The 53,322-nt window shown below is 33.4% G+C and overlaps 3 protein-coding genes, 1 long non-coding RNA gene and 1 other non-coding gene across 8 annotated transcripts; 3 read left to right on the top strand and 2 right to left on the bottom strand.

Moving 5' to 3' along the window:
- Positions 1–1,283: 1,283 nt before the first annotated feature.
- Positions 1,284–2,347, top strand: LOC131612956 (uncharacterized). The gene is made up of 3 exons (XM_058884692.1): positions 1,284–1,542; positions 1,884–2,004; positions 2,195–2,347. Exons 1-3 carry the CDS (start codon positions 1,406–1,408, stop codon positions 2,294–2,296), a joined length of 360 nt encoding a protein of 119 aa, XP_058740675.1. The 5' UTR covers positions 1,284–1,405; the 3' UTR covers positions 2,297–2,347.
- Positions 2,348–10,359: 8,012 nt separating this feature from the next.
- Positions 10,360–11,226, bottom strand: LOC131615131 (uncharacterized). The gene is made up of 2 exons (XM_058886627.1): positions 11,020–11,226; positions 10,360–10,779 (listed from the first exon to the last, which is right to left on the bottom strand). Exons 1-2 carry the CDS (start codon positions 11,224–11,226, stop codon positions 10,360–10,362), a joined length of 627 nt encoding a protein of 208 aa, XP_058742610.1.
- A 694-nt stretch (positions 11,227–11,920) lies between these two features.
- LOC131615379 (small nucleolar RNA R71) lies at positions 11,921–12,027 on the top strand. The gene has a single exon (XR_009287797.1). It is a non-coding gene; the product is annotated as a small nucleolar RNA R71 (small nucleolar RNA).
- A 3,096-nt stretch (positions 12,028–15,123) lies between these two features.
- On the top strand, positions 15,124–29,133 carry LOC131615133 (kinesin-like protein KIN-12B). Its single transcript, XM_058886628.1, has 6 exons — positions 15,124–15,206; positions 19,425–19,809; positions 19,891–20,010; positions 20,818–21,457; positions 27,630–28,532; positions 28,681–29,133. Exons 1-4 carry the CDS (start codon positions 15,124–15,126, stop codon positions 20,845–20,847), a joined length of 618 nt encoding a protein of 205 aa, XP_058742611.1. The 3' UTR covers positions 20,848–21,457; positions 27,630–28,532; positions 28,681–29,133.
- A 1,671-nt stretch (positions 29,134–30,804) lies between these two features.
- On the bottom strand, positions 30,805–36,079 carry LOC131610795 (uncharacterized). 4 transcript variants are annotated; one of them, XR_009286655.1, is made up of 8 exons: positions 35,700–36,079; positions 34,344–34,469; positions 34,037–34,194; positions 33,433–33,477; positions 33,021–33,174; positions 32,785–32,905; positions 32,558–32,650; positions 30,805–32,413 (listed from the first exon to the last, which is right to left on the bottom strand). It is a non-coding gene; the product is annotated as an uncharacterized LOC131610795 (long non-coding RNA). The 4 variants fall into 4 exon arrangements; XR_009286653.1 differs by having other exon boundaries at positions 33,293–33,477; positions 34,037–34,197; XR_009286652.1 differs by having other exon boundaries at positions 34,037–34,197; positions 35,700–36,075.
- Between the last annotated feature and the right edge of the window lie 17,243 nt (positions 36,080–53,322).

Here is a 53,322-nt window from a genome sequence, read left to right on the forward strand (position 1 = left end):
GATTTTGCCCAAGTGGGAGAATGTTAGATTTATTTAACATTTAATGGGTTGCAACCATTTGTTATTAGTTTGTGGAAAACGGGCTAATCATGATTTTTATGGATCTTTTTGAAAAACCTCCCCCTCACTCGTCGTCACTGGTCTTTTTGGTTTGTAGTTTTCTTTGTTTGAAATCCATTTGCGATGTTCTATATAGTGATAAGATTTTGGTGATTTGATTGTTCGCACGTCTAAAGTTTAGAGTTGGTTGGTTATTAGAGCTATTTTGTTTTTTTCCGTTTTCGCTTGAGTATTAGCAATATGATTTTAATGACTTTTTATTCTCATTTGTTTGTGTTTTTCTATTTTTTAAGCCAAGTATTGAAAACTAAGGCTGGACATGAATTACTATTGTGTGTTTTCCGCATTGATCAAAATGATTTCAAACAATTGAGGACCGTGGTTAATGAAGTTGCTGTTGAGAAATTTAATTGGTAAGTATTATGTCAATAAAATGTTGTATCTTAATTTGTTTCAAATAATATTTTCTATTGGTACTTAATGTTATTTCTTTTTCTTTAATAGCTGGTCGTGGAACTTCTGAAGCAACAATAGTCGGACATGTAGAGAATATGGTTTTGATTTTCCACTGAGGAGGGAGGGTGTGACGTCGATTGACATTAAAAATTAGATAATGTGAGTGCATAATTGTTGCTTACTTATATATGTTAAGTTTGGGAAAAAATGTTTGGTTTGTGTAAGATTTTGTTGTGAATTTGGTAATTTCATATTTCTTGCTTTTAATGCATTGGTTTAGTATTTTGTGTGACTGATGGGGAAAATGCTACTGTTAAAATGTTTTGTAATATCCCTCCTTTAGATGCTTAAAAAAACATTTTGTTTTTTATGTTTATTCTGGATTTGTTTAAAAAAACATTATAGGTTAACTTAATTGAAAGCTTGTCTCATTTGCACATCTTAATATGATTTATTTGAGTAGGTAATTCTAAGATCTTCTGCTAATTGTGCAGGGCTACAATCTAATGATGTAATAGTTCAGTGTGGCGGAAAAATAGTTAAGAGTTTCTTAGAGGTATATCATCTATTTTTATATATAATAATCGCCCAGATTATTTACTGCTTGACTTTTGTTGGATGGTGTCATATTCGACTACTACACCTGGATAAGGTTTCGTTCCTATTCATCCCACGATACTGCAGAGTTAAGAGAATTAAACGACTTCATCAGTATTAATCCAAAAGAAGAGAAGGATAAGTCTTTGAATCTTAGTCCACCTTCTAATATTGTTCCGGGTGACACCATAGTTTATGTGGGACGTCGTTGCAAATAATTTCATCTTATGTCTGCTCCCGGTGAATTCATGTTAGTTTCATAGTTAGAATCGTTCTCATTGTAGCTTAAAATATGTCATCTCTGGGTAATTTATTACTTTATTTTGGCATAGTTCCCTTACTATTAACTCTTGTTTGTTCCTTTCCAGTCTTGCCCGCTGTAATCTTGACTTTAAGGAGATCTTCATGGGGACTTGCAATATCACAAAAGTAATTTCTATTCGTTTTCCGAACTGTTGTCAGACTCTTTTGACTATGATAGCTCATCCATTGTATCTTTATTTTCTTTTTCTGTAGCGCTACGAGGGTGGTCCCATTATTAATATCTTCGGATAAGTTATTGGCATCAGAATTTATTTCTAAAACAGTTCTCCTACACCCTTTCTTCCAATAAACATAGCTCTCCATTGCTGGGAGAATTACAAAACATATATGTCTTTGTTTTACTTACAAATCATGAATTATCCCTTTCCCCATTTCATTTTGGTTGGACTTTTTTTTTTGAATTTTTGGGTATTCTTATTTAAATTTTGTTTCATGATTCACAATAGGGAATTTCGACGACCTTCTCTGGGATTTGAGGCAACAAACCTTTACGCAACTTATTTATCTATCATAGAGAAAATCATTCAAAATTTTCCGAGTATTTGCAATGGGGTTGTGATTGAGAAGGTATACGGTACAACCCTCATTCAACTTAGCTGCTTAAAAAACATTTTGTTTTTATGATTGTTTTGGATTTGTTTGAATATTTGTCTCATTACCGTTTTCATTTCTTATTGAATATTTGTCTCATTTCCACATCTTAATATGATTTTAGTTGTGAATATGTAATTTTAGGCTCTTCTGCTGATCTTGCTAGGCTACGGTCCAACGATGTAATAGTTTGGTGTGGCGGAAAAGCGGTTCAGAGTTTCTTGGAGGTATATCATCTATTTTTATATGGTTGTCAAAGATATTTTAAGATATTATTTTTCTATATGTCCTATTATATCTTGATCAGGTGGATTGGAATATTTTTGGAGACAATAGTTTAGGCATTCCATTCGACTCTACCGTGAGTTTCTTTGCTCTAATGATTTTTAAAATTTAGTTTTTTTAATTGGGTTATGTACGGGTATTTATTCTTATCAATGATTGTTCAAGGCACTTGTTGTTCTTGATTTTTAGTTTTACACTTGATTAGTAACAATACTTTATGCTTATTCCATTATCATACTTAAGCAAGTCCTACTTGTGAGTGGGTTGTTTGCTCTTAAGTCTATTGTACATTGATATGGTGAAATATCACTGCTTTTCTTTTAACAAAATCTCATATGACACTTCCATAAAGCAAGAGTCGACCACCCTAGGGTGGTTCTTGTAACTTTTCTTTGTTTTTTTTAAGTTTGTATTAATTGGTATTTACTCTTTGTTATATATATTTGACACAAAAATGCATGTCTAGTTATCACATCTTAAGTTGTTGGGATCATAGAGAGCTAGACCTAGTTAGCTCGATTCCTCATATCTCATCCTATACACTAGAGTTAGATGCAATACCCATAAATCATGTCATCCTAGGCATTGAACTCAATCATAAATGAGTGACATAGAGAACACTGGTAATAAAGCATCTAATATCTTCCCCCTCGTTGTTTGCTTAAGCATCATAAATTTGACCCAATTTTAGGAATCAAATTTAGGTGTTCACAAGTACCAGAAATCTCCCCCTCACTCGTCGCTGTTTTTTTTATTTATATTTTCTTTTTTTTGAAATCCATTTGGCGTGTTCTAGATATTGATAAGCTTTTAGAGATTTTATTATTCACACGTCTAAAGTTTGGAGTTGGTTGGTTATTAGAGCTATTTTATTTTTGTCTGTTTGTGCTCGAGTATTAGCAATATGATTTTGTTGACTATTTTTTTCACCTTAGTTTTAGTTTGTTTTAGTTTTTAAACAAAGTTTTGAAAACTAAGGCTGGAGATGACTTACTTTTGCTTGTACTCGATTATTAGCAATATGATTTTAATGACTTTTTTATTCTCCTTTGTTTGTGTTTTTTTTTTTTTTTAGTTTTTGAACCATGTTTTTAAAACTAAGACTGGAGATAAATTACTTTTTTCTATTTTCCATGTTGATCAAAATGATCTCATACATTTGAGGACCGTGGTTAATGAAGTTGTTGTTGATAAATTTAATTGGTAAGTATTGTGTCAATATAATGTTGTATGTTAATTTTTTTCAAATAATATTTTCTATTAGTACTTAATGTTTTCAAATAATCGCCTTGATTCATTACTGGTGGGTTACTGCACCTTGAATCCTGCATTTCCTTAAAATGCGGCCGCAGTTTAAGAAAATAGTTCTTAACCACATAGTCATTTTCAAAATTTGTTTTTAAAATTAAAATCACACAATTGATTTTGCCCAAGTGGGAGAATGTTAGATTTATTTAACATTTAATGGGTTACAACCATTTGTTATTAGTTTGTGGAAAACGGGCTAATCATGATTTTTATGGATCTTTTTGAAAAACCTCCCCCTCACTCGTCGTCACTGGTCTTTTTGGTTTGTAGTTTTCTTTGTTTGAAATCCATTTGCGATGTTCTATATAGTGATAAGATCTTGGTGATTTGATTGTTCGCACGTCTAAAGTTTAGAGTTGGTTGGTTATTAGAGCTATTTTGTTTTTTTCCGTTTTCGCTTGAGTATTAGCAATATGATTTTAATGACTTTTTATTCTCATTTGTTTGTGTTTTTCTATTTTTTAAGCCAAGTATTGAAAACTAAGGCTGGACATGAATTACTATTGTGTGTTTTCCGCATTGATCAAAATGATTTCAAACAATTGAGGACCGTGGTTAATGAAGTTGCTGTTGAGAAATTTAATTGGTAAGTATTATGTCAATAAAATGTTGTATCTTAATTTGTTTCAAATAATATTTTCTATTGGTACTTAATGTTATTTCTTTTTCTTTAATAGCTGGTCGTGGAACTTCTGAAGCAACAATAGTCGGACATGTAGAGAATATGGTTTTGATTTTCCACTGAGGAGGGAGGGTGTGACGTCGATTGACATTAAAAATTAGATAATGTGAGTGCATAATTGTTGCTTACTTATATATGTTAAGTTTGGGAAAAAATGTTTGGTTTGTGTAAGATTTTGTTGTGAATTTGGTAATTTCATATTTCTTGCTTTTAATGCATTGGTTTAGTATTTTGTGTGACTGATGGGGAAAATGCTACTGTTAAAATGTTTTGTAATATCCCTCCTTTAGATGCTTAAAAAAACATTTTGTTTTTTATGTTTATTCTGGATTTGTTTAAAAAAACATTATAGGTTAACTTAATTGAAAGCTTGTCTCATTTGCACATCTTAATATGATTTATTTGAGTAGGTAATTCTAAGATCTTCTGCTAATTGTGCAGGGCTACAATCTAATGATGTAATAGTTCAGTGTGGCGGAAAAATAGTTAAGAGTTTCTTAGAGGTATATCATCTATTTTTATATATAATAATCGCCCAGATTATTTACTGCTTGACTTTTGTTTGATGGTGTCATATTCGACTACTACACCTGGATAAGGTTTCGTTCCTATTCATCCCACGATAATGCAGAGTTAAGAGAATTAAACGACTTCATCAGTATTAATCCAAAAGAAGAGAAGGATAAGTCTTTGAATCTTAGTCCACCTTCTAATATTGTTCCGGGTGACACCATAGTTTATGTGGGACGTCGTTGCAAATAATTTCATCTTATGTCTGCTCCCGGTGAATTCATGTTAGTTTCATAGTTAGAATCGTTCTCATTGTAGCTTAAAATATGTCATCTCTGGGTAATTTATTACTTTATTTTGGCATAGTTCCCTTACTATTAACTCTTGTTTGTTCCTTTCCAGTCTTGCCCGCTGTAATCTTGACTTTAAGGAGATCTTCATGGGGACTTGCAATATCACAAAAGTAATTTCTATTCGTTTTCCGAACTGTTGTCAGACTCTTTTGACTATGATAGCTCATCCATTGTATCTTTATTTTCTTTTTCTGTAGCGCTACTAGGGTGGTCCCATTATTAATATCTTCGGATAAGTTATTGGCATCAGAATTTATTTCTAAAACAGTTCTCCTACACCCTTTCTTCCAATAAACATAGCTCTCCATTGTTGGGAGAATTACAAAACATATATGTCTTTGTTTTACTTACAAATAATGAATTATCCCTTTCCCCATTTCATTTTCGTTGGCCTTTTTTTTTTATAATTTTTGGGTATTCTTATTTAAATTTTGTTTCATGATTCACAATAGGGAATTTCGACGACCTTCTCTAGGATTTGAGGCAACAAACCTTTACGCAACTTATTTATCTATCATAGAGAAAATCATTCAAAATTTTCTGAGTATTTGCAATGGGGTTGTGATTGAGAAGGTATACGGTACAACCCTCATTCAACTTAGCTGCATAAAAAACGTTTTGTTTTTATGATTGTTTTGGATTTGTTTGAATATTTGTCTCATTACCGTTTTCATTTCTTATTGAATATTTGTCTCATTTCCACTTCTTAATATGATTTTAATTGTGAATAGGTAATTTCAGGCTCTTCTGCTGATCTTGCTGGGCTACAGTCCAACGATGTACTAGTTTGGTGTGGCGGAAAAACGGTTCAGAGTTTCTTGAAAGTATATCATCTATTTTTATATGTTTGTCAAAGATATTTTAAGATATTATTTTTATATATGTCCTATTATATCTTGATCAAGTGGATTGGAATATTTTTTGAGACAGTAGTTTAGGCATTCCATTCGACTCTACCGTGAGTTTCTTTGCTCTAATGATTTTTAAAATTTAGTTTTTTTAATTGGGTTCTGTACGGGTATTTATTCTTATCAATGATTGTTCAAGGCACTTGTTGTTCTTGATTTTTAGTTTTACACATGATTAGTAACAATAATTTATGCTTATTTCATTATCATACTTAAGCAATTCCTACTTGTGAGTGTGTTGTTTGCTCTTAAGTCTATTGTACATTGATGTGGTGAACTATCACTGCTTTTCTTTTAACAAAATCTCATAAGACACTCCCATAAAGCAAGATTCGACCACCCTAAGGTGGTTCTTGTAACTTTTCTTTGTTTTTTTTTTAAGTTTGTATTAATTGGTATTTACTCTTTGTTATATATATTTGACACAAAAATTCATGTCTAGTTAGCACATCTTAAGTTGTTGGGATCATAGAGAGCTAGACCTAGTTAGCTCGATTCCTCATATCTCATCCTATACACTAGAGTTAGATGCAATACCCATAAATCATGTCACCCTAGGGATTAAACTCAATCATAAATTAGTCACATAGAGAACTCTGGTAATAGAGCATCTAATATATTCCCCTCGTTGTTTGCTTAAGCATCATAAATTTGACCCAATTTTAGGAATCAAATTTAGGTGTTCACAAGTACCAAAAATCTCCCCCTCACTCGTCGCTGTTCTTTTTTATTTATATTTTCTTTTTTTGAAATCCATTTGACGTGTTCTAGATATTGATAAGCTTCTAGAGATTTTATTGTTCACACGTCTAAAGTTTGGAGTTGGTTGGTTATTAGAGCTATTTTATTTTTGTCTGTTTGTGCTCGAGTATTAGCAATATGATATTGTTGACTATTTTTTTCACCTAAGTTTTAGTTTGTTTTAGTTTGGCTTAATTGCAACTTTAGTCCCCCTACTTTGTCTTTTTCTTGGTTTTGATCCCTTTATTTTAAAAATCACTATTTTAGTCCCCTTTTTAAGTTTTCTGGGCAATTTTCATCCCTCTATTTTGCTTTTTTCTGCAAAATTAGTCCCTATTCCTTTCTTTTTTTTCAATAGAAAACTCAAAAGAGGGACCAAAATCGTGGTTTTAAAAATGGGGGGACTAAAATCGAGAAAAATACAAAATAGAGGGACCAAAGTTGCAATTAAGCCTTTTTAGTTTTTAAACAAAGTTTTGAAAACTAAGGCTGGAGATGACTTACTTTTGCTTGTGCTCGATTATTAGCAATATGATTTTAATGAATTTTTTATTCTCCTTTGTTTGTGTTTTTTTTAGTTTTTGAACCATGTTTTTAAAACTAAGACTAGGGATAAATTACTTTTTTCTATTTTCCATGTTGATCAAAATGATCTCATACATTTGAGGACCGTGGTTAATGAAGTTGTTGTTGAGAAATTTAATTGGTAAGTATTATGTCAATATAATGTTGTATGTTAATTTTTTTCAAAAAATATTTTCTATTAGTACTTGATGTTGTTACTATTTCTTTCATACCTCGCCATTGAACTTTTGAAGCTACAATGATCGGACTGGTAGAGAATAGGGTTTGGATTTTCCACTGAGGAGGGAGGTTTTGACGTTGATTGACGTTAAAAATTGGATAGTACATAACAATGTGAGTTCACGATTGTTGCTTATTTATATATGTTTAGTTTGGGAAAAACTATTTCGTTTGTGTAAGATATTGTTGTGAATTTGGTAATTTCATATTTCTTGCTTTTAATGCATTGGTTTAGTATTTTATGTGACTGTTGGGGAAAATGCTATTGTTACAATGTTTTGAAATATCCATCCTTTAGATGCTTAAAAAACATTTTGTTTTTTTTATGTTTATTCTGGATTTGGTTAAAAAAACATTACTGTTTAATTTAATTGAATATTTGTCTCATTTGCACATCTTAATATGATTTAATTGAGTAGGTAATTCCTAGATCTTCTGTTGATTGTGCAGGACTACAGTCTAATGATTTAATAGTTCAGTGTGGCGAAAAAACAGTTAAGATTTTCTTAGAGGTTAATCATCCCTTTTTATATATAATAATTTCCCTGATTCATTACTGCTTGACTTTTGTTGGATGGAGTCATATTCGGCAATTGCACCGAGAATCCAACGTTTCCTTAAAATGCGGGCACATTGTGTTTTTTATGTTTATTCTGGATTTGGTTAAAAAAACATTACAGTTTAATTTAATTGAATATTTGTCTCATTTGCACATCTTATCTTAATATGATTTAATTGAGTAGGTAATTCCAAGATCTTCTATTGATTATGCAATATCCCTCCTTTAGATGCTTAAAAAAGACATTTTATTTTTTATGTTTATTCTGGATTTAAAAAAAAAAACACTACAGTTTCGTTTAATTGAATATTTGTCTCATTTGCACCATCTTAATACGATTTATTTGAGTAAGTAATCCCAGGCTCTTCTGCTGATTGTGAAGGGAAACAATCTAATCATATAATAGTCCAGTGTGGCGAAAAAACAGTAAAGAGTTTCTTAGAGGTATATCATCTATTTTTAAATATAATAATCACCATGATTCGATACTGCTTGACTGTTGTTGGATGGACATATTCGGCTATTGCACATGGAATCGTGCATTTCCTTAAAATGCGGCCTCATTTTAAGAAATTAGTTGTTAACCATAGAATCATTTTCAAAATGTGTTTTTAAAATTAAAATCACACAATTGATTTTGCCCAAGTGGGAGAATGTTTATTTATATAACATTTTATGGACTACAATCAATTTTTATTTAGTTTGTGAAAAACGGGTTAATCGTGGTTCTGATTTGTTTATTCTAGATTTGTTTTCAAACACCCTACAGTTTTATTTAATAGAATATTTGTCTCATTTTCACATCTTAATATGATTTTATTGAGTAGGTAATTCCAAGATCTTATACTGATTGTGCAGGGCTACAGTCTAATGATATAATAGTTTAATGTGGTAGAAAAACAGTTTAGAGTTTCTTAGAGGTATATCATCTAATTTTATATATAATAATCGCCTGGCTTCATTACTGGTGGGTTACTGCACCTTGAATCCTGCATTTCCTTAAAATGCGGTCGTAGTTTAAGAAAATAGTTGTTAACCACATAGTCATTTTCAAAATTTGTTTTTAAAATTAAAATCACACAATTGATTTTGCCCAAGTGGGAGAATGTTAGATTTATTTAACATTTAATGGGTTACAATCATTTGTTATTAGTTTGTGAAAAACGGGCTAATCATGATTTTTATGGATCTTTTTGAAAAACCTCCCCCTCACTCGTCATCACTGGTCTTTTTGTTTTGTAGTTTTCTTTGTTTGAAATCCATTTGCGATGTTCTAGATAGTGATAAGATTTTGGTGATTTTATTGTTCACACGTCTAAAGTTTAGAGTTGGTTGGTTTTAAGAGCTATTTTGTTTTTTTCGTTTTCGCTTGAGTTTTAGCAATATGATTTTAATGACTTTTTATTCTCATTTGTTTGTGTTTTTCTATTTTTTAAACCAAGTATTGAAAACTAGGGCTGGACATAATTTACTATTGAGGACCGTGGTTAATGAAGTTGCTGTTGAGAAATTTAATTGGTAAGTATTATGTCAATAAAATATTGTATCTTAATTTGTTTCAAATAATATTTTCTATTGGTACTTAATGTTATTTCTTTTTCTTTAATAGCTGGTCGTGGAACTTCTGAAGCAACAATAGTCGGACATGTAGAGAATATGGTTTTGATTTTCCACTAAGGAGGGAGGGTGTGACGCTGAGTGACATTAAAAATTAGATAATGTGAGTGCATAATTGTTGCTTACTTATATATGTTTAGTTTGGGAAAAAATGTTTGGTTTGTGTATGATTTTGTTGTGAATTTGGTAATTTCATATTTCTTGCTTTTAATGCATTGGTTTAGTATTTAGAGTGGCGCTTACTATGACAGGTCGATTCATCTCCTCATCCAAATACTCATATCTTAGATTCTTGGGTAGTTCCTTAAGTTCTATGGTAGGTTTCTTGGCGCACGGCATATGGTCAGGGGTAAGTGCTAAGCATTCAAAAAGGTTGTCGTCAATGTAAGGTTCCATACTCTTAAATCCCTCATCCTCTAAAACGGGAGTAGAAGGTAATCTGATTAAGGATTCGTTGAGTTCATTTACACACTCATCAATGGCATCGATGGCATAACACGCATCTCCTATCACTAGTGCCATTAGAAATTTCGATAGAACGAACTCGATCTTTTCATCTCCTACCTAAAAAGTCAGCTTCCCTTTTTTAACGTCTATTATAGCTCCGGCGGTCGATAGGAATGGTCTACCTAGGAGGATTGGGATGTCATCATCTTCTTTGATATCCATAACTACGAAATCGGTCGGAATGTATAACTGACCAATTTTGACAGGTATGTCTTCTAAAATACCCATGGGGTATTTAACTGATCTATTGGCCAGTTGTGATAATATCTTAGTAGGTTGAAGTTTTCCCAGTTTTAACCTCTTACAGACAGCTAAAGGCATCAGACTTACGCTTGCTCCTAGGTCAAAAAATGCTTTGTCTATGGTATGATATCCTAGGACGCAAGGGATAGAAAAACTTCCAGGATCTTTGTCTTTCTTGGCAAGTTTATTCTCGGATATGGAATGACATTCTAAAGGTTTGGGATCGTCGAGTCGCTGTTTGTTGGACAAAATATCCTTCAAGAACTTAGCATATGATGGTATCTGGGTTATTGCCTCGGTAAATGGGATTTCTACGTGGAGTTTCTCTATTACCTTAATGAACTTTTGGAATTGGTTTTCTGTTTTGGTGTTTTTCAACCTTTGTGGAAATAGAATAGGTGGCTTGTAAGGTTGTGGTGTGCGATTCTCTACCTCTTTTTTTGGTTACTTTTCGGGTTTCTCTGGTTCCTCTACCTGGTCTTTTGGTTCAGCATCTTCCTTAGGTTTTTCTGATGTGCTTAGGTTGGGATTTCTAGGTCCTTCATAAGCGGTTCCACTTCTCAGGGTGGTAGAATTTGCTGTTCCTTTGGGATTAGGTTGGGTTTGTCCAGAGAATTGTCCTCCAGGTACAACTTGTGCAGAGGTGGTTTGGGCTACTTGTGAAATCTGGGTCTCAAGCATTTTGGTGTGGGTCATCATCTAGTCAAACTTGGTTGCCAGTTGAGTAACTAACTCGTTTGTGTGAATGTGTTGATTCATAAACTCCTTATTTTGCTGAGTTTGATTCTGAATAAAGGTGTCTATGGTTTCTTTAAGGTTTGGTCTTGGTGGCACAACTTGCATAGGTTGGTTTTGTTTTTGCGTTTGGAATCCTTAGGGTCTCGAAGATCCGGAATTTTGGATGGGGTTATTGTTTTTGTAAGAGAAGTTTGGGTAGTTCCTCCATCCATGATTGTAGGTATTCGAGAAAGGGTTCCCTTGGGTATAGTTAACTTGGTCTGAGCTAGAGTCATTCAAAAGGTTACAGTTAATGGTTTGATGTCCTTGAGTTCCACAGAGTTCGCACTCCGATTAGATTGCTGCCACTGTGGTAGGGTTTTGAGACATGTTCTCGACTTTCAAGGCCAGGGCATCCATCTTAGCATTCATCATGTCCATGCAACTTATCTCATGCTTTCCTCCATGGCTCTCCTTTTTCTCTACTGTCGCTCGTTCTATTCCCCACTGGGCGTGGTTTTGGGCCATGTCCTCTATCAGGGCACATGCGTCGGGGTAAGGTTTGTTCATCAACGCTCCGCCAGCGGCAGCGTCAATGGACATTTTTGTGTTGTAATGGAGTCCATTATAAAAGGTGTGTATGATTAACCATTGCTCTAGGCCATGGTGCGGACAGGCTCTCAAAAGTTCTTTATATCTTTCCCAGGCATCAAAAAGTGATTCGCCTTGGTTTTGAGTGAAACTAGTGATCAGGTTCCTAAGGACAGTGGTCTTGCTTGGTGGGAAATATCTAGCAAGAAAAGCTCTCCTAAGGTCTTCCCAAGTCGTTATTGAGTTGGCTGGAAGGGCGTCTAACCAGTCATGGGCTTTACCTCTAAGGGAAAAAGGAAACAATCTTAAGCGGATGGCTTCGGGCGTGGCTCCATTTGCCTTAAGGGTATCCGCTAACTGGATAAACACTTTTAGGTGTTGATTCGGGTTCTCTGTAGCGAGACCAACGAATTGGTTTTGTTGTACTAGTTGTAATATTGAGGGCTTAAGTTCAAAATTGTTGGTTGTTATAGCGGGGTTTACTATACTAGAACTAGGCTCCTCATTAGATGGTTGAGCAAACAGACGTGCCCGGGCGTAACGTTCGGGTTCCACTAAAAGGTTTAATAAGTTACCGGTGATACGATTTCTACGCATCTACCAGCTAGAATAGCCTTAGTCTAAACGGGATAACAATAGGGTACAAAATTTGACGAAGTTGGTCCCCGACAACGGCGCCAAAAACTTGATGGCTCTGTAACGTATAGCCTAAATATAGAACTGCAAGTGCACAGCCTATCGAAGTAATATATAAGATTATTGAACCACAGAGACCAATCGTCAATCTATCAACTCTATTGCTAAAGGGCTTATCTAAGGTGAACAAGAATATTGTTGTGAGTGCAGTGCAACAAGGTGAGTAGATGAAGTGAATAACAGTTTTAAGCGACAGGTTGGAATGTAAATCATGAAATCAGACTATGATCCAGTCATGCATAAATGAAACAACTCATGGGGCAGTATTATCTATTCATAGCAAAGAATCAATTTAACGGGAACTTGTAGCTTTTGGCTACTAAGAACCGAATTTACTCTTTAATTTAACTTCCTTTATTGTCACATATAAAGGGTGTCTCCCGTGTTAAAGAGGTAAATCTATTTTTAAGAAATTGATAGTTTTGACTTAACAGAAAAGTAGTTTTGACTTGGAAAGATTAACTTAAAGAGACTCTTGGCTTTTGACCAAGAGTCAGATTTCAAACCTACAAACGCGTCCGAAAATAGTTTCAAAATCGTTTTCTAAAAAGAGTTAATGATTCCTATTTGACCAACCAAACCGCTTTCGCTTCTTTTGTTTGGTTAAATGATAATCAAGTCATATCTTTGATATGGACGACTTTCGATCTTACCCAATAAACATTTAAACACAGATTGACTTAAGTTAAAAGCAAAACATCCCCAGAGTATTTTCACTAGCATGATAATTAGAACATAATCATGATAACAATCATCACATTCAAACCTTTATAATTTAGCCAGACATAGTGAGTGCGAGTCTATAACACATGTAGACTATGATAAGAGCGAGTAATTAAAAGGGTGCGAGTCTATAAATCGTGTAGACTATGGTAAGAGCATTTAGAGTCTATAAAGCATGTAGACTATGGTAAGAGCATTTGGAGTCTATAAAGCATGTAGACTATGGTAAGAGCAAGAAGATTAATAAAGCAATTAAATAGAACCTTACTCCGATCGGAGATTTGAATCTGATACAAAGTGAAGGCTGATATGATAAACTTCAACCAAAGTGCTCCAAAACTCGATTACAACTCAATCTACACCATAGTAACTCCCCGATGTGAAGAGGTTACTACTTTACATAAACTGATAGTATATGGCTTAAGTTTGTACTAAGCTTGGATGGAAAATGAAAATGAAAAATGAAAACTATATATAATGGATTCTGGAAGTGCGTAAGGACGTGAGTACCCCTCAACTCCTTCTGAGCGGGAACCACTTTGCGAAGGCCGCGGGCACGACAGCCTCACCGCGGGCACGGTGGTCAGTAACGGACAGGATCGTGTGATCGTGGCAGTTGGCTCCATCATGGAGTGGGCCACGTCATGGCGTCCCCTATGGCCGGCGCGGTGCTGAATGCCACAAGTGTAAATCTTCTTGAAAAACCCTATTTTCTTGGCGTTTTGGCTTGTTTCTTCACTAGAGGCTCCGAAAGGTCAAGAATCCTGAAAACAAAGGAAACAGAAGCATAATACAAGAAAATGATAATAAAAAAATAAGGAAAACATGTGATATTCAAGCCAGAAACATAGTGCGATTCAGTGCGATCAGAAGGATATAATAGTCATTTTAGGCAACATGCGAGGATACCTTAGCAATGGGGACAATCATCATATATAAGGCAACCTCGGGGGCAAAATTGATGATGAATGAACTGAGGGCAACATTCGTTTTGCTTAGGTATCCTCGGAATCGAGGGACTTGACTATTCAGAATCATAATTAAAGGCGACAAATAATAAGGCAACAGGCAACAAGAGAGGTTACCCCAAAGGTGTGTGTGTGGCACAATCACGTGGTTAAATTCAGATATTTGATCTTGTAATTAGTTATTCTAATTCAATTAACAGGCTTGTACTCCCTAGGGTTACTAACCACGCAGTTATAAACAAATAATATAAAACCTAACTATTACAAGGCCTCGGGTAGGGGATTACATGGCCAAAACCCATTGATGCAGAAAATAAAGGCAAAAAAGGCAAAAAAAAAATAAAGGCAGAAAATAAGAGGAAAAATAATTAAATTAAATATCTCGAGTCTTCATCGATCCTTGATCAACCCTGAAAATTAAGAATGAAGAAGAGAAAAGTTGGTGCATTAAAGATCTACAAACCCTAATTGATCAAACAAACTAGGTTTAAAGCAATTGGTTTGAACAAAAAGAAATAATTTAATATTTTTTAAATAACCATTAAAGGTTAAGGAAATCGAATGTTCGATAAAATATGATAATTAAATAATTACTAGATTAAATCCTAATTAACTAATTAATTAAAAGCATAGGCAAAAAAATTGAATTTTCAATATATAAGAAAAACAATTATTGATGAGATGATAAAAAAGTCGAGTTTTCGATAAAAAATAAATAATTAACAAAGAATAATATTCTTTAGTAAATATAAAAAAAAATTTAGACAAATAATTAATAAAACAAAAAAAAGAAAATAAATAAATAAAAAGGATTATGTAATTAAAAATAAAAAAATTTAGGAAAACTTAGCTCTGATCAGGTGTGGCAACGCTTAGAAAGACCATGGTAGACTCTCAGCTCTTAGCGCGTTGGATCTGGAAGGAAGAGGATCTGATGGATGGTGGAGTGAAGGCGCATGGAGGGTCGTACGTCTTAACGCACTGGATCACTGGGTTTTTTAAATTCCTGCGCGCACGTTTTGCACCAATGGGGGAGTGACGCGTAGTCGTCTTCAACCTCCCAATCGTCGTCTTAGGTCTGCAAATACCTATAGTGACGGTTCCAAGTCGTAGCTATACCCTGTATCTTACGAATACATGCAAAACCAATCAAAAAATATTTCGCGAGGCCACCTATGAATTCGTCTAGGCCTCACGAATTCAGTCATGGCCCTTATTTGGCCTAATTTTACCTGTACACAAAAGCCCTAATTGAAGCTAACAAATCCTAACAATGGTGATCTACGGCAAACACGCATGGAAACACAATTAAACATCCAGAAAGCATCAGAACATTATCACAAACAATTATATGCAATCAAAACGCGTTTATACATTATGAATCATGCTAACTGAATCAAGAAAATCCAAGACAAACCTTGGCTTAGGGACGGTAGTTCTGGGGGTGCTGATTGTGTGTGAGGATCTGGATCGATTCAGAATACCTTCAGGAACGTGTTAGGAACAACAAAACACCTTGAATTGGCTTGCAACTTAAAATACGAATTTGACTTTTTCTCCAAATTTTCAAAGCTCTATTAGGGTTCTTATGGCCAGAAAATCGTGTCCTTGAGGTCTGCAAGGGTTATGTTCTTATAGTGGGATGAATTAGGTCAACAAAACAAGAAAAAATCTTATTGAATCATTGATTTGCAAGCTTGGAAATTTGATTGGGAATATGACTTAAAAACTTCTAAATTTGGCCAATTTGATCTAATCTTCTTCCAATGAATTGGTGCACGAAATTTGATTGATTTTTGGAGTTAATGTTGATTGGATTTGATTAGGATAAGATCTCTAATTGAATATTTGATTTTTACTTGATTTACATGAATTGCAATCACTTTTAAATGATTAAAAATTCATATAAAAATCAAATAAATATTACAAAATTCGTGACAATCAGATTTGGTGCCTTGGATATCTTGGGGATCAAGCTTGGGCCAAAAAGATTGGGTTCACTTGCAAAGAAATTCATTTTGAACCACTTTTACTTCACATTTTTCTTTCAAAATTGTCCAACTTTGACAAGGCATATCTCCCTCAATTTTTAAGATATGGAGGAGTTCTAGGACTTTTTGGAAAGCTCAGGATGTCCTCTACAAGCCACTTCGGAACCATTTTTCCATTTGGATATTTTATCTTGATGATATGGGCTTTGACAAAAAACTGCTTTTGGTTGACTTTCAAAAAGAACCTATAATCTTTTGATCCATATCTATCAAATGAAGCATTTTTGGACTTGGCCTTAGAGAGACAAAGTTGTAGAGAATTCAATTTTATTCAAATTAGGCTTTAGTTGGGAAATTTCTGATATTCCATGTGAAAGTTATTGCTGGTCAAAGTTCAGTTGACTTTAGGTCAAAAAACCCTAATTTAGAAACTTTGAGTTTTGTTGATTTCTGAACTTTTCTTGGTGAATCATGATCAGTCCCTGATCAAATGATGAATGATACTTCAAAATGAGGATGTTGACCAAAAATCAGGAATTTTGACTGTACTTTGACCACAGTTGACTTTTAGGTCAAACTAGTCGACTGTTGACTATCTGAGCTGTTTTGTGAGTCCAAACTTGAAATATAGTGGGCAAATTTTGGAGAATGACAACATGGTCGAAACAAGCACATCAAAATGAGGTTCCATTATCTTCGAGATCAAGTAGCAAATGAGAAGATGAACTTGAAACACTGCAAAACTGAGAATCAGATTTCAGATATCATGACAAGGGAGTGCAAGTCGAAGTGTTCATAAGACTAAGAGCTATGGTGAACATAGATAGCTTAAACACAATAAGTTAGGTGGTATGCTAAATTGTAGTTTCTTGTGTCGAAAAGATTTGATTTTGAAATTCTGGTTACAACAGACTCAGATGTCATATAAGGATGTCTTGACATCTGATTTGACATTCTGAAACAAACAAGGTAGGAATACAAATAACAGTGCAGAAAAGCAATAAAAGCACAGCAGAATTACTTACCCAGTTCGGTATACAACAATACCTACTCTGGAGGCTACCAAGCCAGGGATGAAGTCCACTATTAGCAGTATCAATTTGCAGACCCTACAGCCAACACACACGTTGACGATCTACGCGCTTAATCACTACCCAATGACCGTTATACCTAAGTCCTCCCTAGATATGAGAAACTCCTCTCACTCCCAATCATCGCAATGATGTCTAGCAGTCAACACCTCAGCCACTGCATCAACAGCTCTTCACCAACATTCTCAGCACATAAACTAACACAATTTGAAGTTACTTACAAGCTTTCTCCAAGAACAAAATTGCACTCATTGCTTCACAGATTCTGAGTGAGTAAGATAAACCTCTTGCCTACAGGCTTCGAGGCACGAATCAGTGACCATCCCACAATCCGAGTGGTTCACTTACATGGCTAACCCTAAAGACAACATCTTTCAAAAAACGGCTTGCTCAAAAAAACTAGGTTACAAAGCTTCCTATTTATAACCTATTCCCAAATGGACTTGAGCCTTCAATCACACATTTATTTGATGTTACAAATCAGCATAAAACTTTTGCTAAAAGTTAGGTCTTCAATCATAAGTTTCCTAAATTATCTCCATAATTAGAAACTGCATAATCTTCAATATTCTGACTTGATTCTTTTGACCTTTAAACCTGCGCCACATAGGATTGCATGATATTCCATAGAATATTCTGCATTTGTTGAGTACATACTAAATCTTTCATATTCCAACTCAGCAGGCCGATGTCATGAGTTTCTGCATATGACATCTCATAAGACATGTTGTCACAGAACATGTCTCAACATTCCATAGGACATCTTGCTGTTGTACCTGTTTTGTACTTGTTTATATTTGCAAGTTCTATACATTCTATTACATGTTGCTGCTATTATATTTTAGCAAAACATAAATGCCAATCACATAATTCAGAGCATTAACAGATTTGATTTAGAAGTGTGAAAACAGTTTGTTAGACACATATTTAATTTAGATCTAAATTAGACAGATTTGATTTAGATCTAAATTAGATAGATTTGATTTAAATCTAAAATACATTAGATTTGATTTAGTTCCAAAATATGTATTTTGAATTTTTATAGTTATATAATCAAGTCAGTTGAGTTGTATTCACCGAATTTGTACTTGCAAGTGAATACTAAAACTTTCCACAATTTGTGGGCAGAAAGAAACTTGGCAGAAAATCATTGTTTTTCTTTCTTTTATATTGTTCATCGTTATTGTTATTGTGTGGTGATATCAATCTTACTCATCAAGATTGGTAGAAATTTATCATAGGTTTTGGCGGATTTCTAATAGAGCTTAAGAAGAAGAACGCTCATGGTGGAAGAACGGAGACCGGGTTTCATACCTTGCGCTTCTGTGTCGTTTCGTTACGTATGCATTTACTTTCCTTTGTGGTATTCAAATATGGAAAACGCTTATTGTTAAGAAAATGTGAAAACAAGAATAATCTCAACCATTCATTATTACCACCACTCTATAATCTCAATTAAATAGAATATTAAATTTAAAATAAATTAAAAATTCTACTATAAACTAATGACATGTGTACATTCTTGCATTTCTTCTTCAATTTCTTTCGTACTAAATATCACAAATCTTCGAATATATATGTGGCTCTGTTTTTTTGTTTCTTAAGGTAAGGGTTTATTTGTTGTTGATTATTTACATCCGCGAACGTATCGGTTCATAATATCGAGTTTATTTGATTGTGATGTTGTTTTGTCTCTGTTGCAGTAAGCATGTCGTAGCCATTTATAAAGTTATTGCTGCAAGTTTTCAAAACTGATTTGGAATTGAGATTATGGCATTTGCTTTTACGTTATTATTTTTGTTCTACATTCAACTTTTTTTTCTTTCAATATTAGTGTAACCATTTTTTTGTATGAAAATGTAATATAGGGTCACTTTGTATTTTTTTTTCTATTTTTCATAATTATTTTTCCATATTGACTTTTATACATTTATATTTATTATACTTTTACTGTAACAAAGATTATTCCTTTTTTTTTTTTTTACTTTTTATAAATATTTTAAACATCATTTATTTATTTTTTTAAAATAATAAACAAGTCTTTAATCAAGATCCAGATGCAATAAAATTCAAAAAGTTGATTTTCTCACTCCTCTCTCTAGTCTAGTCCGAATAGATTGCCCCTCTCAAGTCAAATCATTCAAAATCCATTTCTCTTATTATCTCCAACGGCTACTTCAAACTTCCCTTCTCTCTCTTCTTTCTCTCTTTCAATCTCTTCTCTCCATCCCCAAAGCACTTCCATCTTCATCAAGCCCTAGCAGCTCCGCCAAAACCAGACCCTCTTCTCGTAAACACAAACCGTCCAAAGAAAACGATCCTCCTTCAGATCACAACATCATCGTCCCGTATTCACCCTCTCATGGAAAATTGAAGAGTCTGTTTCCGCCAAGACCTCCGTCTTCCAATCCTCTCAAACGCAAACTCGCTCTCGACACCGTCGCCGGCGATAATTCACTCCCAGTAACTTCCGATTCCGGTGTTAAGGTTTTTCCTATTCATTTAGGGTTTTAGATCTTGTTAATTTATTATCCGGTTTCTGATTGTGTGTATGTTCGTGTTGTGTAGGTTATTGTGAGGATGAGGCCGTTGCGGAAGGATAAGGACGAAGGAGATCCTATAGTTCAAAAGATTTCTGGTGGTCGTACTTTCACGTTTGATTCTGTTGCTGATGTTGAAGCTACTCAGGTATGGTTTCTGTTTTTGTTTCTGCTGAAACTGTTTTTTAATTACTTCATTTTTATTTAGTGAGTGAATTTTCTGATCCGATTTTCAGCTGGATATTTTTGAGCATGTTGGGATGTTGGGGCTCTCTGGTCGGCCCAAGGGTAAGGCGGGCTAGCCCTTGCCTTGGGCCTCAAAAAAAAAATATTTTTTCCTTAAAGGGTATTTAGGTCTCAAAAGTTTTTTTTTCCTTAAAGGGTATTTAGGCCTCAAAAAGTAATTTTAATATATCATGAGTCTAGTGAATCTTTTTTTAAACTGCTTGCTTGGCTCAGTTGGTTAGTGAACATCTCCTTATCTATTTGATCAAGCCCATTATTGCATTAAAGGATTGGCAATATTAAGCTGTGGTTCTCGGTGCCTCGATTTGGTTTGAGAAAATTGGCTACTTGTGTGGATATATTTATTAGTACAAAGCTTCTGTTTGAACTCCTACTGTTTGGAGTTATTTTGTTTTACTTGTGTGTATTTATACATGTTCATAATAAATATGATAGTAAAGCATAGAGAGATTTCACGTGGACATCTTATACAGTAGCTAAAGTTTTTTTAATTTATTTCCATACTCCATGTAAAACCAACATTTTGTTTTCAAGTAATACAAAAATTAGAAGTTTTGAAACCTTGTTTCAATGACATAAGGATGAGAAGTTTTGGTACTTAGTTATTTATTATGTGCTAAATATATTTACATGCACTTTAAAGTAATCTGCACTATTGGTATTAGACACATGGTTTGAAAATGTGGTTGATCTTTTTTTAATGATACAGGTTTCTAAAATTGTGCCTCAAGTAGTGTGATGTTTCTATTGCCTCAAGTAGTGTGATGTTTCTATTGCCTCGCGGTTTCGGAGTTGATTTTGATTTAGCTCTGGAATATGTATGGATGCATATATTTTTTGAAGGGCCTCGGATAGAGTTGATTCCTACATGAATTATTCTACGATTGCTTAATATGGCACTAAATTCAAGTCCCAATTTCGGTTGCCTTTCGGTCATGTGGCTTTTCTCTTGGGCTTTCTTACGAGCACTACAAAGCAAAGTAAGCACATACTCATACTCCTGGAGACTCAAGGAAGCTAAAGGCATTATTTTTCTTCTCTAAAGTAGTTGTAAAGGGGCATCGGACTCTCTCCGATAGGTAATGCTTCACACTCTTTGAACTTTTGCTCATCATTTTCGACCATTCTTGATACTGAATCACTGCTTGGGTTAACATGAGTTGAAGCCCAATGAAAATAGGCATTGATTGTTTGTATGCGTGATTTAATTTCACTCTCTTGAGTTATCCCTGAGATACTTTGTCATGATACTTGCTTGAGATGTATGCTTTGATTGCTTGATTCCTCATTGTTATTGCTCGTGTCACCAAATCCAAAAGAATGGGATAGTCTTGACTAAAATTGTAAAGGTATTTACTCTCTTTTCCTCCTCTATTACTTTGTGTTTATTATTGTTAAAGTTTAGCACTTTCTCTATGTTTTAAAAATGATTTTGTATTGTTAAACTCAACCTCTTTTTAAATCACCCTTGGTTTTATATTGTTAAATCTCAACAACCACTCTTTTAATTCATCATTGCCGTGTATTCTTAAACTCTCACACAAATTGTCCTTGAAATTTTTTCGAGTTTAGCCTTTTAAATTAAAAAAAAACTTGTTATTTGATTTATTAAAAACACCAATAACACCACCCATGATATAGATTATAATGGTGAGATGTCAAACAAAATAAAAATGAAATTGCAGCCATTACATGAAAATAGTATTTAAAATGTGTTAATAATAATAATAATAATTATATTTAAAGTTTTCAATTAATCTTTCAAAAAGATTAGAAAAGTTCGCATATCTAGTATCTAGATCAGTTAATATATAAATGGATTTTCGAATTTATCAACTACAAATCACAACATGCCCAAACCCAACCAACCTCTTGCTCTTTATTTTCAAACTCTTCAACTCAAAATCCCCACCCATCATCTCCTTCACACTCTGTGGCCAACTATTAAATTAAAACAAATAACATAAGTACCAATAAAAAAAATATGATTTTAAACTATTAAAATATAATATTGTATAGAGACAATATTTAAAGATTATAATTTTCGACAGGAACTTCATTGACCACCATATTAACATGTATGAGGTCATTTTCAACAACACAGACGGCTGATTGTGACGATTTATCTCCAACTTTCGTTTCTAAAAATATGTCCAAAAATTAAGACAAACACAAACAACCAATAGAGAATAAAGTAGTTAAGAAAATCACAATGCTTATGTACAAAAACTGAAAGAAAGAAAAACACACAAACAAGGAAGAATAAAGTGGTTAAGAATATCATATTGCTTAAAATAGTTACAAACTTAAACAAAACATAAAAGAGTTTCAGGGTCCATCCAACAGAGGGTGGTCAACTTTTACTTTATGAGAGTGTCGTATGAGATAATTTACCTCCAAGAAACTGTGAACCGTTTTTCCGCCACACCGAACTATTATATGTTAGACCGTAGCCCAGCAAGATCAACATAAGAGCCTGGAATTACCTACTCATAATTAATTACAATTAAATTATAAGATGTGCAAATGAAACAAATATCCATTAAGAAATGAAAATTGTAATGAGACATATAGTCAAATAAATTCAAAACAAACATGAAAAACAAAATGTTTTTTTAACCAACTAAGCTAAATGAGGATTGATACAGACAGCACAACATTTCCCATCAATAAAAAGTTTAGTTAAGTAGTGTGTGCATGAATATGAAAAAATTACTCCATATTTCTGTACGGTACAATATACCTTCTCAATCACAACCTTATTATAAATACTTGGAATCTTCTGAATAATTTTTTCTATGATATGTATAGAAGCTGCATAAAGGTTTGTGGCCTCGAATCCCAGAGAAGGTCGCCGATGTTCCCTGTTGTGAATCATGAAACAAAATTGGTGTCATGTCAAAATTTGGTTAACACTTGACTTGTAAGCTTTCATAACAAAATAGGACTGAATGTCCAACAAAACTGAAGTGGGAAAGGGTTTAGAAAAAGCAAAGATGGAAGGAGAAAATGTTTGATGACACTACAGGTCCGGGTACACGATAAAAATGAAATTTAATGAATATGTTTAAAATAAGCATCCATATGTTATATAAAATTGCACGACTAAAGAACTGAAACAAAAATGAAGATATAACCATGTGTTTTGTAATTCTCCCAGCATCGGAGAGTTGTGTTTATTGGCAGGAAGGACGTAGGAAAACCGTCTCCATAGTAGATTGTTATGCCAATAACTTCCCCAAATATATTAATTACAACACCACCCTCACCGCACTACAATAAAGACAAATAAAGATCCAAGGGATAAGCTATCAAAGTCGAACAACAAGGGACAAATAGAGATACAATGGATAAACTATCAAAATTAAAAATGAGTCGGACAACCGTCATAAATGCAAAGAAATACTTCATAAAAAATAGTATATAGGTGAAAAAGAAATACATGTTAATAAATAAAGCAAAAATAATAAAATGATAACAAGGAAACTAGGCCATAATTAAAATGGATAGAAATTACTTTTTTTATATTGAAGTCCCAATGAAAAGCTACTTACAATCACGATTGCACCATGCAAGATTGGAAAGGAACAAAAAAAATTAATAACAATGAAATTATACCAAAATAAAGTAACAAATTATACAAAGATGAAAATTTTAAGCAATAAAGAGAACAAGTGTCTCTATCAAACTAACATGAATTCGCCAGGCGAATTGATGATATCTTACGGCGGGGTAAAATAACGTCTCACGACAATTATTAGATCACCTGAAACAATGTTATTGGAATGTGGACTCATATGTAACAACTACTTCTCTTTTTTTTTATGGATTAATATTTATAAAATTATTTGAATCCCTTAGCTTTACAGTGACGTGAGATAATTAAAAACGAAACCTTATTCAGACTAAGTTATAGTGGAAATCGAATAATTATGATTTATTTTTGTAGATAAATATATGATTATTTGCATGGCAAGGGCCTAAAAAGATATAAACAAATGAATTATACAAATGTAAAGGCTTAGACATACGGTTTTAATATTTAGAAAAAAACATGTTTGAAGTGGGGCAACTCTTTAAGATTTTCAGCTAAAACATCTTCCATCATGTCTGATTTTCTAGAATGACGACGAATGAGATTGGCGGGTGTCAAAACAATATAACCATTACTACCATCCTTTTCAATGATGACTCTAGAACATTGAGTCAACATTAGATCCCTTATATTGAAACACCAAAATAATAATATGAGTATTGATTGATAGAATAAAACAAACAAGTAAAATGAATTACAGAGTTGAATACTCGTATAAAATACAAGTGCAACAACAAAAGAAGAAATCTTCAGAGCAGCTAATATTCAGGGCAGCTTCTTTGAGTGTATATCCGAAAATGCATTATCAGTTTCGAATTCAAATCTTGTTACACTCAAAAGGAACAAAGTTTTTTCAGTTTGGTTGAACCAAGTATTATTACTGTTTACCAAACTGAAAAAACTTTGTTCTTATGAGTGTACCAAAGTTTGAATTCGAAGCTGATAATGAGTTTCCGAATATACACTTAAAGGAAGCTGCTCTGAAGATTTCTTCTTCTGTTGTTGCACTTATATCTTATACTAGTATTCAACTCTAAAAATCATTTTTTTTTGTTTTATTTTAACAATTAATACTCATGTTATTATTTTGATGTTTCAATATAAGGGATCTAATGTTGACTCAATGTTCTGGAGTCATCATTGAAAAGGATGATAGTAATAGTTATATTGTTTTTATGTCCATCAATCTCATTCGTCATCATTCTAGAAAACAAGACATGATGAAAGATGTTTTGGCCGAGAGTCTTAAGATTCTGCACCACTTCAAACATGTTTTTTTCCTGAATATTACATTTGTATGCCTATGCCTTTATTTGTATAATTTTTCCATTTTTTTTGCCCTTGACATTGAAATAGTGATAATCACAATGGATTTTGATTCTTCTCTGTGGGTTATCATACGCCCGTGCAACGGGGAATCATACCAGAACTATGTGCATTAGATTTTCATTATAACTTAGGTTGTTTCGTTCTTAATCATCTCACGTCACTGCAAAGTTAAGGGATTTGAATGATTTTATAAAAGTTAATCCATCTAAAAAAGAGAAGTCGTCGTTACATTCGAGTCCACAATCCAATAACATTGTTCCAGGTGATCCGCTGATTGCCCTAGGATGTTACTTTATACCGCCATATGATCTCATGAGTTCCCCTGTCGAATTCATGTTAGTTTAATAGACACGCTTGTTCTCTTTGTTGATTAAAAAATGTCTCATATTTAGATAATTTGTTACTTTATTTTGGCATAGTTTCTTTGTTATTAAATCGTTTTTTATTCCTTTTCAATCCTGTTCGTTGCAATCATGATTGTAAAGAGCTTTTCATGGGGACTAATATTACAAATAATTTCTATCCACTTCAATTTTGGCATAATTTCCTTGTTTATTTTATTTTTGCTTTACTTGTTAATAAGTATTTCTTTTTCACCTATGTATTATTTTTCTGAAGTATTTCTCTGCATTAATGATGGTTGTCCATTTTTTATTTTGATAGCTCATCCATTATATCTTTATTTATCCCTTATTGTTCGACTCTTTTTAACTTTGGTAGCTTATTTTTTGGATCTTTATTTGATTTTGTTGTAATGCGGTGAGAGTGGTGTTGTAATTAATATATCAGAGAAGTTATTGGCATAATAATTTACTATGGAGACAGTTTCCCTACGCCTTTCCTGCCAATAACACAACTCTCCGATGCTAGGAGAATTACGAAACAAATTGGCATATCTTCACTTTTTGTTTCAGTTCTTTAGTCGTACAATTTTATATGACATATGGATACTTATTTTGACAATGTGCAACTTTATATAACATATGGATGCTTATTTTTACAATTAAACTCGTATACCAGCATTAAGTATTTGCTATTCTAGAAATTTTAAACATATTCATTGAATTTCATTTTTATTGTGAACCAGCAGTGCCATCAAACATTTACTCCCTCCATCTTTGTTTTTTTTTTCTAAACCCTTTTTCCACTTCAGTTTTGTTGAACATTTTTTGACATTCAGTCTTATTTTGTCATGAAAGTAAACTTACAAGTCAAGTGTTCATTTTTGACATGACACCAATTTTGTTTCATGATTCACAACAGAGAACATCGGCGATCTTCTTTGGGATTCGAGGCCACAAACCTTTATGCAGCTTCTATACTTGTCATAGAAAATATTATTCATAAGATTCTAAGTATTTGCAACGGGGTTATGATTGAGAAGGACCGTCTAGTAATATGGAGTAATTTTTTCATATTCATGCACACACTACTTACCTAAATATGACATTTCTTGCTGTTTATATTAATCCTCCTTTAGCTTATCTGCATAAAAAACCATTTTGTTTTGAATTTATTTGAATATATGTAATTACAGTTTTTATTTCTTAATGGATATTTGTCTCATTTGCACATCTTAATATAATTTAATCATATTTAATATATGAGTAGGTAATTCCAGGCTCTTCTGTTGATTTTGCTGGGCTACGGTCTAACAATGTAATAGTTTGGTGTGGCGGAAAAACGGTTCCCGGTTTCTTGGAGGTAAATCATCTCACACGACATTCCCATAAAGTAAAAGTTGACCACCCTCTATTGGATGGACCTTGTAACTCTTTTATGTTTTGTTTAAGTTTGTAACTATTTTAAGCAATATGATAGTCTTAACCACTTTATTCTTGTTTATGTGTTTTTTTTTCTTTCAATTTTTGTACATAAGCATTGTGATTTTCTTAACTACTTTATTCTTCATTGTTTGTTTGTGTTTGTCTTAATTTTTGGACATATTTTTGGAAATGAAGGTCGGAGATGAATCGTCACTATCAGTCGTCTGTGTTGTTGAAAATGACCTCATACATGTCAATATGGTGGTCAATGAAGTTTCTGTCGAAAATTTTAATCGATAAATATTGTCTCCATACAATATTGTATTTTAATAGCTTAAAATCATATTTTTTTCTATTGGTACTTATGTTATTTGTTTTACTTTAATAGTTGGCCACAGAGTGTGAAGGAGATGATGGGTGGGATTTTGAGTTGAAGAGTTTGAAAACAAAGAGCAGATGATGGTTGGGCTTGGTCAATGTTGTGATTTGTAGTTGATGAGTTCGAAAATCCATTTATATATTAACTGATCCAGATACTAGACATGCGGACTTTTCTAATCTTTTTGAAAGACTAATTGAAAACTTTAAATATAATTATTATTAACACATTTTAAATACATTTTAGTGTGGCGGAAAAACGATTCACAGTTTCTTGGAGGTATATCATCTCATACGAAACTCCCATAAAGCAAAAGTTGACCACCCTCTGCCGGGTGGTCCTTGTTACTCTTTTATGTTTTTATTTAAGTTTGTAACTATTTTAAGCAATATGATATTCTTAACCACTTTATTCTTCCTTGCTTATGTGTTTTTTTTTTCTTTCAATTTCAGTACATATTTTCGGAAAGGAAAATTGGAGATAAAATGTCACTATCCGCCGTCCGTGTTGCTGAAAATGACCTCATACATGTCAATATGTCAATGAAGTTTTTATCAAAAATTTTAATCGGTAAATATTGTCTCCATATAATATTGTATTTTAATAGTTTAAACCATATTTTCTATAAGCACTTATGTTATTTGTTTTACTTTAATAGTTGGCCATAGTGTGAAACAGATGATGGATGAGATTTTGAGTTGAAGAGTTTGAAAATAAAGGGTTTGTTATGATTGATTTTAATTAAAAGAGACATTTTGTCATCTTTAAGAAGGATGTTTCTATTAATCACCCATAAGTATGAGAAGATGAATCTTTGCATCATCATGAAGGAAGGGCTCCAACTTGGATATAAAATCAACAAGTATCCCACTAGCTCCGTCAAATGGAAAAGAATCAACATCATTTCAATCATCACTATGATAGGAGAATTACATCTCATTTATAGTGATGACTCATGTCTAATCTCGTTGAAAAAAGTTTTAAAAGAAAAGCCAAAGTGGCAAGAAGAAAGTTTTGAATTAGTTTTTGTATTTTTTAGTCTTATGAAAATAGTTTGAGATGCTTAATGTGTTTTGATTTTTGAAGCATTTATTAAAGAATTTCAAAGATATTGGTTTGGACCCAATGCAAGCTGATGGAGAAAGTCATTCAGACTGGCCTCCGAAATTTAACAGGCTGCAAAAGGAGATTATTGAACTCTGGGATGCTTGTAATGTTTCATTGGTTCACAGAACTTACTTTTTCCTTCTCTTCAAATGGGAGGTAGAGCGCAGAAGACTATCATATCTTAAGCAAACTTCTTCACTTGGTAATAAGACTCTTGAAGATGGAAGAACCCTTACCCCTTAGTCAAGGTAACGTTTCAAATATAAATGTTTTATGAAAGAAACTAGAAACACGACACCGACACGTTGCACCGACAATAATGAAAAAAATGAATAAATTAAAAGGAATCACAAGGAATAAATCTATTACTCATGCACTAAGTCTTGGAACTTGCAGGGAGCATGTTATATTGGGAATAAAGCATCAGCTGCAGCATATTATTCTCTTCAGCAAGCTAAGGACAGATTGCTAACTGACAGTGCAGCCTTTGAAGTTATAATCATGAAACTGATCCCTAGAGTATCAGTTATGGAGAGCATTGGTTCACTGAAAATAATTGGAGCTTACAGGCTCATGACACTTTTCAGTATTTTATAACGAGCTTAATCTCGAGGGTGTATTCAAGGAGTATGAGAGTGCAAGCTATGAGAAGCTTGTAACCTCCATTGAAGCGCATTCCAGCAAAGCAGTTCAAGCCAGGAGCCTCAGTGCATAAACAGTTCTCTATACAAGTCTTCTAGTTGAATAGCTCCTTGTCCTCTATGTAATCATGTTAATAATTGTTTCATTCTTGCAAAAAGTTATCTCATACTTATTTTGTTCTCAGAATACTTGGAAAAGATAGTTTGAAAAATGGTTTAATTCACAATTCTTTTTCTAGTACAACAGGTTTGATTCACATTTGAGGATAATGTTTGATGAAATAAAAGCAAACATGGTAAATTGTTTTCAACCTTAAATGGCACCCTTGATCAATACCTAAATAATTCTACAAATGAATATTGAAACAGAACTCAGCATGACATAGTATAAGCATTCTCATTGCTTGTGGCTCATTATCACGACCATTAATGGTAAAGTGTCATATTTACTAAAGATACGAAACATAAATACATTTTTAAGTGCACCTGAAATATCTTACTCAAACCAATTACAGATCAAGATGGACAAAACGATTCATACCTTATACATGCCACATCCATAGAAATGACGACCTAGGTTTGCATCCGTCTAGGGATGGCAACGGGGCGGGTCGGGGACGATTATTACCTCCCCAAACCCAAACCCGAATCCCAAAACAATCCCCGTTCTCCGCCTCAAACTAAAACGGAGATGGAGAATTAAAACCCAAACGGGTTCAGATTGAGTTCGGGTATCCCGCCCTACCATCATCCATTTAGTAAAATCAATTTTTTTATTAGAAATATTTATTTTTTCCAAAATTAAATTACTTTATAAATAATAAAATTAAACAATTTCAAAAAAAATCATATATACATTTCAAATGTTTTAAATAATAAATTTAAATCAAAATATCAAAACTTTGGCTATGTATTTACTATTCTAAATTATCAAAAATATATAATAATATATAGAATGAAATAAACGGGGCGGGTTCGGGGACGGGTTCGGGTGGGTACTAGTGTCCCCATTACCCGACCCCATATTTTGTAATCGGAGAAAACCCGAACCCAAACCCAAACCCAGTCAAAGCGAGTTTTCCCCGTCGACTTCGGAGCGGGTTCGGGTGGGTACACGCGGGTATGGGTTTTGTTGTCATCCCTACATCCGTCCATGTCGTCATCAACAGAGCATTGAGACCACACTTGGTTACGTACTTGGAACGACTAGAAGTTCTGCCACCATGGCTAAAACCAAACTGGTGTGACATTTTTTATGAAGACGGCGAAAAGTTTGGAATTGGCTTTTTTAGTTGATTGTCCAACACTGCATATAGACTCAATATTTTCGCGAAACAAACCCTTTTCATTATTGATAATAAGTAATGTGTTGGAGGCCAGTGGCAGCTATGTCATTTGAAGTATGATTGCTATGTCATTTGAAGTATGATAAACTCCAATGTTGGACTCACTCCTTTACATAGTGGTTATCTTCAGCATTCTGAATAAATTAAGAAACAAATTACGGTAATTTACTAGACTGGCGAGTCTATATAGTCTAATCTATGAAAAACAATGACTTGGTAAACAAGATACTCTGAATGAGCTCCATGAGAAAATGAACATCTTTGGTATAAAGTTCAGCAGATAGATTCTTGACCGCTTGGTGAAGATCTTCAATCAAAGGGTTTTATTCTTTGCCACCAATAGAGAACTTTTTTCTTCTTATTTCTTCAATGTATTTTTTCGTTTTATTTTACTTTACAATTTTTTTTCTATTTTCAAAAATAATTATAATTATAATTCTATTATTTGAAATTGTAAATATTTTTATTTTATTTTTTATAAATTAAAAGACTAAGAATAAAAGTTAAGGATGAAAATATGCTTAACCAATATGTTAAATAATCGTAGTTTATAGATTAATTTATTTTTCGACTTTGGAAAGAATGTCCCCTCTCATTTGTATATTCATTAAACTCGGCAACCATTGCCATTATATAAGCTAAACCTCTACTGAAAGATCTTTCCTACACTTACAGGAAGGTCAAAAGGGATGTTCAATGATATATTGAAGATAATTAAGTGTTAGGTTGGTTTTTTGGGGACAAAATTGATTTTGTCGAACAAAAATCCATAAATGACTAACAACCACAATTAGTGGATTAACTTAAGAACCAAGCAAATTCACAGTTTGCTACCTATAATCCATAAATGACTGACAATTATATAATAATACAACATTGTAGAATTAAGAGTTGAAGTCAAACTTATAAGAAAATAAAGAGAATCATAGCAAAATGAAGAAGAATGTGCATAGATTTTACATGGTTTCTTAATTGTGACCTACATCCACATAGACAAGAGAGGGTTTCTTACTTATTTCAGAAAAATAGATAGAGAGCCGCAATGATACTGTGAGCAACCCTAGTACCCTTATGGTTCAGAATTACAAGGAGTGTATAAAGATGGGTCGATTCACATTGTTCTCTTTAATATTGAGATCCAAAATATTGGGTAAGGTTTCTATTTGAGTCTGTCGGTACATTAATGTGATTCCACGCAAAAAGGCTAACAACCACAATCATAATTAGCTCTCTATAATGCATAAGTGACTCGGATAATTATATCTAAAGTATCAAACACAACATTCCAGACTTAGTTGAAGTCAAACTATTATAACAAAATAAGAGAATAAACCGAATAATAGTAGAATGAACAATGAAGCTAAAATTTGTTCCCTTATGCTTCTTGTCATATGCAGGCTAATTTCATCCATCGGATACACATGGGCATAACTTTAATGATTGAAAAGCAGAACTACTTAATATTAAGGGTCATAGATGTATGCCTTCAACATGCTTACATGGCTAACAATATCAAACTCAACCAAATTGATACACATCATTCCAATAATCTTACCTTCATTGTTGAAAACAGGCCCTCCAGAATATCCCTGGGTAGCACTCATGCCGCAACATTGTATCACAGGAACACCCGGGTTTAAATTTTCATTTTCTCCATACTATTTTCTTCAATCGAATTTTGTTTTGCATAAAAAAAAAACCTTATTAACCAAGTTTCCTAATTTTAGATATCTTGTCGTTTCATCTTCAAGTCAGGTTTATGGAAAATACTTTTCTCTACTACAACAAGGAGCAACAACATCATTAGTGCTTATACCCAACACATCCAATGAAGAACGACCATAAATACCAGTGTGGGTTACCGATATAGAATAATGCCTGAGAAAGTAATATGCTTCCGTTTTCAACAAATTCAACACTAGCAAACTTATCTGCTGCATTTCGTAGCACCAATAAAGTTGTCCCAGCAAGGATTCCTACGCAGTATCCTTGCGTTGAAACTAGTTTTGTGGTTAAAATTGCAGACTTTGATTATTTTATCATCATGTAACACATGAGCACATGTCAATATGATCAAGACATTCGGCAGAAGCTGATTCTTAGTAAGTGTGTCCTTATCAACCCTCACAGCAAATCCTGAACCTACCAGAAAGAAGAATTAAGAGAAATGAAAAAAATTATTGTCTCAAAAAATATTTCAATTCACTTGATCAAGATATAATAGGACATATACAAAAATAATCTCTTAAAATATCTATGGTAAACATATAAAAACAGATGATATACCTCTAAGAAACTGTGAATCGTTTTTCCATCACATCAACCTATTACATCGTTGGACCGTAGCCCAACAAAATCAACGGAAGAGCCTGAAATTACCTATTCACAATTAAAACAAATATTCAATAAGAAATGAAACCTGTATTGAGACAAATATTCAAACAAATCCAAAACAATCATAAAAACAAAATGTTTTTTAAGTAGCTAAGCTAAATGAGAGTTGTACCATATACCTTCTCAATCACAACCCCATTGCAAATACTCGGAAACTTTTGAATGATTTTCTCTATGATAGATAAATCAGTTGCATAAAGGTTTGTTGCCTCAAATCCCAGAGAAGGTCGCCGAAATTCCCTGTTGTGAATCATGAAACAAAAATCAAATAAATGCCCAAAAATTCAAATAAAAATGTCCAACCAAAGTGAAATAGAGAAAGGGCTAATTCATGATTTACAACTAAAACAAATACCCATATGTTTTGTAATTCTCCCAGCAACTGAGAGCTACATTTATTCGCGCATAGGAGAGTCGGACAACATTTCAGAAAATGAAGAGAAATTACTTTTGCGATATTGCAAATCCCCGTGAAGAGCTCCTTACAGTCAAAATTGCAACGGGCAAGTCTGAAAAAGAACAAACAAGAGTTAATAGCAAGGGAACTATGCCAAAATAAAGTAATAAATTACCCAAAGATGACATATTTTAAGCTACAATAAAAACAACTCTATCTATGAAACTAACATGAATTCACCAGTAGCAATCATGAGGACTAAGATTCAAAGACTTATCCTTCTCCTCGTCTAGATTAATACTGATGAAATTGTTTAATTCTCTTAACTCTGCAGCATCGTGGGATGAGTTATAGTGAAAATCAAACGTACCTAGTTCTCCCTGTATGATTCCCCATTGCACGGGTGTATCATAACCTAAAAAGAAGAAGAATTAAACACCGTTGTGATTTTCACTATACAGTGTGTTGCAACCGAATACTTATTGAAAGTTAATAAGAACCCATCCCGATAGCTCATAACAATCCAAACTTTAAACATATCAAAATTTTAGATCCACAAATATGACCTTAGACACAAAAAAGCAACTTAAACAACATAAGCATATCTATACCTTGGAGTTTAGAATAGTCAATAATATTGATTAAGACCTCGATCTCTTAATTTTTTTTATAGTTTACTAACATCTTGAAATGAAACTGATGTATAATAAAAACAATCTTATTCACAGCTCTTAAAATAATCATATATATATATATATATATATATATATATATATATATATATATATATATATATATATATATATATATATATATATATATTCTTCAGCTTGGTCGCTTTATTGCTAAGACTTCGTCTACAAATTTTACAGAGTTGTAAATTATTTTTATTGTTCTTTCACAATACATAACCATGTAATTTTTTTAGAATTTATCAATATCTAAATTTAATGATATACATAATTATTTATTACCTATTTACCAATTTCGCCCATGCCCAAAACTGCTCCACAAACTTGTCGCAGAATCTCAATGGTCATTGAACACTTCTCCTCATAGTCACTGCTTGATCGGTGATGTATTATCTGTCTTGTTACAAGACTCTCCATACTTGAAGAGTGAGGTATACCTCCTCCTACAACACCAAAAATAGCAAAGTATATTTACATGATTCTAAACATGGAAATAAAAGAAAACATGCATGGAAATAAGTGCTGACATAGAGAAGAAAGAAAAAAAATGATGCTTGAAAGCAAGAGTTCAAAGAGTGTGAAATGTTACCTATCGAAGAGAGTCGGATGCCCTTTCTCAATCACTTTTAGAGATGAAAAAAACACCCTTAGCTTCACTGAGTTTCTAGTAGTATGGATATGCGTTTACTCTGCTTTGAAGTGCTCGTAAGAAAACCTAAAAGAGAAAAACCACAGGACTAAAAAGCGACCAAAATTGGGACTTAAATCTAACTATGTTAAGCAATTGTAGAGCAATTCATGTAGGAATCAAACTCTATCTAAGGCCAAGCAACAAAAATATATGCATCCATGTGTATTCAAGAGCTAAATCGAAATTAACTCTTAAAATTGCAATGCAATAAATAGCTAGCCATATATTGAATATATTCCTGAGCAAGTCAAACAAAACCTAAGTTCAAGAGTTCTTCCCCTGATTATCTATACAAAAATAATAAAACACACCAAAAAAAAAAAGAATAGATAAAAGAAGTGGAGTAAAAGAAAACAAATTGACCTAGACCAAGGTATGATGTCAAGTCCAATTCACTACCAACAAAATATATTCTCAAATTTTTATTAATTGATAATAACATAAAACAAAAACAAATAATAAACAATAATAGAAAAACAAAATAAAATAATGGCAACATGGGGAGGGTCACTCCATACGCTTCCTGAGCCATCTTCATTGTTCATGGAAATTTTCAAAAAAAAAACAAATTTAACTTAGAGAAATGATACCTTTACACTATTTTTATACACTACACCGTATATTCAAACATAAAACATACTAATTTTATTTTTTAATAATATATTTCATCTTGATTTTGGTGCCATACCATTTTTGCTTTGATATTATTAAGGGTGTAGCATACGGTGTAAGCAATTTGGTGTAAACATAGCATAGCTGTTTAACTTATTCCAACCATTCTGACTAGGAAAATGATAGGTGTACACCATTTTATACACCTTACACCGTATAAATGTACATATGATACATGTATCCTATTTTTTAAATAATTTATCTGCCTTGATCTTTGTGCAAGAAATTTTTCTTTTGTTAAAATCTGGGGTGTATACTAGGGTGTAGGAGAATGTGGTGTATGGATGCATGCCTCTTCTGACTAATAATACATGGTAAAGTGGAAAGCAAATTATTATTAAAAAAATAAAACACTAAAACAAGTAAAAAAAATAGCAGACGAAACAAAAGCAACTAGCTTATCCTTATGTATCAATTTCTTTTCATCTTTTCCTTTTGAAACACCGAAAGTAAATTAAGAAGGAAAGAGCAAGTTCCAAATACTCTTCTCTCATGTCAAAACCGAAGAAAAAAGAATAATAATACTCCAGTCTAGGTTTCAAACACCAACATAAAAACTCAAGTTTAGCAAAAGAAAGTTACCGTCAACGTCGAAAATCGGATCGGTAAGAGATATGTGGATCGGAACTGTGTCTCAAGAGCTGTGAAATGGAGAGGGATGGTTGTGAGATACTGTAATGGTGATTGGTGAGTACGGTTATGAATGAGTTTCGGATGAACTGAAGGTGGTGATTGTTGAGTTTGTGCTGGTGGTTGTTGGCCGCGAGTTGAGAAGAGTTAGATCGGAAATGAAGTTTGTTTGTTTGGTTAAAGGTGAAGTTGGAGCTACGGTTTCTTCACTTTCTTGTGCATATTTTGGAGGTGGTATTTTTCCGTTACGGTGGTTATTCACTGAGGGTGTGTTCAAAATGAAGAGTGACGGCCTACTTCTATTCGGTTCCCCCAACGGTAGCATTGCTACTTATAGTCATACTTTAGGGCTTAACATCACACTTGTTTTAATTTCTTTTTATTAATTCTTTTATATCCTAAATAAATTAACACCACAAAAGGGAAAAAAAATTTAAATAACAAGGTTTAAAAAAAAAAAAACCAAAAAAACAAGTTTTTCATAAAATTTACCAAAGTGTCTAGGTTTTGAAGACCCCCTGGAGTATGCGCCAAATGAATTGGCGCATTAGTATAAAAATTAAGAGTATGCGCCATATGGTTTGGCGCAAATGTGATTTTTTTTTTTTTACTTTTCAACATTTAAGCCAAATGGATTGGCTAACTCAAAAAAATTTATACTAATGCGCCAAATGGTTTGGCGCATACTCTAGGGGGTCCTGCAAAACCTAGACATTTTGGTAAATTTTTTGAAAACCTTGTTTTTTATGTAATTTTTTTTATAAACATTGTTATTTAAATTTTTTCATCCACAAAAGGTACTGCAGAATAATTTTATATTGTCATACATTGGAACTAGTAGAAGATCCGTGCGTCCACACGGGTAAGTTCATTCGTATCTTAGATCATTCGATGAGTCTTGGTTGTTGTTCATATATAATTGTTATTATAAAATAGGTTAAATATGTTTTTGATCCCAATAAATATCTCAACTTTTATTTTTAGTCTCTATTAAAAAAATAATATATTTTAATCCCTATAAAAATTTTATGCATGCATTTTTAATCCTTACTATTTTTTAAAAATTTGAAAACTGTTTAATTATTCTTAAATCTTCAAATTTTTTAATAATTTGTTCATACATATTTAAAATATAATAAAACATTTTTTTACCAAATTTTAGAATATTTTAAAATAAGAAGAATTAAATATAAATTTTTTTATACTTGTTAAAAATTGATCAAATACCAAGTTTAGTAGCTATGAGATTATGCATATCTCTTTAATTATTTTTCATCTCAACTACAACTAACCAATATAACTAAGCAAAAATTTCAATATTAAAATAAAAAACAAATCTCTTTGAGCTAGCGGCAGTTTCAATATTAAAAAATTACAAATTATAAGTGGATCTTTTTACTATTAGATCGTTATATGAATGTATACATGGTATTGAATATCAACCTAATGTAACGTTCACATAATAGAATGACAATAAAATGGTAAAGTGGTTGTAACATAGTATAATCTATTTGACATTTTAATTTAGATATAAGCATGTCATTTGGGCCAACAGTGTGTATTACACGTGAATTTGGAGTGCTAAGGGAACTAAAAATTACTAAGTGTTTGTGACAGAAAACAAAAACATATATTATTCAAGCTACCTAGGAAACATTCATAGAGATTTAATTAGAGGGTAAAATTCAGAATATAACCAGCTTCAGTTTGTAGCATGCCGAGAAATTCCCGTGTTAGGTATGTATCTGACAGTTGTAGTATTTGTACACGTCATGTTTATATACAAAGGTTAGCTATTCCCAAGATGAAATGGAGTGTATGAAAAGTCACTATAAAATAAGACTTGGAGTAATTTAATTTGTACCATGGTTTTTACATGATGTGTTAAATTTAATTTGTACCATGGTTTTTACATGATGTGTTAATTTAATTCGACAGTTTTTGTAGTGTATTGACAGGTTCAGTTTCTGCACAAATGTAAGCTATGGCCAACCTATATGTACTTGTGTTTACAGGGTTTGAAAGGTCAGCATTTCTTTTACACCTTTAAGACAAAAACAAAACCCGACTGAACAAATATATGCATTATATTAACATGTATGTGTATGATTGGCAGAAAATGAACAGTGATTTAATCAATATGGGGATAAGACAAGTGGTAAGTATGAGACAACTGGTCTGAATATATGGTTAGAATACTTCAAACTCTATATTTTAAGTGTAGAAAAATTGGTTTGAAATGGACAGCCATGGCAATGTGATGTAGTAAATATTCAAATGTTGTATTTGATTTATAAAGATTCATACCGAGGTGTTCTGAATGTTGCAAAGTAATGTTTAAAATATGAAAAAGGGTGTGCAATGAGTTTCGAATCAAATCTAAAGTCAATACTTTGTATAGTATGTGTTTTGTGGCATGTAATTTGATGCAGATTCATTATATCTCATTGTGCTAAGAGTTATAAACTGCATGATCTTAAAGAATAACAATTAGCAATTGGAAAGGCTACTTAACATGTTAAAATGAACTCTTATGTAATGTATTTGTAATGATCTGCATCATTCAGAAGTACCATAACTATTATGGTGTAGTTTAATATGAAGTCGTTATGTTAATCAATGTTAGTGTAGTCCAATGCAGCTGTCACTTGAAACAAAAAAGTTGAAACAATTATGGCATGAATATAAGTTAAAATTTAACAACCTGAAACAATGATATTGGAATGTGAACTCATATGTAACGATGACTTCTCTTTTTTGGATGGATTTACATTTACAAAATTATTCGAATCCCTTAATTTTACAGTGACGTGGAATAAATAAGAACAAATTGTTATTCAGGCTAAGTTATAGTGGAAATCGAATGCACATAATTCTCCCTGGTATGATTCCCCGTCGCACGGGTCGCACATGCGTATGATAACCTACATCAAACTCCATTGTGATTATTATCAAGTTATTATGATTTATTTTTGTAGATAAATATATCATTATTTGCATGGCAAGGGCCTAAAAGATAGAAACAAATGAATTATACAAATGTAAAGGCTTAAACATACGGTTGTAATACTTAGAAAAAAAACATGTTTGAAGTGGGGCAAAACCTTAAGATTCTCAGCTAAAACATCTTCCATCATGTTTGGTTTTCTAGAATGACGACGAATGAGATTGGCGGGCGTCAAAACAATATAACCATTACTACCATCATTTTCAATGATGACTCTAGAACATTGAGTCAATCCCTATATTGACACACCAAAATAATAATATGAGTATTGATTAATAGAATAAAACGAACAAATAAAATGAATTACAGAGTTGAATACCAGTATAAGATACAAGTGCAACAACAAAAGAAGAAATCAGAAAATACATTATCAGTTTCGAATTCAAACTTTGGTACACTCAAAAGAACAAAGTTTTTTCAGTTTGGTTGAACAAAGTATTATTACCATTTGTTGTTCTGTGAGTGTACCAAACTGAAAAAACTTTGTTGTTATGAGTGTACCAAAGTTTGAATTCGAAGCTGATAATAGGTTTTCAGATATACACTCAAAGGAAGCTACTCTGAAGATTTCTTATTCTGTTGTTGCAATTATATCTTATACTAGTAATAGTTATATTGTTTTGATGTCCGTCAATCTCATTCGCCACCATTCTAGAAAACAACACATAATGAAAGATCTTTTGGGTGAGAATCTTAAGGTTCTGCATCACTTCAAACATGTTTTTTTCTTGAATATTACATTTATATGCCTATGTCTTTACATTTGTATAATTTTTTTAATTTTTTGTCCTTGACATTGAAATATTGATATATTTATCTACAAAAATAAATCATAATAATTTGATGATAATACAATGGAGTTTGATTTTTCTTTGTGGGTTATCATACGCCCGTGCGACAGGGAATCATACCAGAGAGGACTATGTGCATTAGAATTTTACTATAATTTAGACTGTATAAGCTTTCGTTCGTATTCATCCCACGTCACTGCAAAGTTATAGGATTTGAATGATTTTATAAATGTCAATCCATCTAAAAAAGAGAAGTTGTCGTTACATCCGAGTCCATACTCGAATAACATTGTTCTAGGTGATCCATTGATTGCCATGGGACATTATTTTACACCGGCGTATGATCTCATGAGTTCCCCTATCGAATTGATGTTACTTTAATAGACATATTTGTTCTCTTTGTTGATTAAAATTTATTATATTTAGATAATTTGTTACTTTATTTTGGCACAGTTTCCTTGTTATTAAATTGTTTTTTATTCCTTTCCAGTCTTGTTCGCTGCAATCATGATTGTAAAGAGCTTTTCATGGGGACTAATATCACAAATAATTTCTATCCACTTCAATTTTGGCATAATTTCCTTATTTATTTTATTTTTGCTTTACTTGTTAATATGTATTTCTTTTTCATCTATGTACTATTTTTCTGAAGTATTTGTCTGCATTAATGATGGTTGTCTGATTATTTTTGATTTTGATAGCCCATCCATTGTATCTTTATTTATCCCTTATTGTTCGACTCTTTTTGACTTTGGTAGCTCATATCTTGGATCTTTATTTGATTTTGTTGTAGTGCGGTGAGGGTGGTGTTGTAATTAATATATCAGGGAAGTTATTGGCATAATAATCTACTATGGAGACAGTTTTCTTACGCCCTTCCTGCCAATAACACAGTTCTCCGATGCTAGGAGAATTACAAAACACATGGCTATATCTTCAGTTTTTGTTTCAGTTCTTTAGTAGTGCAATTTTATATGACATATGGATACTTATTTTGACGATGTGCAACTTTATATAACACATGGATGCTTATTTTGACAATTAACCTCGTATACCGACATTAAGTATTTGCTATTCTAAAAATTTTAAACATATCCATTGAATTTCATTTTTATTGTTTACCAGCAGTGTCATCAAACATTTTCTCCCTCCATTTTTGTTTTTTTTCCTAAACCCTTTTTCCACTTCAGTTTTGTTGGACATTTTTTAACATTCAGTCTTATTTTGTCATGAAAGTAAACTTACAAGTCAAATGTTCATCCTTTGACATGACACCAATTTTACTTAATGATTCACAACAGAGAACATGGATAATCTTCTTTGGGATTCGAGGCCACAAACCTTTATGCAGCTTTTATACATGTCATAGAAAAAATTATTCATAAGATTTTAAGTATTTGCAACGGAGTTATAATTGAGAAGCTATACTGTATCGTCTAGTATTATGGAGTAATTTTTTCATATTCATGCACATACTACTTACCTAAATATGACATTTCTTGCTGTTTATATCAATCCTCCTTTAGCTTAGCTGCATAAAAAACCATTTTGTTTTTATGTTTGTTTTGAATTTAATTGAATATATTTCCCATCGCATTTTTCATTTCTTAATGGATATTTGTCTCATTTGCACATCTTCATATAATTTAAAGGTATTTAATTATGAGTAGGTAATTCCAAGCTCTTTTGTTGATCTTGCTGGGCTACGGACTAACTATGTAATAGTTCGGTGTGGCAGAAAAATGGTTCACAGTTTCTTGGAGGTAAATCATCTCATACGACACTTCCATAAAGTAAAAGTTGATCACACTCTGTTGGATGCACTACAAGAAATGTTATATATTGCCAGGGGATTTAGCCAGGGGTAAAACCCCAGATAAAAAAAATAACGTTGCTTGGAGTAAAGCCCCTCGCAATGCATAATTTTAAAAAAAATAATTGTGTGGGGAGTCCCCTCGCAAATAACAAAAAGAAAAAATTTTGAATTTTGAAAAAATTATTTGCGAGGGGCTACCCCTCCCTAACGTAAATGGCGTCAAAAAATTATTTTGTAGGTCAGATGGTACAGAATATTGCGAGGGGCACCCCCACACAATTTGAGTGTATAAAGTTACCGAGGGGCACCCCCACGCAACATTCCTGCATGCGTCCCATCATTACTGCGTGTACAGGGTGTTGTTTCCCATTTACTCTGTGCAACAATAATAATTTCTACCAAACCCACACGTTACAATTTCTCATTATATCATCCCCACTCCCCACACCCACTGCCCACTGCTTCCTCTCTCTCATTTACAAAATTACTTCAAACTTGTTCTTTCTTCTTCTTCTTCTTCTTTCCTCTCTCCCATTTACAAAATACTTCATACTTCTTATTTCTTCTTCTTCTTTCTTTATTATAAAAAACAACATATTTATTGATTTTCATGTTTGCATATCCATATTGGATATTATGTCCATTGAGTTTTATTTTCATGACTGCTAGAAAATGGTATGCTTAGTGCATGAGTTTTATTTCAATTTTTACTCAGAAATCTTAGATCATATAAAACAAATTTAATGCTAGTACAATATGCAGGTTTGACAAAGGTTCTTGGCTTCTTCCAGTATCATTGATACCATTGCTGGGTCCTGCTTTATTCTATAAAGATATTATTTAAAAAATATTTAACCTTTTTATTTGTATTAATATAAACAGTATAATTTTTATTTAGAAAATAAGAAGTAAATTTAATTTAAAAAGTATATAACTTATATATATTTAAAAACAATATATTATATAAAATTTAGTTAGTATTTTTAAGTGTATTTATAAAACAGCATAATATATATGTAGAAAATTGCATGTTTATTTTAAAAAAAGTATTTGTTTATTATAAAAGTAATTTTTTATGTATTATATTAATTACGTTTTAATTTAAATTATATTTATTTTTTAAATTTTATTATAATTATTTTTATTTTTATTTTGATCAAATTTTTTTTTATTTTTAAATGGAAAACATTTTGCCAGGGGCTAAATGTGAATGCAAGCTTCTACAATACTATGTTTTGATGAAGACAACTATCATAAGTATGCATCAATAAAGGATGAGCAAAAAGATCAAATAAGCTATGGATCAAGATTGCAACTTTCATGAAGATTAGCTTTGGTTGATTGATCTTCAGATCATAATGGTACAAGTTAAATACTTTTACATTTGATATTTTTTAGTGCTCAAAAATCATATAAACTTTCATTCATACATACTCAAACTTATATATGCATGCCATAAGTTTCACTCCAAAGTAAACTCTTGTTGAAACCTTTTTCAAAGTCTAAATCCTAAATAAAGGTTTTAGGAACCGGGTTGTCCCTATGCAGGAACCGGTTCCCAGCATTCTCAGTTTTCAGCATTCTGTGGTTTACTATGGGGAACCGGGTTGTCCCTATGCAGGAACCGGTTCCCACGTTCAAAATTTGAATATTCTGCTGTAACGTTCAGCAGGAACCGGGTTGTCCCAGGCAGGAACCGGTTCCTACTGAACCAGTGTGTCTCTTCTTGTTAAAATCTGTCCCAAACGAATTCATCTTTCAAACCTTTAACCATTGCATTGTTCTATCAATATGCAACCATTCTAAGAGGCATATAGTCACCTATAAATAACATAATCTTCAGATTTAAATCTCACCTCTTTCATTACAATTTACCACATTTTTGATCATATATTTTCATCATATATTTGCATACAAGTGTTTCATACTTGAACTTTCATTGAAACTTTTTCTACACATTGTTAGAAAAGTTTCTCATTCATACATAAACACTTGAGCACTATATTATATCAGTGTAAATTGTTTTGCTTGAAAGAGAAGATCAATCTTATAGATTGATATATGTTCATCAACTTTCTACTCAAAATATATTTTGTTATTTTTGACTTGCTATCCAAGATTGTTGGAAGTAAGGGTTATTGATTAGTGAGAGGATTGTTCTCATAATCAAGATAGTAAATCCAAGAGGATTGTTCTTGGTGGTTGAAATCTTGTTGTCCAGGATTGTTGGAAACAAGTTAGTGAAAAATCCAAGAGGATTGTTCTTGGTAGTTTTGTTAGAAGATTGTAGGAGGAGTCTTGGTATAGGCTTGTACAAAGATCTAACAATAGTAAAATCTCTTTCGTGTTTGAAAGGGGACTGGAGTACTCTCGGATTGTGAGGGGAACCAGTATACATCATTGTGTTCTTTACTTTTCCGCAATTTACCGCTTTCATCACTATTATCAAGAAAAGAAAAGAACCATTCAAAAGCCTTCAAACACTTAACCAGAAAAATAAGTACAAGTATTCTAAAAACCGGATAAATCTTTGAAAACCTAATTCACCCCCCCTCTTAGGCACACTCTTATAGACTTACAATTGGCATCAGAGCAAGTTATAGGTAACTTGTTCCTAAAGATCCAGAATGGCTTCCGCAAATCAGAATCCAGTTTTTAGAGATGGTGGTAGTAACAACAAGCCTCCATTATTTTGTGGTGAATACTTTGACTTTTGGAAAATCCAAATGAAGGCTCACTTAGAAGCAAAAGGAGAAGAAGTATGGGAAGCAGTCCAAAATGGTCCCTTTGTTCCTACAACTATTGTCGATGGTGTTGAATCAACAAAGCTTAAAGTTTCATGGAACGATGATGATAGAAGGAAAGTTCTTGCTGACAAAAAGGCGATCAGTCTTCTTCATGGTGCTCTTAGTATGGATGAATTCTTCCGAATATCAACATGTACAACATCAAAGGAAATTTGGGATACTCTTGTAGAAACTCATGAAGGTACCGCTGAAGTTAAAAGATCAAGATTGAATACCTTAAGCCAAGAGTACGAACTTTTTAGAATGAAGCCCAGAGAAACTATTCTCGAATTGCAAAAACGATTCGTTCATTTGACAAATCACTTGAAGGCATTCGGTAAGACTCTCCCTACCGAAGAACTAAATTTAAAGGTGCTCAGATCTTTAACAAGAGAATGGCAACCAAAAGTAACGGCGATATCTGAGAAAAAGAATCTATCAAAGATGACTTCCGCAACCCTGTTCGGTAAACTTCAAGAATATGAAACAGAACTTGGAAGACTTGAAACGCATGAAATTCAAATGAAAGATTCAAAAAATATTGCCTTGAAGACAAGAGTCAAGCATCATGATAGCAATCAAGAGGATGAATCCACTAGTGAAGAAGATAATGAGTTTATCAAAAAGTTTGAAAAATTTCTAAGAAAAGAAAAGAAAAAGGAGATCATTAAAGATGAAGTACCAACAAGAAAGATTAAATGCTTTGAATGTGGAGAAAGAGGACATGTCAAAAGTGAATGCCATAAACTTGAAAAGAAGAACAAATATCTCAAGAAAAATAAGGATAAAAAATCAAAGAAAGCATATGTAGCATGGGATGACAATGAAATAAGTTCATCTTCAGATGAAGAACATGCGAATCTTGTATTGGTAGCAACACATCATTCTGATGATGAAGACAATGAGGTTAGTAATGAATTTTCTCTTTTTGATAATGATGTTCAAGATGCTATAAATGAATTGTTAAATGAGTGCAAAATTCTCTATAAAACTATCTCATCTCAAAAGAAAATAATATCATCTTTAGAAGAGAAGGTTAAGATAATAGAAGAAAAAGATGACAAAGAAAAAAATGATTAGTGTTCAAGAAGATAGTGTTGCATGCAAGAATTGTGAATCACTTTCTGTTCAAATTGTTCAATTAAAGAGAGTCCTTGAAAGGTATGAAAAAGGACAAATTGGGTTGAAAGGTGTCCTTAGGCAACAAAGATTCCCTAATGATAAAAGTGGTCTTGGATATACAAAGTCTAAACCAAGTACTAGTAAAACTATCTTTGTAAAGGCAAGTGAACAATTCAACAAATTGGATAAAGCACAAAAGGTTCATCATCATCCTAAAAGGTTTCCTAAAAAGAAACCATATGTTCCTAGATATAGAAGTAACTTTGAACCTACTTGTTTTTATTGTGGTATTATTGGTCACACACCCAATGCCTGTTATGTAAGGAACTTTAGTGTTCCTAGTGGACATTATGTATGGGTGAAGAAAGGAACTAACTATGATGGACCCAAAGCCACTTGGGTACCAAATCAAACTTAATTTGTTTTGTAGGTTTGCTTGAGGACCACTTAAAATCTATGGTGTTTTTATCAAGTGGTGGTTCTAAGCATTTGACGGGAGACATGAACTAACTTTCAAATCTAGTTTTTAAGTCCAAGGGTGATTTCACATATGGAGAATACCTTAAAGGAAGAATTCTTGGCATTGACAAAGTTGGAGCACTAACTTTCATATCCATTGAGGATGTACTTTATGTTGAAAGACTAAAGCAAAATCTTCTAAGCAAAAGTCAACTTTGTGACAAAAGCTTCAAGATCAAATTCACTAAGGAAGAATGCTTGATCATTGATGAAGTCACCAATGAGGTAAAACTCATAGGTAAAGAATTATTTGTGCTCATATTTTATAATAATTTATCTTTTTCCCATCCTTTTTGATAATGACAAAGGGGGAGAAGATATTTGTGTATATGTGTATGCTTGCTTGTACCTAACATTTGCAGCCATAAAGAAATAATATTTCTCAAGAATCAAGGGAGAGCTTTGATCAAGGGGGAGTTATCAAATTTAGGGGGAGCATTCACATAAGAGTATTACACTTCATATTTCAAAGGTTGTCATCATCAAAAAGGGGGAGAATGTGAATGCAAGCTTCTACAATACTATGTTTTGATGAAGACAACTATCATAAGTATGCATCAATAAAGGATGAGCAAAAAGATCAAATAAGCTATGGATCAAGATTGCAACTTTCATGAAGATTAGCTTTGGTTGATTGATCTTCAGATCATAATGGTACAAGTTAAATACTTTTACATTTGATATTTTTTAGTGCTCAAAAATCATATAAACTTTCATTCATACATACTCAAACTTATATATGCATGCCATAAGTTTCACTCCAAAGTAAACTCTTGTTGAAACCTTTTTCAAAGTCTAAATCCTAAATAAAGGTTTTAGGAACCGGGTTGTCCCTATGCAGGAACCGGTTCCCAGCATTCTCAGTTTTCAGCATTCTGTGGTTTACTATGGGGAACCGGGTTGTCCCTATGCAGGAACCGGTTCCCACGTTCAAAATTTGAATATTCTGCTGTAACGTTCAGCAGGAACCGGGTTGTCCCAGGCAGGAACCGGTTCCTACTGAACCAGTGTGTCTCTTCTTGTTAAAATCTGTCCCAAACGAATTCATCTTTCAAACCTTTAACCATTGCATTGTTCTATCAATATGCAACCATTCTAAGAGGCATATAGTCACCTATAAATAACATAATCTTCAGATTTAAATCTCACCTCTTTCATTACAATTTACCACATTTTTGATCATATATTTTCATCATATATTTGCATACAAGTGTTTCATACTTGAACTTTCATTGAAACTTTTTCTACACATTGTTAGAAAAGTTTCTCATTCATACATAAACACTTGAGCACTATATTATATCAGTGTAAATTGTTTTGCTTGAAAGAGAAGATCAATCTTATAGATTGATATATGTTCATCAACTTTCTACTCAAAATATATTTTGTTATTTTTGACTTGCTATCCAAGATTGTTGGAAGTAAGGGTTATTGATTAGTGAGAGGATTGTTCTCATAATCAAGATAGTAAATCCAAGAGGATTGTTCTTGGTGGTTGAAATCTTGTTGTCCAGGATTGTTGGAAACAAGTTAGTGAAAAATCCAAGAGGATTGTTCTTGGTAGTTTTGTTAGAAGATTGTAGGAGGAGTCTTGGTATAGGCTTGTACAAAGATCTAACAATAGTAAAATCTCTTTCGTGTTTGAAAGGGGACTGGAGTACTCTCGGATTGTGAGGGGAACCAGTATACATCATTGTGTTCTTTACTTTTCCGCAATTTACCGCTTTCATCACTATTATCAAGAAAAGAAAAGAACCATTCAAAAGCCTTCAAACACTTAACCAGAAAAATAAGTACAAGTATTCTAAAAACCGGATAAATCTTTGAAAACCTAATTCACCCCCCCTCTTAGGCACACTCTTATAGACTTACACTAAACTCCAAGCAAATATAAAACTATTGCATTTTGCGAGGGGCTTCCCCCCAAGCAAAATATCTGACGCATTCTGATCCAGTAGCTGACTACTAGTCTGTGCCTATATCTGCATGTTGCAGGTTGGAAAATGGTGAATGCATTTAGCGAGGGGGTTCGCCCCAGGCAAATTAGCGAGGTGTAAAGCCCCTCAGAATAAAATTTGCGACCCCATGTTTTCCTAGGGGAGCGGTCCCCTCGCAAAATTTGTATTTGTGAGGGGGTTTTGCCACTTGTGAGGGGTTTAGCCCCTGGCAAAATGGGTTTTTTCTTGTAGTGATGAACCTTGTAACTCTTTTATGTTTTGTTTAAGTTTGTAACTATTTTAAGACATATGATATTTTTAACCACTTTATTCTTACTTGTTTGTGTCTGTGTTTTTTTTTTCTTTTCAATTTTTGTACATAAGCATTGTGATTTTCTTAACTACTTTATTCTCCATTGTTTGTTTGTGTTTGTCTTAATTTTTGGACTTATTTTTGGAAAAGAAGGTTGGAGATAAATCGTCACTATCGGTCGTCTGTGTTGTTGAAAATAACTTCATACATGTCAATATGGTGGTCAATGAAGTTCTTGTCGAAAATTTTAATCGATAAATATTGTCTCTATACAATATTGTATTTTAATAGTTTAAAATCATTTTTTTATTGGTACCTATGTTATTTGTTTTACTTTAATAGTTGGCCACAGAGTGTGAAGGAGATGATGTGTGGGATTTTGAGTTGAATACTTTGAAAATAAAGAGAAAATGATGGTTGGGCTTGGCATGTTGTGATTTGTAGTTGATGAGTTCGAAAATCCATTTATATATTAATGGGTTAAATGCAATTCCCCCTGCCATTAGGGCGTGTCTCAGAATTGCCCCCTGAACAATTTTTTTAAAGATCACACCCTTATAAAAATGAAAACCCAGTTTCACCACACCCTTTTACTACCAGTGCTGACTGGGCATTTGACTATTGGATGACGTGGCAAAGAACCAATGTTGACTGTGTTTTCTTTAGATTTCTAGGGTAAGCTTCCTCCCCCAATCTGAAAATTGCTCGTACGAGATTCATTTCCATCCCTGTGCTTACCCTGTTCTTCCTCGTCCGTTCAATTCGTTCATCGCAGAGCCATGGTTGGAAGCAGTTCACGCACGAGCACGGTTGGGTCTGTATCATCGCATGATTTGCCCAGATGTGGGTGTGGTAAAACGATGAAGATGTGGAGAGCCAACACAGTGCAAAACCCCAATCGAAAATTCTGGAAATGTCGAAGCGCTTGGGTGAGTATGTTTATGTCATCATTTAATATTGATTTTTCTATATGCTAACTCAGGTTCCATCTCCTTTTGTGTAGACTGGGAATAGTTGTGAACTTTTTCTATGGGATGATGAAATACTCCATTTCAGCAAAGGAGAAACTGTCACTTCACCATTTTGTAAGAAGTGTGATATACTGCAAATGAAACTGGAATCAGTGTCAAACAAATTGGAGAAAGCGAAGATGAAGGTTGAAGTTCAGAAAAGGAAAAACATGCAGCTTAGGATAGCACTTGTTGTGTGTTGTATGATTGTTGGTTGTATTTACAATTTCATGTAATCTGTCTAATTTAGTTAGGGTTGAATGATGTAATTTTCAATGATGTGTAATATACTTGGAAACATGTTTTTAATGGAAGGAGCTTCTTGCTTTTTTTAACAGTTTAATTAGGTATCAATTTGCTGAGGCACACTACTGCATAATTCTGTAATAACCAAAAGCGCATATGTGTGTAATTCAAATCATATATAAATAACAGAAATGCATAATTGAGTTGATACCAAAAGCACCAAATGTGCATAATTCAGTTTACATCAAAAGCACCAAATGTGCATAATTATGTTTACATGAAAAGCACCAAATGTGCATAATCCAGAAAACCACTTAATGCACAAATGTGCAATTCAGTCAATACAAAAAGCACATATGTAAACAGACATAGTGCATAATTAGTTCATTACAAAAGGCACCAAAATGTGCAACAGACATAGTAAACAGACATAGTAAACTACAAGTCATTGATAGACTTCTTTTTTGGGGTCTTCTTCAAATTCTTCTTAGGAGTAGTCTTCATCTTCCTTTGTGATTCATTGCTATCTTCTTCTCCTGTTATCAAAAATGGCTGTTCTGGTGCAGACCCAGGGCCTGTGAAAGGTTTTGGTTTTTTAAACCAATTTTCCTTAATTCTCTCACTGACCCTCTTTCTCACTGATTTCACTTGAGCTTTTCCTTTGGTTTTGGCACTGACTTCAGCTGGAGTTGGTTTGACTTGACTGATTTTGACTACTCTTGGCCTGCCTTATCTTGGATTGACTACTCCTGCATTGCCTTCACTTGGATTGCCCTCACTTGCATTGCCCTGACTTGCATTGGCTTCACATGTTCTGACCTCAGTTGGATTGGCCTCATTGACCACATTTGTTTTGGCCTCATTGACCTCATTTGTGTTGACTGCACTAGCACTTGGAGTGTCTACACTTGCATTAGTAGCAGTCCTCAATTGTCCTTTTTTCTACAACATAATTACACTATCAGAAGTAGAATTTAAAGCATAAAGCAATATCAATATCCATTTAGATCATACCTTTCTTTTCAAGGCACTTGGATCTTGCACCTTGCTCTTGCATGACTTAATATTATGCCCAATCTTGTCATATCTAGTGCACCTATAAGACACACCAGGTAGTCTCCTCCTAGCACCTTCCTCTCCAGTTTCCCTAATCCTCAATTTCCTTGGTCTACCAGGACCCTTTTTAAAGTCAGGAGGCAAGAGATCTTCACTTTCAACAATAGGCCACATGTCCTGTCCATTTATAGGACTAATAGGAAAACCATAACACAAAGCATATTTCTCCCTACTATAACATTCATCAACAAACAACTCTGGATTTTGCTGTCTAAATCCTAGGGCAGCAACAACATGCCTACAGGGTATACCAACTAGCTGCCAAAAATTACATGAGCATGACCTTTTAGCTATGTCAACTATGAATTCTTGGCTGTTATAAGCATGTGTGACTTGAAATTTTTCCCCCATTGCCCATGTTGGTAACCACTGACCACTCATAGCTACCTCAGCATCTAGTCTCCTCCTAGGGATTGACATGATTTTGTGTGGCCATTTATCAAGTTTCAAAGTAGATTGGCTACACCTATTCATTAGATATTTCCTAATCCACTCACACATTGTCAAAATTGGTTTATCCCTAGCACATAAGATTGTTGCATTAAAGGATTCAGAGATATTATTCATTAAAACATCACACCTAGGATAATAGCTAAAAGCATGCTTACACCAATATTTAGTATGCACTCCCATTAGCCATTCCCAAGCTTGTGGATCTACTGCCTTTAATGCAGTCATCTTCTGCAAGAATGCTTGATGGTATGTGGCCTTGGCTGCTCCCATCATTAGATCTCTTATAAGTGCTCCTCCACCAAACATTTTCTTGAAATTTGCATACAAATGCCTCAAGCAAAGTCTGTGCTCAATTCTCTCAAACATTTCCTCAAATACAGCCACCAAACCCTGCAACAATGATAAATAACACTGTATCACATATTTAGTTTAAAAACAAAACTAAAAGTATATAAACAAATGTTGGAGGCAATACCTTTTGCTGGTCTGAGATAAATACATATCTCTTCTCTATTCCAATATCTTCCATTAACAGCTGTATAAACCACTTCCACGATTCTTTTGTTTCTGTTTCAACAACCCCAAAGGCCAATGGAAAATATTGATCATTGGGGTCCCTTCCCACTGCTATCAACAACTGACCTCCATACTTAGTCTTCAAATGACAGCCATCCACCCCAATAAAAGGTCTACAACCATGTACGAACCCTTGTTTACATCCCTCAAAACAGAAATAGAAAGAACCAAACCTTGGTTGGATGGAAGGTGGTGGTCTCTCAATGTTGATCTTTACAGTGTTTCCAGCACCCACCCTATGCAATTCAGCTGCATACCTCCACAAATTTGAATATTGCTTGTCTGCATCCCCTTCTATCATTTGTCTTGCTATCATTTTTGCTTTCCATGCCCTGCCCACAGTGATCCCCACTCCATAATTTTGCCTCATATCTTGAATAATATCACTGATCCTCAAGTTGTCACAGGTCTGCATTTTCTTTACAACTGCCTTGGCAACCCACTTTGAATTTGCAGTTTTGTTATCCAAAACCCTAGCACATGTGTGGGTGTCCTTTATAGTTTTAATTGCATAAGTGTGCTTGTGGCCCACTTTGGAACAAAGCATTAAAAAACCACACTTGGCTTTACATTCAACTCTCACCCTATACCCCTCATTTTTTACAAATGTTATTTCCCTACCATTTAAAACTGTCCACTCACGTATAGCCTCCCTAAAGTCATCTAGGGAAGTGAACTCCATACCCCACTTAAACTTAAAATCCTTTGTAAGTTGTTCTTTCTTGAACTTTTCAAACTTAGGCTTTTTGTCATCTTCTGAGTTATCAGGGTCAGAACTGTTAAGCTCTTCACTAAGGTATTGCTCCTCCTCCTCCTCATCATCATATTTCTTCTTCTTTGGACATGGTAACAAGCCTGCAATGACTGGACCCTCCCTAATTGGTACAGTTACATCAATACCATCAAGATCATCAAACCCATCAACAATGGCAGTTGTCCTTTCATCCTCACTATCATTAAAACCTTCAACAACCTCTTCATCACTAACCTCTAAATCAGACACAAACTTAGGGGTGACACCAACTACACTTGGATCATGTTCCACAAAAATTTCCCCATCCACTTGCATCGCACAAGCATATGCAGCAAAATCATAGGCATCCCCATCATTTCTAATCTGAAAGTAATTAGGGTCTATGTCAACTATCTTGGTCCACAACCTAAAAGAACCTTCTAAGTACCCCCAACCAGTTACTAAGTTAAGAACATGATGCATTGTCCACTCCTCTATATGTTCCCCAGAAACCAGAGTAGAAACACCACCCCTATAAATCGTTTCACCATTATTATCAATAAACTCTCCTCCATGTCGAAATACAGCATTAAAAAGTACATTGGGCTGAAATGTAAAACGTAATGTAAGAAAAAAGTTTGCAAACCATGATACAAGCAAGTTATAGACATCAATTAATGGAACTAACCTCTGAACATTCACCGTTGCCGTCCATTGATTCGTCTTCCTCCACTTCCTTCTGCTTCCGAGTCGTCTTCTCCAACACAAACAATGAACCCTAGAATTTCTATTTCACGGGGGGTAAACATAAAGAAAGGTTCACGAATTTTAATTTTAAAAATTGGTTCTTTGCCACGTCATCCAATAGTCAAATGCCCAGTCAGCACTGGTAGTAAAAGGGTGTGGTGAAACTGGGTTTTCATTTTTATAAGGGTGTGATCTTTAAAAAAATTATTCAGGGGGGCAATTCTGAAACACGCCCTAATGGCAGGGGAAATTGCATTTAACCCTGTATTAATTGATACAGATACTAGACATGCAGACATTTCTAATTTTTTTGCAAGATTAATTTAAACTTTAAATATAATTATTATTAACACATTTTAAATACATTTTAGTGTGGCGGAAAAACGGTTCACAGTTTCTTGGA

Source organism: Vicia villosa, linkage group LG6 (assembly GCF_029867415.1).
Source record: "Vicia villosa cultivar HV-30 ecotype Madison, WI linkage group LG6, Vvil1.0, whole genome shotgun sequence".
Taxonomy (NCBI): Eukaryota; Viridiplantae; Streptophyta; class Magnoliopsida; order Fabales; family Fabaceae; genus Vicia; species Vicia villosa.

Coding starts and splice junctions, on each gene's coding strand:
- LOC131612956 (XM_058884692.1), top strand. CDS start 1,406: ATGTCATCTCTGGGTAATTTATTACTTTATTTTGGCATAGTTCCCTTA. Junction 1,543..1,883: donor GGACTTGCAATATCACAAAA/GTAATTTCTATT, acceptor GATTCACAATAG/GGAATTTCGACGACCTTCTC. Junction 2,005..2,194: donor ATGGGGTTGTGATTGAGAAG/GTATACGGTACA, acceptor TGATCTTGCTAG/GCTACGGTCCAACGATGTAA.
- LOC131615131 (XM_058886627.1), bottom strand. CDS start 11,226: ATGCTTGAGACCCAGATTTCACAAGTAGCCCAAACCACCTCTGCACAA. Junction 10,780..11,019: donor ATGCTGAACCAAAAGACCAG/GTAGAGGAACCA, acceptor TCCAACAAACAG/CGACTCGACGATCCCAAACC.
- LOC131615133 (XM_058886628.1), top strand. CDS start 15,124: ATGGTAGACTCTCAGCTCTTAGCGCGTTGGATCTGGAAGGAAGAGGAT. Junction 15,207..19,424: donor GTGAAGGCGCATGGAGGGTC/GTACGTCTTAAC, acceptor TCCTCTCTCTAG/TCTAGTCCGAATAGATTGCC. Junction 19,810..19,890: donor CTTCCGATTCCGGTGTTAAG/GTTTTTCCTATT, acceptor CGTGTTGTGTAG/GTTATTGTGAGGATGAGGCC.